This window comes from Berghia stephanieae, chromosome 6 (genome assembly GCF_034508935.2).
Source record: "Berghia stephanieae isolate SIO BIC M18660-M18661 chromosome 6, UCSD_Bste_1.3, whole genome shotgun sequence".
NCBI lineage: Eukaryota > Metazoa > Mollusca > Gastropoda > Nudibranchia > Aeolidiidae > Berghia > Berghia stephanieae.
Genome location: NC_088365.1, coordinates 57,905,143 through 57,977,231, shown reverse-complemented (window position 1 = coordinate 57,977,231; position 72,089 = coordinate 57,905,143). Strand labels below are relative to the sequence as shown.

The following is a 72,089-nucleotide window of genomic DNA, read 5'->3' as shown; positions in this document are numbered from 1 at the left end:
CCATTGCCATCCGGACGTATAATGGATCAACACACAAAAAAAACTCTGTGTAACCATAAACTTTTATAGTCTGGATAAAACATAATACAGTTAAGTGAGAATTACTCACGTGGATGGCAAAAAAAAAAAAACAATAACAAAAACCCGAGTGACGTCAACTTCATTCTATCTATACATATTATCCGATAGAGACATGTTACCAGATTGAGGTGATGGGTCATATATTATTTTTAATACGAGATGGTTTTTAATGAGATTGAAATTTATGAATAACTGCTTGATTTTGAATAGATAAATCACAACAAACTGACATCCCTATCTGTCACGTGTTGTTGGACAACCTAGCATCCTCAATGTATTCATTGTTGACAAATTAATTCTTCGTCTTTTTCTCGATGTAAATTTTACTGTAAATTAGATTTAGCTGGTGTTTTGAAAGCGTTACATGTATCTACTTATGTATGTTTGAATATTTACATTTTATTATTAATTGTTACATAAATTATGCATTATTACTTCATAATCATTGACTGTTTTTGTTTTCAATTTTGATCTTTATTATAACATTTTAGCCCATGGCATGTACTTAACATTTTCCCTCTCCCCCAATGGATATGTTTGTTTTTTTCAATTCAAGTGTCATTAGATATGTAAAACTCATTTATTTGTAGGTGTGTGTGTATGTGTGTGTATGTGTGTGTGTGTCTTGTATGTGTGAGTGTTTCTAAGTAGTTGTTATTGACATAGCATTGGCGGTCAAACTGCTGTATCTACAAAGTGAACGTTGGCATATATAACTTATATAATTATAAATAGTTTGAGTGCAAATAAATTATGGTCCATTAAAATCACTGCGGGAGCTGAATAAGATTAAAATATTAAAAAATGGGACGTTAGAGGTTTAAAAAAAGAACTTGAAAGTAAAAATAAAATAGACAAATAGACGCTTTGCAGCAAGGCATATTCCATGCCTCAAAACGATACTTTATTACTTTAGAACACTGTATGTAATTTTGTTGATTTGTTGTCAAAATAGGACATAATATCAATTCTAACAGAATAGAATAAATGAGATAATGAAGTCAATTTGTGACCCATCGTCTCAAAATGGTATTATATTGGGGTAACCCCGATGCTTAAAATTGAATTTTTACCATTTAACCCTCGTACTCTGGAAAAACTTGTATTGAAAATTCTTGCCAGAAATCTGGCCCTTCAAATACCGACCAATTTAAATAACCCTCATATTGGTACCAAAAAACAACTCTCAAACCTGGAACTACGTGAACTATCTGTCTTCGTCGAAGGGCGTTAGTTTTATTTTTGAACTCCCAATAGTAAAATGTTCCTGTTCGTACTAGTTAGACTTAAACCAACATTCTCTCTATCCATAAAATACAAGAGTGACATGTAAGGTCACATTTTCAATACCCGATTTACCCCAACATGTCACCGAGTTGCAATTGTTGGACACATTTGGAATACGTCGAATACCATTCTGTTTTAATCTAACAAAAAAAAAAACACATTAAAAATATTTTGGCCAGAAAACTTGACCTTTAAATATCGATTGATTAAAACAACCCTCATCTTGTCAAAAACACTCAACCCTCTGAGTCATTAAAGTCTCTAGCTTGAGAGATTTTGATAAGACGAGGGTCATTTTAATCGATTGATATTTGAAAGACCAGTTTTATAATAATAATAATAATAATAATAATAATAATAATAATAATAATAATAATAATAATAATAATAATAATAATAATAATAATAATAATAATAATAACATAATAATAATAATAATAATAATAATAATAATAATAATAATAATAATAATAATAATAATAATAATAATAATAATAATAATAATAATAATAAAGATAATTGGTCTTTGTTCAGAGGACGGCAGCATTGCTTGGATTCCAAGAAAATAAGTTTTGCCATCAACAATGCAATTAAAAGGATTACCAATAAAGCACTTTGATCATACGAGATAATGACATCGCTTTGATGTGGAGACAAACTGAAGAGGTCGGACCCCCGTTCTTGTTTGTTTCATTTTAATCCTTTTTCATCTCTGCTAGGACACTTGGTGAAAGGTAACACGATAGGAATGCAGTTAAAGAATGAAGAAAACAGAAATTAATGGTCGACCGGTAATGCGAGTTGTGCATGGTGGAAGGGCTGAAGAAAGGGGGCAAAATTTTGTTTCTAATGAAAAGATGCTCAATTTCATGAAGTAGTAAAGAACGTAACCACAGTTTGTTGCAGAATAATCCTTTTTCATCTCTGATAAAGGGCTGGAAGAAATTTAACACGATAGGAATGTAGTTTAAGAATAAAGAAAATGGACAAGTATTGGCAAGGGCGGGTGTGTGGATGGCTGGGGGTGGGTGGGGGGGGGGGTAGTAGCTGAAGAAATAGATAACATGGCCAGAATTTATGGGCCAGCACCGACTAACCCAAGATGACAAACAAACCTGCATAGATAATATTTATCGTTTATTTCTAGAATTAAATTCCTATTGAATGCCCGTCGTCCATTCATTACGGAAATAGTCAATATATTCGTAAAATTTTGATTAATTTAACCTTAAAGTATCACAGACTAGGGGGAGAATTAATTTTACGGAATTTCAGCCTGAAATAGGTCAAAATATTTTGACGTATTTCACTTTTTAAAACCACATACTTTATCTCTTTTTACTGACAAAAGTAAAAATAATGGGAGATATGATATATAGCGCATTTCTATGGTTTTCAAATGGGCATTGAGATTTATAAAATCAAATTGCAGCAATGCTAATATTTGGGTTGCAACTTTATTTTACAGTGAAGTTTTTTGGGTTTTGGCATATCTAAATATTGACTTTTAAACGCTACTTTTGCGTATTCATTCACCACAAACATAGTTTCGAAGCCAGTAATTAGGAAATAATAATATATAATTATAGGCATTGTCTATGGGACACAGCCCTTTGTGGACTTGAAAAAGGATTTATGATTTCATTTTCAATGTTCAGAAAACATACAAATCTAAATTATGGATATTTTTCCCCCTTTTTGATGCATCTCTATGCTTTAATTTCAAATAAGAGAAATGATTGTGTACCATTTATTGTCCTGAGCAAGAGTTCACGCGACTTTGTTACTATCACACTCTTAATAATCTAATCGTGGTATGTATGATATTCATTCAAATTACAACGTTGTTGGGTAGAGTTCGAGTCGAGGGTAATACATAAAGTCAACAACATTAAGACACATATTATGATGATGACAAGACTAACAAATGACCAAACACTTGTTTTCATTTTGGTTACTTCATATAAATAACGAGAAATTAAAATTGTGTCAAATTCTTAAAAGTTTTGAACCTAAGACTTCAAAGCGGTTTCGGGTGTGTGACTACTTCACAATTTGGGTGTCGTTTTTTATTTATTACAAAATAAAGTGAAAGTTTTCTGGCCAATTTAAAAAAAATATGTTTTTGCCATTTCACTGCAGTTTGTTTTATAATAATATCCATCCTCGTAGAATTATAAGTATAAGTGTAGAGATGATTGGGTTGTAACGTGGTGACAGTCCCAGCAGTTGACTTAACGATAAGCAGTGGCATAAAGGGGGAGGAAGCTTTTAGCGACCTTTGATCAGATTAGATAAACAAATACATGGTAAACACATGTCGTTTTAGGTTATTTGATGTTAGCACTGTCGTACTTTGAACCATGGATTTTGGTTTGTGATGAAAACAAGTTGGATGTATCTATTTTTTTCAAATTCATCAGAAAGAAATGAGATTATTGAAAGCTTAAAACAAAATGATTCTAAGTGACATAAGTATTGTCTTGTAAAATTTAATGACAACAAAATTAGGCGTTTGAAATTAAAGAAATCTACAAGAAATGCCCCACAAGAATTCCAACTTCGTCATATGGCTTGGAGGAGTCACCGAATGAGAATAATGAGACAAAGTTCAAAATTAGAGATTGGCTTAATAAACAAACGTGCTTTATATGGGTAAAAACATGGAATCGGGAATACTCCATTCTGTAATAACAGACATGGAAGAAAATATTCGTGAAATAGCGTTATCTAACAAAGATTCTGATTTATTGTCATTTATTGCCAGAAAACTCGTTCTTTACTTATCGATCGATTGAAATGACCCTTATCTTGTTTAAAAAAAAACCCACTCAAACCTGAAACTTCAAGGAGTCTTATCAAGATAAAGATCTGAACAAGTGTGTATGAAAGGTGCCAGGCAAAGCAAGAAAGAAAAATAGAAGAAAAAAACATCCCAAAAAATCAGTCTACCTCGACTGGGGATCGAACCTCAGACCCTTTTCTATATCATGAAGGGGATAATAATATTTGCTTGCTACCCTTTTGATAGGACGCGAGTCTATCGCTAAGTATTTTCCGTCAGATGTAACAGATCCAGCTACCCAATCACTAATGGATAGACAAAGGGAATTGATCGGGGGAAAATCTCGACTTCACCCGGGATCGGTCTCAGTCCTTTTGCGTGTGAAGGGATTGCTCTACCAACTGAGCAGCTGTCGGGACAACCAGGTGAGATTCTGATTTAAAGGCAGACAAACCATAATATTAAAGAATCGGCTTCTGATATGTATAATATGGCACGAATAAAGTGCAAACAAACGTATGCAGAAATGAACTTTGTCGATTGAAAACGTTTTTATTATTTACGTGAAACATTTGGCGAAATATACAAGAGGCTCAAACACTATTATAACCAACTCTCTCTTTCTCTGCTGCTGTTTTCTGGCTTTGTCCCAAAAGAAAATTGTTATCAATTATTGTCGGTACTGATATAATTGCTTGATCTTGCTGCATAGATATAATATATTCTTTCTTTAATCATGGCTATAATTTGCCCTTTACCTCTTTCCCTATGGAAACCTATAAGCTCTCCGACCGCCAGATTGAATAAGTCTGAATAAATCGCTGATCTCTGACGGAGTCAATTCCCTCTGATGTTTACATAAATGTTTTGTTTTATTTTTAAAAAATATTTTTTGTTTGTTTTCTTTTCGGGTTTGTTCTTCTTTTTTTTTTTTTTTTTTGGGGAGGGGGGGGGGGGGGAGGGGGCGGGGAGAGATTTGTATGATTTCTTTAAAGACTATTTGGTTTTCCCCTGTGAATATTACGATTTTAAGAGGTAAATTTCTAACATTTAAAATGTGAAATTTAATTGAAAATAACTTGATAATAAAAAAAAATTGTAATTTGTTGGGATTTTTTTTTCTTTGGTGTGTTTTTTTTTATTTCACATTTCAGACGTTTTTGCGAATCGCGACCTTTTGCTGTACTGGCTTTGACGCCACCTGTTTTAGATGAATAGGACAACTCATCCCCTTTCTTGATTGCCCATTGTGTCACTATCAAAACAACCAAACTGGCAATGTTGATTGAAGTTAATTGCTATAGAAAACTTCAACTAGGCCAAACTCTGAAATAAGAGTTTCCAAATTTTGGCAAAAAAATTCCTCCTTCAAATATCGATTGATTAAAATGACCTTCATCTTGTCAAAAGTTTCTCAAACCTGAGACTTCTTGCAGTCCTAAATTTGAGAGTTTTTGCAAAGATGATGGTAATTTCAATTGAAAGATATGTGAAGGACACGTTTTTTCGGCCAAATTTTCAAAATCTTGTGTGGTTTGGGTTTTGGTGGGTTTTTTTTTATTAGAGTTTGGCAAAACTGTAGGTAGTCATTGTATTACCGGTCAGAAGTCTGACCATCAGAACCGCAACTGTTCTAAAATTATTTATGTTCAATTTTTGTTCAACCAATTCATCTCCTCCTTTTATAATGTGCCTGCAAGTGTGAATGCTTTTATTTGAATGATGTTGCTCTGTTTTGTTTTTAATGTAATTTTTAAGTTGATTTTACCCACCTTAATTAAATTAACCAATTAAAACTGTATACTAATTTATGCCCTCAAAACCATAACCGCCGATACCAATTTGTCCAAGTTTACCTCTACCATTGGGAAAACATTTGCTTCTATTCATCACCAAAGTATAAAAGTATGATTTTCTTTTCATGTAAATATACTCGTAACTATGATGTAGAATTATGTAAATAGCAGGAGTCACTAAAATGACATAGAACTTTTTTCGTCACATCTTGGTGTATGTGTGTGTGTGTATGTGTGTGTGTGTGTGTGTGCGCATGTAATTTTTTCAGATTTGTGTGGCTTTTAATGAGTGCTGAGTTGATTTGTGACTGACCCCTTCAACATGGTGTTATGTTTGGATGAAACAAGGACATTTTAATGAAATTTGATCATTGTTAAATTTACGAATGAAAATTTATCTTTAGTAAAAAACCGAACGCGTGCGTGAGCAAAAACATCTTGAAATTATACGGGTTTTTTTTTCACAAAAGCTTAAAGGGAAATCTGATAATTGATTTATTTATTTAATATGTATATTTATTTATTTTCTTGATATCGTGTTATTGTTAAGTTGAATTTTCCCCAAAAAACAAAAGGGTTTTAATTATTTACGATTTGAGCACTCAAACATTCGTTAGTTGAATAACTATATGTAATTCTTTAAATATACATGACTTGACTTATGCCTCTTGGCTCCTGACGGAGCATAGGGCCTCAACAGCATTCTTTCATCTTCTTCTGTTCTGGCACAGACCTTTGCCTCACTCCAGGTAAGATTGGAGATGCTCAAATCTTGGTGAAATATACATAACATACGCAAATCTATGATCCAAACAAAGTACCATATTGTAGCGGTGAGTTACATTAATCAATAAATTTATTACATCTTTATGTTTCAATATCTCTAATTTATTTTTTTATTTATTTATTTAGTCATTTATTCCTTTTTTTTTTTTTGGCTATATCTTTTTTCCATTCTTATCCGGGGTCTTCATAAAGCCCGTACAGACATCAGGCAATGACTGTGATCTATGAAAGCAACGCCGACGACGTGCTCGCTTTATATTATTTATTTTGCTCTTGTTGGTGTATGTTGTATGTTGTTTATGTAGTAGTTGAGATTCCCCATAATGCACTGACTTGTGTGTGTGTGTGTGTGTGTGTGTGTGTGTGTGTGTGTGAGGAACACGGGGGGGGGGGGGGGAGAGAGGGCAGAGAGAGAGAGAGAGAGGGGGGGGGGGGGTTATAACAAGAAAAGTGAAAAAGCATGAGAGAAAGATATTTATATATATATATATATATATATATATATATATATATATATATATATATATATATAGAGAGAGAGAGAGAGAGAGAGAGAGAGAGAGAGAGAGAGAGAGAAGAAAGAGCGAGTGAGAGAGAAAGCAAGAAAGAGAAGGAGAGAGACAGAGGGAGAGAAGGAGAGGGGGAGAGAACAAGAAAACAAACAAAGAGAGAGAGAGAGAGAGAGAGAGAGAGAGAGAGAGAGACAGACAGACAGACAGACAGACAGACAGACAGACAGACAGACAGAGAGAATAATATACAGAGAGGAGAAAAGAATGAAAGCTGGGGGACGGGAGAAAGACAAATAGAGACAAAAGAGTGAGAGAGAAAGAGAGAGAGGGGGGGGGGGGGGAGAATAAGAGGAAGAGATAGAGACGAGAGAGAGAGAGAGAGAGAGAGAGAGAGAGAGAGAGAGAGAGAGAGAGAGAGAGAGAGAGAGAGTAAGACGTGATATTATTATCCAATCCGGTAGCATAGACATTCGCACAAGACCATTTACCTGCTGGATGCTTCGAGGTTGAGTTTGTATTGCAAGAATGTACAGTTCCTCGTTTTTCTTTCTCATCAATGTATTGCAAATGCCATGCTCTCCCGGTTTCATGTAATTGAAATCAATATATATTAATAATAATATCTTTAGCGATGGCTCTCTGCTCCATCGTCCATTATATTAAAATGTGTTTTTCATTTCACTTCATCATCGAAGCATATTATACTCCTCACGGTGTCATTTCATTTAATTAGGGTTTTTATTTCTGGCTAGAATATGTAACAATTTATGTAAATTCCTTGATGATGTTTTCAATCACTGCTAGATCCTCAACGTTTTCAGAATGCTGATCTTGTCAAATGTGATCAATCGTCTCTAAACGGTATTATGTCGTTGTGATCCCCTGATGATGAAAATTAGATTCTTAACTTAGTAAATAAAAGGAAAAAGGAACCGAGGCAAATCTAAAGAAACCCGGATAGGAACTGCACACACACACACAGAGAGAGAGAGAGAGAGAGAGAGAGAGAGAGAGAGAGAGAGAGAGCGAGAGCTAAAATTCCGAGGGCCTGAGCCTGCAGCGAAAGAACGACAACATTTGCCATCTCTTGTTGTTGCCTCAAGCACCCAATGGCGCAGAGAGGATTGAGTTGAGTTGAGTTTTTAAAATCTGAAAAAGACGTGTGTGAATCAGAAAGAAAAATACGAAAAAAAAAAAAAACATCCGCTAATAATTAGCATGTCTCGACTGGGGATCGAACTTCAGACCTATCGCCTGATTACCAGTCAGGGGTGCCACCATTACACATCAATAATTTGAACGATTTAATGGCTATATTCCTCACAAGAATACGCGCATGGGCATCCGCTGTAACTCGTTGTCTGCATCACGGAACACAACCATCGTACGCGAGAGGACAAGGACAAAGACATGTGAATTAGTTGACAGCTCCATTTTTTTTTAAATACCAAAGTGACAAATGTGTTTTTTAAAGGTCGTTATCGAGTAGATAACCTCAAAAAGAATCATTAAATTTTCTAAAACTGATTATTTTTACGATTTCAAACTTTTTTTTTTTCATCTAGATCAGACCGACATAATACCAAACGGGCAAGGCGGGACACAAATGTCGTATTAAATACTTCTATAATGAGGTAGACATTCTCATCTAATTTGATTGTGTACAATAACCATTACTGTATAATAATTTATTCAATATATAATCTTAACTTTAGTTTGTATTATATTTTAAGTCTTATAGAATAAATGTAGATTTATAAAATATGATCTGGAGTCGACGTGTACTCATTCACAGGTCTGATAACCCAATCTGTTATGGGCTCATTGTTGTAATGGAAATACTCTCAAAACTACGCAAGATATTACCCATTACAACACACAAAGCCCTAATTGCATTCGGCCATCAGACCTGAAAAAAAGTCCACATCGTCTTAGGGCATTCGCGTTTTATTTGAACATCTTTTTATGGATGATTGCTTAGAATTCATAGATGTGAGAATGAAGAACTTGATTGAATAAAAATGGTTTTGTGTTCTTCTTCATGACTTCATGATATAAAAAGTAAAAATAAGTCTCAAATATTAGACGTCTTAAGTGCTAGTTTTCTTAGCAAGTAGAAGGTTTATATTAATCTATGGATGAATAAAAATGTGTTTTGAATTTATATAGATAAGTAAAAATTATCTAAAATATAATGTTGTATTCCACAAGCAAATATTGACATGTTCAGTTAACCTGCGTTATATTAAAATGATAACGACAATTAGACTTTTTCTGTATACTGCTTCTAACTATAACCATCAAAATCTCCTTTAAAACATCTTTCAAATTCACAAGTTGAATTCATTGCAGATTTTTTTTTTTTTTGGTCCTATAAAGCTATTAAGTGTTAAGCTATGCGTTTAATGAGGTTGGATACACTCTGACATAATAGAGTGGTTTAGCATTTCAGACGTATCACATATCACATATCACACATCACGTATCACGTATCACGTATTGACTCCGTGATCATTCTTAATATACTTTAAAAACAGTGCCATCATGCGATTTCAAATGGGTCACAGAAATGTTTACAACTTGACATCCGATATAGAGAGAATGATCATGTGATAGATTCGCGATTCGTGCTATGTGCTACGTGGTACTCAGCTAAAGCTCTCTAATATTATCGCGATACGTGCTATGTGCTACGTGGTACTCAGCTAAACCTCTCTAATATTATCGCGATACGTGCTATGTGCTACGTGGTACTCAGCTAAACCTCTCTAATATTATTGCGATACGTGCTATGTGCTACGTGGTACTCAGCTAAACCTCTCTAATATTATCGCGATACGTGCTATGTGCTACGTGGTACTCAACTAAACCTCTCTAATGGTATTTTGAGACGTTAATAAATTATTTATGGAAAAATAACAAGATAGCGGTAGTTCTAATGTTGCAGTTGAGTCTTTTTGTGAGAGTCTTACAAGAATGTCAAAGAAGAATATTATGTTGTAGATAGAACTTTCTTTTTGTTTTCCAACACTAATTTCAATTTCTGTGTGAGCGTTTGTGGATTCATCTATAGTAGATGTTGATTGATGTCACTCAGATGTTTGTTGTCTTTTTAGACAGCCATATAGGTGATCAGTGTCCTGTTTATACTAAATTCTATCTAATCGAGTTTAAGAAACTAAGAATAAACATACGTAGTTTATATAGTTGGTGAAGCGATGCTGTGGTCCTTCAAAGCCATTATTTCCATTAAACTGGAGTTTATCCCCTTTTCTATATCATGAAGGGGATAATAATATTTGCTTGCTACCCTTTTGATAGGACGCGAGTCTATCGCTAAGTATTTTCCGTCAGATGTAACAGATCCAGCTACCCAATCACTACTGGATAGACAAAGGGAATTGATCGGGGGAAAATCTCGACTTCACCCGGGATCGGTCTCAGTCCTTTTGCGTGTGAAGGGATTGCTCTACCAACTGAGCAGCTGTCGGGACAACCAGGTGAGATTCTGATTTAAAAGCAGAAAAACCATAATATTAAAGAATCGGCTTCTGATATGTATAATATGGCACGAATAAAGTGCAAACAAACGTATGCAGAAATGAACTTTGTCGATTGAAAACGTTTTTATTATTTACGTGAAACATTTGGCGAAATATACAAGAGGCTCAAACACTATTATAACCAACTCTCTCTTTCTCTGCTGCTGTTTTCTGGCTTTGTCCCAAAAGAAAATTGTTATCAATTATTGTCGGTACTGATATAATTGCTTGATCTTGCTGCATAGATATAATATATTCTTTCTTTAATCATGGCTATAATTTGCCCTTTACCTCTTTCCCTATGGAAACCTATAAGCTCTCCGACCGCCAGATTGAATAAGTCTGAATAAATCGCTGATCTCTGACGGAGTCAATTCCCTCTGATGTTTACATAAATGTTTTGTTTTATTTTTAAAAAATATTTTTTGTTTGTTTTCTTTTCGGGTTTGTTCTTCTTTTTTTTTTTTTTTTTTTTTTTTTTTGGGGGGGGGGGGGGGGGGGGGGCGGGGAGAGATTTGTATGATTTCTTTAAAGACTATTTGGTTTTCCCCTGTGAATATTACGATTTTAAGAGGTAAATTTCTAACATTTAAAATGTGAAATTTAATTGAAAATAACTTGATAATAAAAAAAAAATTGTAATTTGTTGGGATTTTTTTTTCTTTGGTGTGTTTTTTTTATTTCACATTTCAGACGTTTTTGCGAATCGCGACCTTTTGCTGTACTGGCTTTGACGTCACCTGTTTTAGATGAATAGGACAACTCATCCCCTTTCTTGATTGCCCATTGTGTCACTATCAAAACAACCAAACTGGCAATGTTGATTGAAGTTAATTGCTATAGAAAACTTCAACTAGGCCAAACTCTGAAATAAGAGTTTCCAAATTTTGGCAAAAAAATTCCTCCTTCAAATATCGATTGATTAAAATGACCTTCATCTTGTCAAAAGTTTCTCAAACCTGAGACTTCTTGCAGTCCTAAATTTGAGAGTTTTTGCAAAGATGATGGTAATTTCAATTGAAAGATATGTGAAGGACACGTTTTTTCGGCCAAATTTTCAAAATCTTGTGTGGTTTGGGTTTTGGTGGGTTTTTTTATTAGAGTTTGGCAAAACTGTAGGTAGTCATTGTATTTTATCTTATCATTGTTTCTGTCCAGCTCGTCGTAGAAAGCTTGTATCTGACATGATAAATGTGACAAATCTCCTCAAAACGGTACTATGGCGGATTGAACCTTAAGTTTAAAAAGTAAATCTTATGCTGAATCATAAACAACTGAGTTAATATTTCCTGATTAATTTACTTTCAAACTCATTTTTTTATTCATCTAGTTCATTTCAGCATAATACCGAATTGACGCGGTGTGTCACAAATAAATACTTCATCCTATTTATTGTAGCGGTTTATGATTGATTTATCTTAGAAACTTTAATCTATGATTGATAATATAATCTTCTCACGTTCCTCTTCCAACGTCTGACTTATATTTTGACATTTTAGAGCCTTTTGTAGCTCAAGTGATGCAATTTCATTTGTTTATTTGCAATAAATTCGTTTTAAGAAACCGAACGCCAATCGTTTCAAATGATTCTTTTCCAAACTTTTCTACCATAGTTATTTGTTCTATTCGTTTGTTGGTTTGTTTGTTTTTTCGTTTGAGATCGTTGTCGCGTTCTTTAGCCTACTCCTTACCAACTATAGCAAAATCGTCACATTCGTTACGATACAACCAACATTTTTCTTATTCAAATTTCTCTTATAACAACATAATATTTAAAGAAAATGAAAAGTGAGTTGTAGAGGATGTTTTTCTAAAGAAATTATTTATCGCAAGAGCTTAGATACTGCTATAGTGTTTGAGTGATAAAAAATATTTTTTTGTGTTAGTTGGGTGTGAAGTTTTGGGGATAATCCTGAAAATTGCTGGTAAGGAGAGTTAATGGCCCCGTGACTATGAGCCCCTCAAGAGACGTAATCCAAGTTTTTGCACCACTGGAGTCTGTGAGATTATCTTGTCTTGTGGTATGACACTCGCTTTCGGATCGGAAGGTCCTGGGTTCGAGCCTCGCTCGGCGCATTTTTGAGTCCTTTGAAAAGAATCTTTACTCACATTTTCTCACCGTACTCAGGTGTATAATGAGTACCTGGACGTTAACAGATTTGTCTCTGACGGAAAAATTATAATATCGTCATACACCGTTTTATTATGATTAGTGTTGCTGTTGGTTCCCTTTGTAAAGCGCTTTGAGTACGTTTAGTGGATATTGCGCTATATAAACTCAAGAAGAAAGCTCAAAATCTCAAAAGTGAGATGTCAAAAAACTGGTTCTAATCTCATTGGAAGTGTAAAAATCTTCTTCCGGAAGGACTGAATACATACCTTGTGGTCTTCTTACCTCCCTTGGTAGGCAGAAAGTCATTAGGGGTGGACGATAGATAGAGATCTTTATATCGGTGGATTATTTGGTGTACGGTTGTCTTAAAAGCCCCCAAGGGATGGCCTGTGTTTTATTTGGGGAAAATAACTCCCCCTTTATTTGTTTTCCTAGTTGCTTTCTCTCTTTGTCTTGGAATGAGGTTACTTGGTTTGGCCCTGCCCTGACCGGAGTCCTTGACTGAGATGGAAACAGTCAAATGTGTTGTATTGGGTTTTGGGATATGATGTTAATTTCTTTGTAAATAAACTCTGTGTTTGTACTTTACTATTTATTTTCGTGTTGAATTTCATGTTTTCCTTTGGTGTATTCTTTTCGGTGGGATCCAAAACTTGTGGCTGGATTGGACTTTTAGGTGATCTCAAAGCAAGAGAATAGAATTAAGAATGAAGAAGTGTGGAAAAGAACAAAGCAGAAACCAGTGGGAGAGGAAATAGGAAGAAGACGATAGAGGTGGATTGAACATACCCTTAGAAAGAATGACTCCACTATAACCGAAGACCGAAGTTGTTGACCTAGCGATATCCGATCACAAAGCTTTATTTGTGGATATCGCATTAAAGAAAGTTGATCTCCCGAAACGAAACATAACAACAAGGAATTATAGACAAATTGATATCAGTGGTTTACAAGATAGCATTCGTGACGTCATAAATGAGGTTAAAAATATAAACGACTTCAACAAAGTATTGCGATCTATTATTGACCGTGCGGCACCGCCACAACGTCGGGTCGTATCGAATCGATCACACTCGCGATGGTTCAATTCCGAGATAAAGGAATTAAAGAGAAAAAAGAGACAGGCTGAAAGGAAATGGCGAAAGAGTGGCCTAACAGTATTTAAGGATATCTACAAAGCAGCTAAGTCGGCTCTTTATAACGCCATCACATGCGCAAAAAAGGCCCAATACAACGAAAAATTTCAAAGCATTACATCTTGCAAAGAACTGTTTTCCACCGCAAACGACCTTCTTGGCAGTAAGAAATCCACACCCCTTCCAGCGTCTAGAAATAACACCGAACTAGCTCAAATTTTGCCAACTATTTCCACGACAAGATAAAATCCATTAGGGAAAACTTAGACAATACATCATCATCATCGTCACCGATCTTTGGACCATTCCATGGAACGCCATTAAATGTTTTCGATCCAGCCACTGAGGATGAAGTGAAGTCAGCCATTTTAGATAGCCCATCAAAATATTGTGACTTAGTAGACCCCATCCCAACTAGTATTCTAAAGACTTGTACTGAAGAACTGTTACCAACAATAACTGAACTTATAAATAATTCGTTGGTCTCAGGTAGTGTCCCCGACTCGTTTAAACGTGCCATTGTTAAACCACTATTAAAGAAGTCCGATCTAAATGTAAATGAACTGAAAAATTACAGACCTGTCTCCAACCTTCCATATCTATCCAAAGTGCTTGAACGCATTGTGTTGAAAAGACTTTTGCATCATATCCATCTAAATAATTTAAGTGAAAATTTCCAATCTGCCTATAAATCACATCATAGCACTGAAACTGCACTTTTAAAAGTATGCACTGATATTCTTAATAGTATTGACAAAAATCATGTCTGTTTATTGACTATGTTGGACCTTTCGGCTGCATTTGACACCATTGATCACGATATACTTATTAAACGATTAGAAATTACTTTTGGAATAAGAGACACTGCGCTTAGTTGCTTTAAATCATACCTAACATCAAGATCTCAGTCGGTTCTGATCGATGGCGCAGTATCAGAAACATTTCCTCTAAATTACGGCGTTCCGCAGGGGTCTGTCCTTGGTCCTGTTATTTTTACTCTTTATACTCAACCTCTTTCGGATATTTTTGTTAAAAATAAATTAATGTATCATTTCTATGCTGATGACACTCAGATCTATGTAAGCGATATCCCTAGTAATATCCCATCATTAATTACCCGTGTTGAAGACTGTATTAGAGATGTTAAATGCTGGATGGAAATTAACAAGTTAAAGCTGAATAATGAAGAAAAAGTGTTTTGAAAGATGACTTTCTGAAGTTTACTCTAAATATAAATGGGTGCACAATTAACCTCTCAACGTGTGTGAAAAACCTCGGGGTAATGCTAGACCAACATATGACTATGCAGGCACAGTTTGATTCTCTATGTAGAAGTTTGACAATATGCTTAAAAAGAATTGCGTCAGTTAGACCTTTCCTAACAAGAGAAGTAACATGCAAACTAATAACATCTTTCATACTATCTAAAATAGATTACTGTAACTCGTTAATCTCGAATGTAAGCAACGATAAAATATCACGCCTTCAAAGTATCCAGAATGCGGCTGCTAAATTGATTTTAAGAAAGAAGAGAACATCCTACGCGTTGCCACTTTTGTATGAGCTGCATTGGTTACCAGTTAAAGTAAGAATCGAATTCAAACTAGCAGTATTGTGCTATAAGTGCCTTAATGATCAAGCACCATTGTATATTACTGAATTTTTAGAAACTTATAAGCCAACGAGGAGTCTACGTTCTGCACTAGATTCTACAAAATTAATTGTTACAAATAAATATAAATATAAATTTTACGGCGGCAGATCGTTCAGTCACGTTGGACCTTCCATCTGGAACTCTCAACCTAAAAGAATAAGAGAAGAGCAGTCCTTATCAATATTTAAATCAAAGTTAAAACACCATCTCTTTGTTAAAACACATCTTGATTAATGCAGCTTTGTAATTTGACTCCAATATGAATGTTAATTTAGTTTATGTTATTATATCATTATTTTATATTATTTCCGTATTTGACATAGCATGTGGATGTATTATAACATATCTTGTATTAATGACTTTATGTTTAGTTATTACATGGTTGTATAATGATAATATTATGTTGATGTAGTATGTATAATGTTTCATTTGTATAATAATGTCACTGTATTATTGTTTCGCGCATTGAGCATCACCCAGTGATGAAAATGCGCGTTATAAATGTCATGTATTATTATTATAACAAAGAAAGTATTGGACTAGAACACTCAGGACAGAAGATCAAGAGAAAGGGACATGAAAAAGAATTAAAGAAGCTGATATACAGAGAAGTGATAAGATATGGAATGAGTTTAAAAAGTTAGCTCAGGATAGAGAAGGATGGAAACTGTTTGTCTGTATGTGGCCTATACCCTGACCCAGGGTGAAAAAGGCAATGATGATGATGATGAAAGCAAGATTGCTCTTGGAATCTACATCTGTTCTGTGCACCATATGGTTAATGGTAGTTACTATTTCTTCATTTTTCGAGTTTTGCTCTGCTTCTTCTGTCTCCATTTGTTCCCATGAGTCTTCCTCTAAGTAATCATCCTCTTCCTCTTCCTCCTCTTGCTCTTCCTCCTCTTCCTCTTTCTCTTGTTCCACCTCCTCTTATTCCTCTCCTCATCCTCATCCCCTTTTTCTTCTTCTTCTTCTTCTTCTTCTTCTTCTTCTTCTTCTTCTTCTTCTTCTTCTTCTTCTTCTTCTTCTTCTTCTTCTTCTTCTTCTTCTTCTTCTTCTTCTTCTTCTTCTATCTCCTCCTCCTCCTCCTCCTCCTCCTCCTCCTCCTCCTCCTCCTCCTCCTCCTCCTCCTCCTGTGCTTGGTTGGACTCGAACTCGGGACGTACAAGTCACAAGCCGAATACAAAAAAACCACAAAGTCAAAACTTCAATAAAAAAAACAAACAGCATGATTGTTGACATTAATTTTAAAAACTAGCATTTTGAAACAACCAGTTTAATTTTAAATCGTTTTATTTTTTTTAAACAAACAGGCTTGAAGTATAAAAACATGAAATATTATGAGAAAAGTAACCAGCATCAATAAAGTAATATAAATGGTGTCACGTGTGCAGTCTCATTTATTGATTTTTGGAATGATAAAATGAAAATAACCCTTGAAATGATTACAATTGTCCCTCGCTACGTCAATGTGGTGTACAGTTAGAATAGACTACTACATTCAGGTTAAAAGTTGGGTATTTATTTTTTAATGAGCAGTTTAGATTGTTAAACTACTATCACAAAGATAAATAAATAGGCGTCACATCATTGATTTTTGGAAAGATATATGAATATGAACCTGAATTCATTACAATTGTGCCTTGCTACGTCAATCTGGTCTACAGTTAGAATGGGTTAGGATTAAATACATTCAGGTTAAAAGTTGGGGCTTTTTTTAATGAGCAGTTTAGATTGTCAAACTACTATCTATCCCAAAGATAAATAAACAGACGTAAAATAAAACAATGCTGAAATGACGTTTTGTCTCAAAGCTCTTCATCATCTATTCAACAAGTAAAAATAAGAAGAAAACAGATTGCATCGCATTTGGTGTTTTATGGTTATTTCCTAGACTATATTTATGTCATATGCACGAGATAGGATTAAACGGTTAAATAAAAATTCTTAGCTTTTGCAAAGAATTTTCTCATATGTTACATTTATCTGCTTCATATGTATAATATAATAGAGACAAATTATAATCTCACTTTTTTTGTTTTGTTATTATCTCAAGTTTTATGTTTTATCTATTTTTTTCTTTCAGATAGAACACTTGATAACTGCAAAATGTTTATTTGTGAAGAGAGAGCAGAAAATCAAGTTTAGACTACGTCGTTGTAATCAAAAGTAATAAAAAGCTCTGGATAAAAGTTTATGTTCTATGTTAAGTGTTAACTATTTGGCACAATTCATAATATGGTTCCAATAATAATAAAAAGAGAAGCGTGCATGGAATGACATTAGTTATTTATATACAATGAGTAAGGAAGAGATCATATAATGTCCATACAATTACTGAACATACACATTCATTTTTATCAGAAAACGTTACTGCAAATGTTAATGTATTAAATGAGCCTCGAAGTTGATTAATTCATAATCAGATATTACTAAAGACATTTTATTGGGCGGGGAGGTGTGTAGGAGTGAATATGGGGGTGGGGGCGGGGGGTGGGGGGGGGGGCTTCGGAGAAACGAATTGGCCGAGTGGTTTAGTCATAGCACCGTGACCTGGTGAGTTTCGTTTTTGTTTGTTTTTTTTTTTTTCCTTGGGCAGATTATTAAGTTCGATCCAATGCTTTTACTTAGAACAATAAGTGTGATATCAGATTTTTGGCATCTGACGATGCCATGCGCAAAAGGATGTAATTTGATCTTTAAAAATTTATTTTGATTTTTTAAAAACAAGTTGCTGGTTATAAATTGTCAATAAATAAGAGATAACAGTTTCCCCGGCCAAAAATGAAAAATGTATTTTGTAATTGCGGACAGAAATGGTTTGAAGAAATATGAAAGACGTGTTGGAACTTAGAGGTGGTTGTAACGAAGCGAGATTAGTATGTAAGATTGTTCGCAGGTGAATAGGGAATGAGATTAGCGGAAGAGTAGCGTCCCTTGATTGGACGTCACCGGCGGAGAAATTATTAGAGAGAGAACGTCAGATTGGTTTTGCGCATGCGTCTCTCGTCTTCGCTCCCGGTGAAAGCGGCATGAGACACTTCACCGAAAGCGAGGACGAGAGAGACGCATGCGCAAAACCATGTTGACGTTCTCTCTGTAAGGTGACGTCCAATCAAGGGACGCTACTCTTCCGCTAATCTCATTCCCTATTGGGTGGTTAGGAAATTGGTGTGTAAGTAGATAGAAAACAGGGAGATGAGAATTTATAACAATGTGTTAAATTGTGGTAGATGTTGATTTTTTTTTAAAAAGCAGGTAGTTAAACTAGATCATAAATTAAATGCTGGTATTTCGGTAATGGGTAGGTAAAAAAGTAGGTAGGCGAGGTGAAAGGTCGATGGGTAGTAGACGAGTATGCAGTTGTGGAGGTGAAACAATGTATGATTATTACACGAAAATAACATGAAGGTGTTGGGGAAAATACAGGCATTTGATGGGTCAACAAGACGAAGCACATAGATAGCATTGTATTACAGTGTTAAGGATAAACGGGCTGGCCCGTAATTTTTTTTAAACATAGATTTTAATTCACTTCTATGGCCCAAGTATAATATATTTGATATGTTACATATCCTTCAAAAATGAGCTACTGTAACAGATATAGCATCAATAATTCGTATTTCCTTCGCTACATTTTTCAAATTTGAATATTTCGCATTTTACTCGTATAAATCTTATGGCATTTCTTCTGAACATAATTGTCATTCCTAACCTTGTTTTCTGTGATATGTATGTACGATTTTCTCGATTAATAAAAATGAGGATCATCATCATGTTAGTGCATGGAGCCACAGTCTTTATCTCGTGTTTCGTTCAGCAATAGGTAATGAGGTTAGCGTAAGAGTAGCGTCCCTTGATTGGACGTCACCCATAGTCTGTGACGTCACCGGCGGAAAAGTTATTAGAGAGAGAACGTCATGTTGGTTGTGCGCATGCGTCTCTCGTCCTCGCAGTACTTATCCTATAGGACGAACCGAACACCCAAGGTTATGAGGGATGACGCTCTGATCTTCTTCAAAGAATACTCCGCTAATTATAACAAGAGATTATCTAAACTTTGTTGGGTTTTTAAAGCTTGATTGCATTATGCTATTTGTTTTGCCTTGTCATGTCTTACAAAGCTTTTAACTATTGAGGCATCATATTATTATTGATTGCCCCTAAACATATTAGTCCAATTCCGGCCAGCGGATTGAAGATCAATCATAATAATCTGCAGATATGGTAACAAAATACGAAATACATAATAAAACAATGTGATTGTCGCCATTTTGTTTGAATAAACACAAACCAGATACCGCAATATGAGGGATATAAATAAGATCAAATTTATAATTATCTAGATGGAAAATCTAAAAAATAATATTGAATTTTACAAATAATTCAGGATATAGTCTATTTGATTTTATAAATATCATATCATATAGCGGTCATTAGTGTGTATCTCTGGCTCAGTAACGACCGATTTTCTCAAAGCGCAAAACAAAAACAGGTAATGATATAGAATTTGCTAGACAAATTTGTTTTACTTTATTTTTTAAAGAAGGTAGTGAAGTGTCTCTTTAAAAAAAAAACTAACTAAAAACAGCTGCAAGGATAGCAACGAGTGAGTTATTTCGTATTTCCTAATATGCAATTTATGTTTCCTATCAAAGTTATCAAATTAAGTTAATAATAATAATAAATTATTGATACAGTATAGCAAACGGCGTAAAACAACGATAATATCACAATAGCATTATGATTATGTTAGTATCAACATAACAACAACAACAAGTAATTAATTTTTTACCAAGCAAATAACCATTTTTTTCTAATTTTGTTTATAAAAAAAATAAAAATTGCCAACAATCACCAGTAACGGTTATTATTCTGTGTCATGACGCAAGTTCCGGTTTTGGGGTCAAAGAGCTGGCCAACGGGGCAAGAGCCGCTGTAGACAACTCTTTTTTCGGCACAGACGACGTAGTAGGGGGATGGCGTTCTTCCTTGCCATACGTTCATTCCATCGGGGAGGTCTCGGCAGGATGGGAACTCGACAGTGCAGGGTCTGCAGTGAGAGTGGCCATTGCAACCATATTGCTTGTACTCACCTGGATTGGACGATAAAAAATGTGTTATGATGATGATGATGATGATGATGATGATGATGATGAACATGATGATGATGATGATGATGATGATGATGATGATGATGATGATGATGATGAACATGATGATGATGATGATGATGATGGTGGTGGTGATGATGATGATGATGATGATGATGATGATGATGATGATGATGATGATGATGATGATGATGAACATGATGATGATGATGATGATGATGATGATGATGATGATGATGATGATGATGATGATGATGATGATGATGATGGTGGTGGTGGTGGTGAAGATGATGATGATGATGATGATGATGAATAGTTAAGACCTTGGAAATGGCTCTTTACTCACATTATTTCACCGTACTCAGGTGTAAAATGAGTACCTGGCTGTTAACAGCGCTGCCTCTGTCCGAAAAAATTGTAATATCGCCTAACTGACAGGCGTCAGGTCCCCTCCTACATGTTAAATGTTGCTGTTGGCCAGAGGCTCCTTGTAAAGCGCTTTGAACACGTTTAGTAGATATTGCGCTATATAAAAAAAAAGCTTAAACGCTCAACTTACATCTGTCATAAGCAATCTTTCTTGTCCCACATGACACCATGCTGTAATGCTCACACCTATTCGTATCCACGTTGAACAAGAATGGGTACTTGCATTCCCATTCGTGGTCCTCCCAGCGTGCCATCATGGCGGGCTTGCCGCAGTCGTAGTAGCGGGCACAATGGATCGGGTGGGCTTTCTTGTAAGTGGCACCTCTAGGACAAAGCAAGGTCAGCTGGGATGCAGGTTTAGGTCGTACTCCTGAGGAGATGGAATTGAGAAGGTAAAAATAGAACTGTAAATATTGAAATAGAATGATTATTGATCCCAAGAGGGATGGATTTATTTTTTTACATAGAAGGAACGAAATTGATGTCACTGAGGTCTTTGTTATTGTTTATAGACAGCCATTTTAATGAACAGTTCTTACTCATTTTTTTCAATCAGACTATAAACAATCACGGCTATACACAATTGTGTATGTTGATATCTTATTTCGGCGGATATTGTGAGTATCTTAGTTAAACGAACAGCATCAATGGGGTTAATCTTGAGAGAGAGAGAGAGAGAGAGAGAGAGAGAGAGAGAGAGAGAGAGAGAGAGAGAGAGAGAGAGAGGGGCGGGGGGGGGGGGGGTAAGAAGAAGAAAAACACAAGCTAAAATACCATAGGAAGTCCCAGGTTTAAAATCTTTTGCTAAGACGAGGGTCATTTAAATCGATCGATAGTTGAAGGACGAGTTTTCTGGCCAATAAATTTCTAAATATTTGTTTTTCCAAAGCAGATCAGTATTGCCGCTTATTTTAAGAAAAATCTGACACATCTTTTTTGAAAGCCTTGCCAAATGACCCTACTTATTTATATGTTAGATATAATTAAATGATTTGAAACAGTGATCTGTACCGAAAATTGTCAAATTAATAATGAATGTTGTTTATATAGCTTTGAAAATATATCTTTGCATGAAAGTTAGACAGAGCATTAAAAAAATTAAGCTGTTAAACGATGGAATATGGTAAGGAATATAAAATTAATCAAGAAAAAGAGGCTTCAAAATCGAAATGCAAAAACTTTCAAATGTTTCCACCAAATATACGGTCCCGGGATTTATTAATGTTATGAGTATAGGTAAAATTTTCGTCAGCCATGCCCACCAGATAAATCTTAACAACACACAAAACAGTGTGTAGCCTTAAACGTTTATAATCTGTAAAGAGGAATTTACTAAGAAGCGATCAACCAACAGGCGGTCTAAAAACAATGACAAAGTGGCGAGTGACGTCAACTTCATCTAATTCTACTGACAAAGAAAACGGTGTTGAGTCCACAAGCAAGCGCCGACATGTTAACCTTTTAAAAATATGTGATGCACACCTGGTTTTGTCAACAGTTGAAATCTACAACGTAAATAAACTGTAATAGGATCATTGGACGAAGGTGGCCATTGAATACAATAACACTGTCCTGTGACGGACATTTATATAATGAATGACTTTTTACACACTTAGGATTCTGAGCCCTGTGGCTATGTGGACCAGTGGTATGACACTCGCATTCGGATCGGAAGGTCCTGGGGTCGAGCCTCGCTAGGCGCATAGTTGAGTCCTTGGAGAAGGCTCTTTACTCACATTCTCTCACCGTACTCAGGTGTAAAATGAGTTGTTTTTTTTGTGTGTGTGAAGAAAACAACAATAAAACTAATAAATAAAAATAACTGTCGCTTAAAGATCTGGGGCCTTTTAAACAGTTTATTTACATTTGAGATCAAAATTTTAAACCACCACATTGTGGGGATGACCCCAAGACCCCCCCCCCCCCCCCCCCCCAAAAAAAAAAATATATAAAAAAATAAAGAAAAACAGTTTTTCCACTTATCTCTGTTAATTTTTAGCTTTTCTTTTTGTTGTTAGTTTTGTTACGTTTCTTTTTAATTTTTTTTTTATTTATTTATTTTTATATTTATTTATTTATTTTTTTTTTTTTTTTTTTTGGGGGGGACTCCTTCCCTAGTTACTAAACTAAAAGCTTGCTGAACATAGAATTTGTTTGCAAAAGAAGTTTTACAAAACTGCATAAAATCTTTTTCAAATTAAATAAATCTAGATAAGAATGTTTATTCTACCATATAACAAAGCTGACGATATTTCTGTTGTTGATGAAAATAAATAATCTCTCGTATCTATTCGGCCCATGGAGCCGGAGTTTACCCCAGTTTCTGTAGCGTGAAACGGACAATAGCAATAGCTTGCTACCCTTTGGATAAGATGCTAGTCTATCGCAAAGTACTTTCCGTCAGATCTAACAGACTTAGATATCCAATCACTGCTGGGTGGAAAGGGGGGTCAGAAAAAAGATCTCGAGTGCACCCGGGATCGATCTCTGCCCCTTTGTGTGTGAAGCGAGTACTCTAAGAATTGAGCTATCAGAACCCCCTCTTAATTATCGGGAACCCCGTGGTTGGTAAGTAGAGGGTTAAAACATATCCCCATATTACAAAGAGTGGGTCATTTAGTCAAAACTTTTTTTGAAAAAAATCAAATTCTCATCAATTTACTTTACACTTCCATTATCTTCATCTAGCTAGTTCATTCCGATTTATATAGACTGGTTGTCTAGAAGTGTTTTGTTTTGTTTTGTTTGATTTTTTATTTTATTTTTTTTTGTGTTCTCATTTTTTTTCTGTTGTGATTATTTGTGAAGTTTTTTTTATGCTTGTCAAGTATCTAATTAATAAAATCATGAAAAACTTACCTGAAGTAAAGATACTCGGCAAATTGGTGTGTTCCTCCTCGCAAGTATCAAATCTCGTACCTCTGGGAACGCATGCTTTCAATTCATTGTTGAACACCGAACCGGAAGGACAGCTGAAGGTGATGAGCATGCCGTTGGAGCACATCGTGTACTTGGAGCAGCTACCAGAAACTGGCCGAATATCTCTGATGTCTTTTTGAACACATCTCTTGTTGTTTAAGTCATCCGTGTTTTCTGCTTCCACCATATTATTTTCTGTTGGTTTGTTATAGTTCGTGTTGTGTTGGTTAATGGTATTTGTTAATGTTGATGTGGCGCCAGCATTTTGATTTTTGTTATTGTTAACATTGTTTGGGATGATCGAACCTCTGAACCCGTTGAACCTGTACTCGGTCGATCCTGCAGCTACCAAGAAGGAAAGAATGAAGAGACTTGAAATAGTTGAAACACCCCTGTCTGCCATTTTCATTTAATAATGTTTTCAAACAATTGAAGAGGTCTTTAATATTTTGGGTAAAATACTATATATTATAGATTTCAGTTCAATGTCTATCCCTTCTGAAAAAAACAAATACACTTGATAGCTGTATTTAAAAGCTATATTTGATAATAAAGTTAAAATCACTAGAATACAAAAAGTCCAGTTTGAAAATGCGACTTTCTGGTGAAATTAGTAGGGTTTGATATTCCTTGAGAACGTTTCGATAAAGCAACAACAAGCGATACTGATGTACTAAGATTATTCACGCCAATTTATAGATAGCGCGGAATTCCTTTCGTCTAATTTTAAATGGTCGTGACGCCTCCTCGTCTGTTACGTCAGAAAACGGAAGTCTCCGCCTTAAATACCGGCCGTTGGTTGGGTGGGAATAGTGAGATGCGATGAGTGAATCGGCGCCATGTTTGCACTCTCGGGTAAACATAGGCGATAAGTTTGGTCACGACGGTTCAATTTGGAATGCTAAAACGAATCAAACAAACTAATTGTTAATTTTTGTCACGATGAACAATTATTTTCTCATCCACGTTTGGACACACGTGGGCGATACAAATACCCGTGTCATGTGATGTAAACTTTTGGTGTCACGTAGTACAACCGACGCAGTACTCTGTAAAATTTGTGACAAATTATACAGAGAAAGTAAAAGTGCGTTTTACAGTCACTTCAGTCCTTTATCTTAGTGTCCATTATATTTCAAGGTCAATTTCATGATCATCCATTATGACCATTTATAGCTACTGAAAAGATTGAGATAACAAAGGCAAATCTCAGTCTAAAATTATCTTATTTTAATAGGCATTTCACACAACCATTTCGAAACCAGAGTCGCGTCAAGTATCCGTAAGATTTGGAGAGATGATGTGCTGAGAAAAAACATTTAACCTTGACTGAAAAGATAAAGCTCAGCAATTTATTTAGCTTTTAAGGGGAGGTTTGGGTCTAATTATTAGGAAAATCCTTCAAAAATTTGATTTTGAGATTTTGGTGGAAAATGATATTTTATTATCTTAGAAATAATATAATTGAAGTCCAAATTCTTAAAGTAGTCTATAAAGGCACGAAAAACACAGTCGAAAATGGTACAGGTAGTAAGAAAAGTGTGAAAAACAGGAAGCCATTTTGCTATTTTCTCAATATGTCAGTTTTCTAAGGGTATGGGAAACTGTGTCAAACGTTTCTCAGAATCTATTCAATGAAATTGTCTGAAAATTTCCACATTTATCACAGAGATAATGTATTATGTCACCATAGAGAGATTTTTTTTGATAAGATTTGTGAATTTTAAATTATAATCCTAAATCTGAATTTTTTACATCAATTTTGTCATAACATTTTGATTCTCAACTTTGTAATGATCTAATAAAAATTCCATAAGCTAAAACCGTAAAATCTCTCTATGGTGACACACTATGGTACAATGTTGACAAGAGGGAAGAATATGGAGGTCATTCCTTCATTAGTTTTTCTGGAACGTTTGCCACAAGATTGTTATATTTTTTTATGTCAGACCCCCAAATTAGATCGCAAAATGGGTATCAACACAGATAATTAAATTTTTTCACCATAAATGTTGTTTTTTAACGTATATTGACGATACAGAATGATTAAAACCGCCCAATATAGGTAATTAAATTTTTTTTAGAAAAGACCCAAACCGCCCCTTAAACAGTGAGCTTAATGAAAATTTTACATGTAATCTAACACCGAAATCCTTGGTCATGAAAAGTAAATGATTCATAGTGGAAAGCTTGTGATTTTCTGATGAAAAGAACAAAGTTTAAGCGTAATCCTTGGTCATAATATGGGATTATGATCTTTTTAATTATACGAATTCCCTTATTGAGGCGACTATCTGAAATACTTATCTTTATAACGAGTAAAAGGAAATATTAATTCTTTTGTTTTAAATATTTTTTATCATTAGCTGTAGTAAGTATAAACTATATAAGTTAGACATATTTTAAACGTTTGGAGAACAATTTCACAAATATAACTTAAACCATCGGAAACTTAGCCCGTAGACTTATAAATTGACTCTGACCGTAGCATTCGTAAACGTATTGTCTGACACTGACGGTAGCCTTCGTGAACTTATAGCCTGACACTGACCGTAGCCTTCGTAAACTTGTAACCTGACACTGATCGTTGCATTCGAAAACTGATAACCTGACACTGACACTGACCGTAGCCTTCGCAAACATACTGCCTGACTCTGCCCGTAGCCTTTGTAGCCTTAAAGCCTGACAAGAACATAACCTTCATAAACTTAACCTGGCACTGACCAAAACATGACGTCAATTTTCAAGGCGAGACCACCAAAAGAAAACAAATCGTGAGTTGTATTCAACAGTTCAACAAATGGGATCATTAGTTTTCTTGATCACTATTAACGACAACTCATTAGGCGTTGCACTTTGCTAAAAATGACGTCTAGATTCAAGTTGTGCGGCTATGTGTTCTAGTGGTATGACACTCGCTTTCGGATCGGAAGTATTCAATAGTTTGATCAATGGGATAATTTATAAAAATTAAATATAACTTCAGCTTCTGTATAGCGCAAAATCCACAAAACATGATAAACGCGCTTTACAAGGGGTCCCTGACCACGCTATTACAATTTTTTTTTCGGACAGAGCCAAGGCTGTTAACGGTCAGGTATTCATTTTATGCTTGAGTACGGTGAGTAAAGAGCCTTTTCCAAGGACTCAACTATGCGCCGAGCGAGGCTCGAACCCAGGACCTTCCAATCCGAAAGCGAGTGTCATACCACGAGACCACATAGCCGTAGCCTTACTTACGACAACTCACTTTTAACTTTCATTTGGCGTTCATTACGTGTATTGTGAAGTGATACTTAGAGAAATTGCAGACTGTGAGTTTACGAAGGTTACGGTTCAACACGGATAGATACTCATATGTACTTATTTGCAGGTCTGCTAACCCAACTTGATGTGGGCTCATTGTTGTAATGGTACTACTCTCAAACCAATGCAAACTATTGTCCATTACAACAATGTTAAATCAAGCCCAGAAATGCGTTCGGTTATCAGATCTGCTAATATGTATACATTGTTAGATACCTAATTCCTATATTTTTATTTTATTTGATTAATTATTACTTTTGAATAATTTTTTCCCATAAATTTTCTGGGGTTTTCCACTTGGTACCGACAAGCACAACACAATGTTATACATTTTGCTTATATGGTAATGAAAAATTCTGGTCTCCTGCAAATTTTGGGATAAAATACTTTGCCACATTTACGAAAATTTACATTGAATGCATAATTATCCTGTCAATGTAACTTTGTGAAATAAGATTTCAAGATTTCGAGTAAATGTTGAAAAATTTTAAGAAATGTAGCACCTTGATATTAAAACGTCAGAAACATTTATACAAACAGAAAGATGACAAGTGAAAATCTCCCCAAAGAGCAATCCAAAATGAAGATACATAATATAATACACCCTCGTAACCGTCTTTTAACTTCACATGTTTTGTTTTTTTAAGCTGAGGCACAAAAATATTGAGCTTTTATATAGTGCAATATCCACTCAACGTGTTCAAAGCACTTTACAATGGGTCCCCCGGCCAATAGCAACGCTTAAAATGTAGGACGGGACATGACGCCTGTTAGGCGATATTACAATTTTTTTCAGGACAGAGACAGCGCTGTTAACAGCCAGGTACTCATTTTACACCTGAGTAAGGTGAGAGAATGTGAGTAAAGAGTCTTTTCCAAGGACTCAACTATGCACTGAGCGAGGCTCAAACCCAGGACCTTCCGATCCTAAAGCGAATGTCATATCACAAGACCACATAGCCACACAAACAAGTTCGTTTCATGATTTTGGTATTATCGAGTCACGGCTTATTATCTCAAAAAGCTAAGCTACGGTGAGCTTAATTAGAGGCTGGATGGAAGACCATGTGCGAGAGTTTATTTTTGTTAAGTTTTTTTAAACCATTCTCGACAATTATGGGAATTAATGCAATTAAGAACATTATAAGCAAGTTTGTAACGAAATATATTGTGCAAATAATAACAAATTGACCTCTATAAAATTGGTTTAGAAAAATAAAAGAGGGGGGGGGGGGGGGTGCATTGAATGGCATTTGATGTGGTCGAATTTTTTTAAATCCATGAAATACATGTTTATTCTTAATTTTTTTTTTAAATTGTCTTTGAATATTTTTTTTATTTATTACATTCTATGACCACAGTGGAATCCACATAACGTCAACACTCTTACAGTCAACTGCTTCTTAAAGTCAACACCTTTGATGGTCCCAAATTACCTCTTGCTTATCCAAGTGTGCTCCATCGATAATGGATAAATTCAACCTTGCTTAAAGGAATTCACTCTTTCTGGTCCAGCGATGTTGGTTTTATTGGGATTTTACTGTATCTGTCATTCAGTTTTTTTTAAAATATAGATAGAATGAATTTGACATTACTCACGTCTTTGTTAATGTTTTTTTTTCTTTTTTTTTGGGGGGGGGGGGGGGGGTTGTTTTTTTGGTTTTTTTTTGTTTTGTTTTTTGTTTGTTTTTGTTTTTTGCCATCGGCGTTTATTAGTAATTCTCACTAAACTGCATTAACCAGACTATAAACGTATACGGTTACACGTAGTTTTGTGTGTTGGTGTGTTATACTTCCGGATGGCAATGTTGTGAGCTTCTTAGCCAAGCGCACACTATCTATATAATGTAATTGTTCGATTGACACAAAAAGTCTGGGCAAATAACTATAATTCTGTTTACTAAACAATGAATTTAAGGCCTTTTAATTGTTATCTAGGCGCGTGTTGTCTTTTGTATGTTGTTTTGTTTTGTTTTGTTTTTTGTTTGTTTTATTTTATTTTTATTTTTTTTTGTTTAGTTCCGCTTTAGTCTTTTATGTGATTGCGGTATTGCTGTTGACATTGTAGATCTTTTTCATTATTATTGCTATTGCCTTTCTTGTTGTTGTTGTTGTTGCTGCATTGCCATTGTTGTTTTTATTATTTTTCTTGCTGTTCTTATAGATGGCCTTGTTTTTGTTGGTGCTGTTGTTGATATTGTTGTTGATTTTATTGATTCATTAATTTTGTTCGTAGTCATTTTGTACTCGTTTTTATTGTTGTTATTGTTTTTGTTTATTTTATTGTTTTGATTTTTGTTTTTAAATCTTGTTGTTGGTATTGTTTTTATGATAATTATCGTTATTTTTGTAAATATCATTGTTATTGTTGATCTTGTAGGGGAAACATGCAAATAGGTAATCGAACAACCTCGGGCAGAAAAAAAATAATGATGATGATGATGATTATCATGATTATGATTGTTATTATTATTATTATCATCATCATCATCACATCATCATCATCATCATCATCATCATCATCATTATTATTATTATTATTATTATCATTATATTATTATTATTATTATTATTATTATTATTATTATTATTATCATCATTATTATTATTATTATTAATATTATTATTATTATTATATTATTATTATTATTATTATTACTGCTCTTCATGCTAGTGTAACGTTTGGCGGCTATTTTCATTTTATTGTTTGTAGACATTGAAACAAAAACTATATAGGCCTGACAATCCTTATTTAAACTCCATTCGTGCTTGTTACGTCTACACCCGAGCAACAATAAACTGCTAATACCACACACCCTAACACTCCTCCTCCCTCTGCCCTCCTCTCCTCCCCCCCCCCCCCCCCCCTCTCTCCTCCCCCCCCCCCCCCCCCCCCCCCACACACACACACACTATCACAGGGTCATACTGCCCCTGTTTTAAAATTGTATCTCCAGCCCTTTGTCCCTCCTCCTCCTCTTCCCCTTTCTCATTTATCACAAGTTTCACGTGTCCTGCATGCAGCACGATGGATGATGTTTCTTGGGTGGAATGTAGTTTAAATTTGCACAAACATCCTGACCAGCTAATGAGGCGCATCAATCAAATAATCCTCTATCTACCTTTGTGGTGAAAATTCGATCCTGTCACGTTTTACCTTTAGAGGAATTTTTTTTTTCATTTTAATTATAAATTCTTATTTTTTAGCCGCTTTATGGTGGTCGAGTCATCTTGATACTCTGCTTATGACATGAAGATTCTGAGTTCGAATCCTGCTATGAGCCTATGAATAAGGTAGCTTTTTACACATTTTCTAACTGAAGTCCTGAGTCAAATTAGTAAGATAAAGATCTGAAAAAGTGAGTAGAAAATGTGTCAGGCAAAGAAGAGAGAAAAAATAGAAGGGAAAAAATGCATCAAAAAAAACCCACAAAAACAACAAACAAACTGCCTTCTTTGACTGAGGTGGTCGGCGGATTAATTTGGTTGTTTTGCTGTTTTAGTTTTTTGTTGTTGTAATTGTTGTTTTGTTTGTTTGTTTGTTGTTTTTTTTTTGTTTGGGGTTTGTTTTTTTTTTTTTTGGTCTTTTTTTTTTTTTTTTGGGTACTTTCTCTCTGCTTTGCCTGGTACTTTTTTTTTTTTTTTACATATCTTTATCTTACACCAGTGCCTGCAAACACTTTACTGTGAGGTCCACACCTTAATCAGATTTGATGTTGGGATTAAAAAGATACCAAAAAAATGTATGTTAAGAATGATAAAAAATACATGTTATTTATTTATTTAAATTTAAAATAATTTTTTTTGCAGTTCATTCATTTCAGTAAAACATCTAAATCTAGCCTGTTTTATTTGAATTTTGAATACGGCTATATGGTCTTGTGGTATGACACTCGCTTTCGGATCGGAAAGTCCTGGGTTCGAGCCTCGCTAGGGGCATAGTTGAGTCCTTGGAAAAGGCTCTTTACTCAAATTCTCTCACATTAACTCATGTGAAAATGAGAACCTGGCCGTTAAGCCGCGTTGTCTCTGTCGGAAAAAAAAAAATTCAATATCGCCTAACAGGCGTCATGTCTCGTTAAGTTACGTGTTGCTGTTCGTCAGGGACCCTTTGTAAAACAATAAAAGCACCCTATACATTCTAAAAGTAAACTATCAATGTGCCCTGTTTGAGATTGCCTAAAAGTTCCATCCAGACACATGATATTCAAAACAAACAAAAATATTACAATACATTATAGATAGAACGAAGATAAGATGATGACACTCATGTCTTTGTTGTTGTTTTTGCCATCCGCGTTTATGAGTAATTCTCACTAAACTGTATTAACCAGACTATAAACGTTCATGGTTACTCATAGTTTTGTGTGTTGGTCCGTTATATACTTGCGGATGGCAATGTTGTGAACTTCTTAGCCAAGGGCATACTATCTTTAGAGAGATAATTCACAAGGGAGAACATATCATCTCCAAAACTAATACTACACAATTGATAGTTTCCCTCTCAGCCAAGGACTCCGGCCAGGACCATGACAAAACCAAGTAATCCCATTCCAAGACATAAAGCAACCTCGGAAAACAGATACGGGGGAATAGAAGACACTGTCATATATGTTTTATAAAATGTTCTTACTTTATCTCATGTTCTTAATAACATTTTATGTGTATTTAATGTATAGTTTGATTCGGCGATAATTAACGCTGTCATATTCATATTCATAAACCGCCAGTATGAGTGATTCCATAATATCTAGTTGCTCTAAAACACTTCTTGTAAAGTAAAAAAAAAAGAGTGCTTCATAGAGCCATTCGGCCCATGGAGCCGGAGTTTATCCTGGTTTCTATAGCGTGAAACGGGCAATAACAATTGCTTGCTATCATTTGGATAGGACACTAGTCTATCTCGAAGTATTTTCCGCCAAATCTAATAGACTCGGCTACCTATTCACTGCTGGGTTGACTCTGACAGGGGGCGGGGTCAGAAAAAAAAATCTCGACAGCACCCGGGATCGACCTCGATCCCTTTACCTGTGAAGCGAGTGCTCTACTAACTGAGCTATCGGGACCCCTGTTTGTTTAAACAGACGCTAAAACTAAAATCTTATGGGGAAATCACGATTAAATGATAGATTAATTGATAAAAATGTGTTGCATGATACATTGCATTATTTTAGATGTTAGAAGTTTGAATTTTACACTGTTAGTGAAGTGTTGCCGTAGTTATGATAATATCTCTACATTAGACCTTTGATATATAAATTTGATATTCACCTGGAAATTAACATAGGCAATTTTATAGGCGAAGTCTTATGGACAAGGCGTAGGGTATGCAAATAACGATAAGGACCTCGCGTCCCAATGCTGAACTTAACACTTTTTAGAGATAAAGCTGTTTAGAAGCTATCCGATAGAATGTAAGGGTCGGTCCCATACCCCGCTGATTTAGTTATTTTTAGATTTCAGAAGTTTGAAGTTGTTTTTCTGGGTCATATACACATCAAAGTACAATGGAGATCGGATATAGAGAACAACCCAGGGTAACATACACTGGCGTGGCTATAATACGGTATTGTGGTATGACACTCGCCTTCTTACCTGAAGGTACAGGGTTCTTTTTTTTTTTTTTTTTTGTTTGTTTGTTGCTTTAGGTCTCTTCCAACACAATTGAGGTTATATGAGAGACCGCTGAAACAAAAAAAAAAAACAAGCAATCTAACAAAAATAGTACAAATGTAAATCAAAATCATAACCTAAAGATATCATAAGCTAAATTATAAATAACCAAGAACAAACAGGCAGAAGATTTACAGAAAAAAAATATCCCTGTCAAAAATACAATCACAAACCAAAGAAGCAGGATAGGCTAGTAAAGAGAAGAAGAAACGACATCACTATCGGATCGTACACCCATGCGAACATCATAGGTATATGATTCAAGGGTGATGCTCCCATCCAACCACCCGCAACCCAGGGTAACATACACTGGCGTGGCTATAATACGGTATTATGGTATGACACTCGCCTTCTTACCTGAAGGTACAGGGTTCGAGTCCCAGAGCAAATCATCAATGTACTAAGTTTGGGATCGCCTGTGTCTCTTTTTAAGCGTTTTACGGTGATTGCATTGTGACACATTAAGGTCATTTCAGCGCCAGTAAAAAGGAAGAAAATTAAGTCCAAATATTACAGATTTACAATTAAAGCAGACAAGAAAAAGTATGACAAAGGAATATTTGTACAAATAGGGAACAGATTGTACATTCCAAGAGCATACCGTCATTGTACTTAGTTTGAGATCACCTATAAGTCTCATCCAGACACAAGCAAAGGATCCCACTAAGAGGAATACACTAACATGCGTACATTATACGTTCAGAACAGCATATAACTATAACAATGCATAAAAGAGAGTTGATTTACAATGAAAAAAAGTATCACATCTCAAAACTCTAATTAGACATTTGACTGTTTTTCTCTCAGTCAAGGACTCCAGTCAGGGCTAGGGCAAAACCAAGTAATCCCATACCAAGACAAAGTTTTACGGCGCTTGCGACACATTTCGGTCATTTCAGCGCCAGGAAAAAGGAAGAAAATGGGCTAGTATCAAAGTTCTAGAATTACAATTAAAAGCACCCTAGAAAATGTATGACAAAGGGGAATGATACAAATGGGGAATAGGTGTAGATTCCAAGAGCATACCATCATCGTCATTATCATTGTGCATAGTTTGAGATCACCTATAAGTCTCATCGAATAACGAGCACAGGATCCCACTAAACTAAAAGGAATACACTCAAATGCTTATATCATAAATTCAAAACAACAAATTTAATAATACATAGCACAGAGATGATTTACAAGGAAAAAAATATCTCCCAAAACAGTAACTCTGCATTTGACTGTTTCCCTCCCAGTCAAGGACTCCGGCCAGGACAAAAACCAAGTAATCTCATTCCAAAACAAAGACAGAAAGCAAATTGGAAAACGGTTATAAGGAGATAGAAGACACAGTAAGTACCTCACTGTCCACTATGGGAAGTCAGGAACCCCATGAGACAAAGATAGAAAGCAACTCAGAAGACATATATAAATATATAAGGGGATAGAAGACACAGCGTGACCTCCTGGGGTCACCTAAAAGTCTCATCCAGACACTTTTAGGTGATCCAAGGACAAAGCAAATCCTTTTTTTAGCTTGGGCAAACGAAGAGTTTCTGGAATGACAGAATTTATGAAGGACAACAGACAAAGCCGAAAGGAAAGAAGCTGATATACAGAGAAGTGATAAGACATGGACTGAGATAAAAAAAAAATAAGTTAGCTCAGGATAGAGAAGCATGGAAACTGTTTGTCTGTGGCCTAAACCCTGACCCAGGGTGAAAAGGGCAATGATGATGAGACACCTGCACAGGATACCAAAAAGAGGAACACACTCAAATATTTATGAAAAAAAAATTATTTAACAATCAGTACATAACAAAACTAACACTATACATTTGACTGTTTCCCTCGCAACGAAGGACTCCGCCAAGAGCCTGGACAAAACCAAGTAATCCCATTCCAATGCAAAGACAGAAATCTGTTGTTTTGTTTGTTTTTAAGGGTTTTACGGCGCTTGCAACACAATTAGGTTATATCAGCGCCAGTAAAAAGGAAGAAAATGGGATAGTCAAAAGTTCTAGAATTACAATTAAAGCACCCAAGAGAGAGTAAGACAAAGGGGAACTAGGAAGAAATAGAGATCAGATGTAGATTCCAAGAGCATACCACCAATGTATTTAGCTTGAGATCACCTATAAGTCTCATCCGGACACAAGCACAAAATCCAACAAAGAGGAATACACTCAAATGCCTACATTATACATTAAAATAACAATAATACATTACAGAGAGATGATTTACAAGCAAAAAAATATCATCTCCCAAAACAATAACTATGCATTTGACTGTTTCCCTCCCATCTAGGACTCCGGCCAGGGCCAGGACAAAATCAAGTAATCTCATGCCAAGACAAAGACAGAAAGCAAGTTGGAAAACAGATATAAGGGGATAGAAGACACAGTATGTACCTCTCTGCCCACTATGGGAGGTCAGGATGTTGTTGTTTTGTTTATTTGTTTTTAAGGGTTTTACGGCGCTTGCTGTTTTTGTTTTTAAGGGTTTTACGGCGCTTGCAACACATTTAGGTTATATCAGCGCCAGTAAAAAGGAAGAAAATGGTATAGTAAAAAGTTCTAGAATTACAATTAAAGCACCCAAGAAAAATTAAGACAAAGGGGAACTGAGAACAAATAGGGATCAGATGTAGATTCCAAGAGCATACCACCAATGTACTTAGTTTGAAATCACCTACAAGTCTCATCCAGACACAAGCACAAAATCCAACAAAGAGGAACACACTCAAATGCTTACATTATACATTCAAAATAAAAATAATAATACATAACAGAGAGATGATTTACAAGGAAAAAAATATCATCTCCCAAACAATAACTATGCATTTGACTGTTTCCCTCCCAGCTAGGATCCCGCCAGTGCCAGGACAAAACCAAGTAATCTCATTCCAAGATAAAGACAGAAAGCATGTTGGAAAACAGATATAACGGGATAGAAGACAGTGTGTACCTCCCTGCCCACTATGGGAGTACGGCGCTTGCAACACATTTAGGTCATATCAGCGCCAGTAAAAAGGGAGAATATGGGATAGTAAAAAGTTCTAGAATTAAAGCACCCAAGAAAAGGTAAGACAAAGGGGAATGGTACAATTATAGGGAATTGGTGTAGATTCCAAGAGCATACCATCAATATACTTAGTTTGAGATCACCTAAAAGTATAATCCAGAAACGAGCACAGGTCCCCACTAAGAGGAATACACTCAAATGCTTACATTATAAATTCAAAACAAATATAACAATAATACACAACAGAGAGATGATTTTACAAGGAAAAAAAGTTCCATCTCCCAAAACAATAACTATACATTTGACTGTTTCCCTCTAAGCCAGGGCCAAGACTAAACCAAGTAATCTCATTCCAAGACAAAAATAGAAAGCAAGTTGGAAAACAGATATAGGGGGATAGAAATAGAAGACACATTAAGTACCTCCCTGCCCACTATGGGAGAAAGACAGAAATCAACTCGGAAAACAAATTATGTAGGGGGATAGGAGACACAGCAAGTCAACTCCTGCCCATCATGGGCGACCAAAATACATACCTGCCAACCCATAGTGAAAAAAATAGGATGCTTCTTCAAAAAAAAAATAAGAGTCAAGGGAAAAAAATAGGGGTAAGCAATGTTTTCCTTTTTTTAGGTCGCCAATCTGCAATATGATTACTACCTCCCCGCATAGAAAAGTAACGCTTATCGTAAAAATTCATTTTCGCCATTTTATTTATTTTTTTAAAATAAAAATTTTGAAAAAAAAATAAATAAAATAATTAATTAAAAAAAAAAAGTTTCCCAAAATCCGGCGGGGTGAGGTAAAATCAAGAAAAAATCGTGGTAAATCCGATTTTACCGGTTGTACTTGGCAGGTATGAAAATACCCCATCCAGGAAAAAATGGAGAAAAAATAAATGACTAACTCTTCATAAGATAATAATATGCTTTTAATTTTTGGACATCGATTGATGATGTATGCAGACTCTGCAATTAAATATAATGAAGTTACATGCGCCCTCATGTGTCATTTTTGAAGAAAAAAAAATATACTTTAAAAATTACAATATGTAATAATAATAAAATGATTCATTTACATGCCCTCATATTCGCCATTTTAAGATATTCACCCATTTTCACAACAATACAACAAAGCTTTAACATTCTAGTATAAAATATATAACAATGTCTTATCAAATATAATCCCCAATTTTCTTTGCCGAGGTGTAAAAAACATGACACAACAGAAAAATGAGGATCTTTTTTTTTTTTATCTGTAATATTTACAACACATACCTGGACCAACACAAAACACCTCGCTCGATGAGATAACTATAATAATACAAAAATAATAATAATAATAATAATAATAATAATAATAATAATTATAAAAATAATAATAATAATAATAATAATAATAATAATAATAATAATAATAATAACAACAACAGCACAAAAAAGTTTCAACAAAAAATGTAAAAATAAGTTCTAAAGAATTAGAGATATTTCTTAAATTTCTTTGGAAGCGAGTTACTTTGGACTAAAATCAATTTGCTTATTATTTTTTTCTTTTATATATATATATATATATATATATATATATATATATATATATATATATATATATATATATATATATATATATATATATATATATATATATATATATATATATATATATATATATATATATATATAGAGAGTAGAGAGAGAGAGAGAGAGAGAGAGGAGAGAGAGAAGAGAGAGAGAGAGAGAGAGAGAGAGAGAGAGAGAGAGAGAAGAGAGAGAGAGAGAGGAGAGGGAGAGAGAGAGGGGAGGGGGAGGGGGGGGGGGGGGGGGGTTGTTGAAATAAATGTAGATTCCAAAATTATTAAAGAACTAAACAGCATCTCCCTACCTGTTTTTTCTTTTTTTTTTTTACCGTCGTCTAATCATTGCTTTCAAAATGATATAAATCAAATTCCTCAGGAGGACAAACTGGCATTGCCTTTCTCCCACTCCCTTCTTAAAATCAAATGTTGACACTTTGTAAGTCAATGGGATTCTGAATTTGTATAAAATATTTTTTTAAAAAAAGGGAATATACCTGATTTGCAACCATCTATTGCGCTTGTTTTTATCTTATAGGTTCTGCAATGCTCAGAATAATCTTAGATCATTACAACTCCATCAAAGACTTGAGGACAAGCAATCAGGTACTCAGAAAAAGGTAAGTGAAAGGGGATGTTGTTTTGTTTTTAAGGGTTTTACGGCGCTTGCAACACATTTAGGTTATATCAGCGCCAGTAAAAAGGAAGAAAATGGGATAGTAAAAAGTTCTAGAATTACAATTAAAGCACCCAAGAAAAAGTAAGACAAAGGGGAACTGAGAACAAATAAGGATCAGATGTAGATTCCAAGAGCATACCACCAATGTACTTAGTTTGAAATCACCTACAAGTCTCATCCAGACACAAGCACAAAATCCCACAAAGAGGAACACACTCAAATGCTTACATTATACATTCAAAATAAAAACAATAATACATAACAGAGAGATGATTTACAAGGAAAAAAATATCATCTCCCAAGACAATAACTATGCATTTGACTGTTTCCCTCCCAGCTAGGACTCCGGCCAAGGCCAGGACAAAACCAAGTAATCTCATTCCAAGACAAAGACAGAATGCAAGTTGGAAAACAGATATAGGGGGATAGAAGACACAGTGTGTACCTCCCTGCCCACTATGGGAGGTAGGAACCCCACCCAGTGAAAGGGGATGAGTTAACAAAGATCAAATGTAGATTCGATAGCAATATGTGTCAGTGCATGACATAGTCGGGAAGGTGAAAATTTGGATTTGCATTTAAAATTATTATTATTTTTAAATTTTTTTTGCATATTCTGAAAGAATACGCTCACCAGAGCATTTTAATCATCATTTGAAGTAAAACAGGTGATTTTTCGTGAAGTTATGGTCATATGTATGGGAAAGTTATCCAGCAACTTTTCTCAAATTTCATACTTTTTCAACTTGACTAGCTGTAAAAAATATTTAGAAGTGAAATTAAGCTTTGATATTTCCCGAAGATGTACAAAAAGGGTTGATTTAATCATTTATGACAAGAACTCCTTTTTGATCAAAAAATTGACCTAACTAAACTTGGCAATATCTCAGTTCAAACCTATTCACCATCCGACTGATTATGTCATTCAATGTAACATATATAAATGGCTTTGGTCACAAACTGTTCAACTCTGGAAAACTAAACAACCCAGGAGATTTTAAAAAAAAAACTACAAGTGATGTTTTTGTTTTTGTTTTTGTTTTTAAGGGTTTTACGGCGCTTGCAACACATTTAGGTTATATCAGCGCCAGTAAAAAGGAAGAAAATGGAATAGTAAAAAGTTCTAGAATTACAATTAAAGCACCCAAGAGAAAGGAAGACAAAGGGGAACTGGGAACAAATAGGGATCAGATGCAGATTCCAAGAGCAAACCATCAATGTACTTAGTTTGAGATCACCTATAAGTCTCATCCGGACACAAGCACAAAATCCAACAAAGAGGAGTACACTCAAATGCTTACAGTATACATTTAAAATAACAAACATAATAATACATAACAGAGAGATGATTTACAAGGAAAAAAATATCATCTCCCAAAACAATAACTATGCATTTGACTGTTTCCCTCCCAGCTAGGACTCAGGCCAGGGCTAGGAGAAAACCAAGTAATCTCATTCCGAGACAAAGACAGAAAGCAAATTGGAAAACAGATAAAGGGGGATAGAAGACACAGTAAGTGCCTCCCTGCCCACTATGGGAGAAACTACAAGTGATGTAAAGGTGAAATGAACTGTTTAGTCACAGGGTAAAACAAAGCATGTTCATTGGACAGTTTTACCTAATATTTATAGATATGATGTGTCACTGGTTGAAGGGTAATCTTGGCTTCAAATTAGAAAACTGCACATTCCTGGGAGTTGAAATGTTTGCATCCGAGGCCATCGATATCCTTCAGGGGAATTCCATCATAGCCTTCATCAACTTATAGCCTTGCACTTCCATAAAAATGAGATCACAAAATGATCACCAAAACAATTAAAAAGTGAGTTGTTTATAGTGGTGCTCAAGAAAATAGATGATTCCATCGGTCGACCTGATAAATACAACTCACCGTTCAATCAATTTCGTGTGATATTCTTCTCCTTGAATTGTAACGTAATACCGTAATATAATAGCCAGTGCCAGGCTATGAGTTTATGAAGGCTACAATCCCACTCACTATATATCATGATTGAATTCAAGAATTCAGCCTGTTAATTTTATTTGCCATTTTTGGGTTTCGGATATCCATCTCTAAGAAGACACATTCAAGAGTGTCAGAAAACAAAAAAAAACGTTTTACATCTATTTTTAGCACCTCAAACAGCACCTGATTCAATTCACCATTAACATTCCATTTCCTTCAATCTTTGACAACAAGAACAATTTATTAATAATAATTTTATATTACAAAACTCCATCACTGCATGAATGAACACTTGACAATTGACCATTCATTCTAATTGTTACAAATTGAATTTTCAACTAGTCGTGAAAATAATCACCAACAAAATAAATCTTTCAACCAGTCCAAACGGTGTAAGCTGAACACAGACTGACCAACCTAAAACCGTCACATAACCAATTTGTTTTTCCATATTTTGTCTAAAAAAGGACTCCAGCGAGGGCCCGGACAAAACCAAGTAATCCCATTCAAGACAAAGACAGAAAGCTATTCAGAAAATCTATATTAGGGGAAAGAAGATAAAGCAAGTGACCTCCTGCCCTCCTATAGCTTCATCCTAAAAATAGTCAAAAGATATTGTCATGGTCCTCTTGTTTCAATTTCGGTGAAGAAGAAACAAAAATCATATCAAAACAAAACAAAAGGGCAAAACTATTTTATCTCAACGGAGCAACCAGAAACTGTGTAAGTTGCTTTACATATGAGATTGTCATTTTCGTAACATTCACCACAAAAAGTGATATATTTTGAAAAACTAAGGAAATATTCATTTTCATCAGTTACTCAGGGTTAAATAATAATTTATTTTTTTTAAATGACGATCTGGCATCAAACATTAAAGTACTTATGGCTTTTTAAAGAGTCAAAAAAGTGTGGATATAGTATCCAATGCATACATTCATATGCTATTAGTATCAATACAGAAAAAAAAAATTCCCCTACACTAACACGTTGTACTGCCTGTCTCGCTTCCTGCCAACCCAATAAACAGCACAACATCTATCAAATTAAAAATGAAAATAGTCGTTATGCTGCTGTTTCAATTCCCCCCTGTTGGATAAACATTCCTGGTTTTAATGACTGACTCTTGTCATAAAAATTTAAAAAAACAAAAAACAATCAATTTCTGTAAAAGAAATGGGCAACAGTACACTTCAGAATTGGCAACTTTTCAGAGACAAAACTTTGGGAAAATATTTTGGCAAGTCTGGGATTTAAATGAAGACGTGGTGATAATGGTGGTGGCGATGGAGGCGGTTGTAATGAAGATGATAATGATGAGGATCATTATTATTTTTCTGGAATAATTAAATATAATCAAATTAGGGGAAAAGAGATATTAAGGAAAACAGGAATGAGAACAAATATCAGGAATTTCCAGACAGTAGGCAGATCTGTATTTTTAACAGCCATGAAAGCAACATAGATCCATCTTGGTAACATCCCCGTGTCTAAATCAGCAGTCCACATAAAGCTTACCAGTTATCATGATACTGGCCATTGTTACCTCGGCAAACATCAAGCAAAAAGTTGATCCTACTCTATCATTTCATACCCAAAAATGGCAGTATAACGGGATTGTTTGTTTTTGTTTTTTAAGGGTTTTACGACACTTGCAACACATTAAGGTTAAATCAGCGCCAGTAAAAAGGAAGAAAATGGGATAGTAAAAAGTTCTAGAATTACAATAAAGCATCCAAGAAAAGGGAAGACAAAGGGGAATTGGTTCAAATAAGAAACAGGTGTAGATTCCAAAAGCACTCTATCAAAGTACTTAGTCCCGTTCTAATGTTTACTTATTAATTACAAAAACTCACGGTAGAAGTAGAAAGATAATTAACACTAATGAAAAAAAATATGTAAAAAAAATAAATCTCCAGTTAAATAAAAAAAAAGGAACATCCTATAACTGTCTAACCAAATGGTCTCCTTCCAGTACGCAAGGACACAAAGCAACATGGTGAAACAAAAATTATATATCGTGAAGATAGGACAGACAGCAATAGCGGACCAAAAGAAAATTCTGCACCCCATTAAGCTGACAATGCACTGCCCTAAGGGGATATCTATCCACTGCCCTTAAAACAAATTCCATATCTACTGCCCTTAAGACAAATTCCATATCTCCTGCTTTTAGAATTCAATCCAGTGCCCTTAGGAGAAATTCCATCCGCTGCTCTAAGGGGCTAATTCCATCTACTGCCCTCAGAAGAATTTCATCCAATACCCTATGAGGAATACCATCCACTTCCCTATCATGAGGGGATCTCCAACCCATCAAACACCCGGACTCATTTAGACTGGTTGTAGGACACAAATGACAATATTGATTTCACAAATATTAATCAAATGACTACAGTTAAAATAACAAATGTAACACGGGACCCAATCACGTCATCTCCAGGGAAGATCGATACATGTGCTGGGACATGGAGCGCATCAGATTCGTGGAAGGCTTCATGGGACGGGTGGCATTTTTGGACTCTGGCCATCGCTTGTGGTAGTAATCGGCTTTAAGAAATTTTACTGTCACTAGTCGACCTGAAGATATAAAAAAAAAGATGACAAAAATTTTACACTCTTTTCATAATTTATCATTTGTTACGATCAATTAATTAGATTTCTTAAAATGGGTGAAAATGTTATAAGTATAATAAGATTAATCTTTGGATCGATGACTTGTTTGTTTATTTTTAGGGGTGTTACTGCGCTTGCACTTGCAATATTATTTTAAGTCATTTCAACGCATTTAAAAAGGAAGATGATATAACGAAAAAGTTGTAGATCTGAAAGTAAAAGCACCAAAGAAAATCCGAGACAAATAGACTACTCTAAATATGTTTCAACTCCCTTGAGTTCACCCTCATGGAAAATTGAGCCGAGTTCACCCTAATTGAAAATCGGAACAAATTTGTTCAATTTTCCATGCATATGAACTCGAGAGAGTTCATGCTTTTAGGGGTTTAACTGCACTTTAGACACAATTAGGTCATTACAGCACCAGTAAAAAGGGAGATGATAGAGGAAAAGTTGAGAGATCTGAGGTTAAAAGCATTAATGAAAAATCAAGACAAAAGGGGACTAGACCAAATTAGGAATAGGAATATAAAACTTTAATTTTTAGTTTGTTTTGTTTTTAAGGGTTTTACGGTGCTTGCAACACATTAAGGTCATATCAGCGCCAGTAAAAAGGAAGAAAATGGGATAGTGAAAAGTTCCAGATTACAATTAAAGCAGCTAAGAAAAGGTAAGACAAAGGGGAATTGGTTCAAATAGGAAATAGATATAGATTCCAAGAGCACACTATCAAAGTACTTAGAGATCACCTAAAAGTCTCACCCAGACACAAGCACAGGCCCCCACTAAAAGGAATACTCTCAAATGTTTTACAAATCATATATAATATAAAGAAAACATAATACAGAGAGATGATTTACAAGGAAAAAATTATCCGGTCAGGACCAGGACAACACCAAGTAATCTCATTCCAAGACAAAGACAGAAAGCATGCTGGAAAAAAGATAAAAGGGGATAGAAGACACAGTAAGTGCCCCCCTGCCCACTATGGCTTTTAGGGGTTTAACTGCACTTTAGATACTATTAGGTCATTACAGCACCAGTAAAAAAGAAGATGATAGAGGAAAAGTTGAGAACTTGAGGTTAAAGAACCAAAGAAAAAGCATGACAAAGGGGACAGGAATAGAAAACTTTTAGTTTCCTCACCATCAAACCACCACGAGTTAAGCGCCTTTCTGACTTTTCCAGCAGCCTCACAACTGGAGCATTTTAAATAAACACATCCTTCTGCAGAGTTGATGTCCACATAGACATGCAAAATACTAGGGATGTTGCTACACTTCTCTAAGATGGCATCGACAACTCCATCCTCCCAGTCTTCCTCAGATTCCCTGTAAAATCAAACCAAATTGGGTTAAATGTATTTTAGAAGCTTACTTTGGGCTTTTTATATGTTAACGATCACAATAATGTGCTCAAAATGCTTTAAAAGGCCTCCAGGCCAACAGCAACAATTACCATTCATAATCAACAAGATATAATGCAAGTAATATAAAGGGAGTAAATCTGACTATTATGATGACAATCTTATATAAATATATATGAAGAGCCAAATGGAAAAACGACCACCACGTTTTACAAGAAACTCAGAAATCCAATTTTAATCTTTGAAAGTCCCAAAGTCATCTGTAAATAATTTGAAATGATCCCAATTTTTGTTGTGTGAAAGAAGGGCCATTTTACTTTTAATATTAAAAAAAATGGGCAAGGTTGGTGTATTAATGATTTGTTAAAGCACTTTTTTCACCCCCACCCCCCATCATGGACATTGGTCATTTTTCCATCTGAACGAACACAAATCTATCATTGATACTCTAGCTAACTTCTGGAGAGTGGGAAACTGCACCTGTGTGTTCCACCAAACATCCACTCTCTCATTTCTAGCACACTGTTTCGAGAAAATGTAATTTTTAAAAGGAGGAAATTCCTCCTCTGGACTCCAAAATCGCGGATTTCCATGGATCCGAGGAACACCATCAGCACTGGTAAATTTAAAAAGTTGTCTAAGCCCAGGATCCATAATACACTGATAAATGATATTTTAGATGAGCTTACGAGATATTATTCATTGGAAATGTACAACAAACACATGAAAAATTTAAACTCAGGCAAAAGTCTGCTTTTTAAAAAAAATGAGTGGGAGGTGGAAAACAGAATAACATTGTCATACATGAAAACACTGTAACATGAATTGTAGTTATTTGGCTGTGTGTGAATTTGATGGTGTTCTTTGAATGTAAAGTTGCACACGACGTGTTGTGCATATGTTGATTGTGAGTATGAATGCTGGATGTGCGAACTTTTAGGCACTATTTGTCTCTTAGGAGGAACACCATGAGAAAATTATGTTAAATACAGAAAATCTCCGTATGAACTTAGTCACTTCTAGACTAACAATAATATTATTGGTAATACAACACATTTAAAAACTATGTCTGAGCTGAGTCGTTACAAAAACATTCTTAAAAAACGCCTAGTGAGATGACATGACTAAGTGGATAAATATAAATCAGACCTACCAACTCTATACATACCAAAAGTGGAATCAGAACGTCAGAAAATAGGAATTTGAGATCTAAAAAATAGGAATTTGTCACCGATGGATAATAATTCCCTATCAAAATGACCACCAGCTTTGCCACCAAACACACAAAGACAGTGGTGTTCTGGCACAGCTGGCAAATTGCATATCAATTATTGTGTTAGGTAATGGAATGGTGAAGGGGAGGAGTGCTATTCATTTTCCTATATAGCTCCCCGTCGATAATCGTTAAAAAAAAAAACAATCACCTTTTTGAACCTCCATCATTTTTTAAAATCGGAATTTTAGAGACAATGGCGGAATAAAAATAGGAATGATTCCACCAAAAGCAGAAGGGTTGGCAGGTATGTATAAATCATATAAAAAATAGACAAATAAATTCTTACACTGCACTATCGAACATATTTCTGATCTTCAAACAGGGAGATGGGCTGTACATCACTTCATTAGCTGAGCTGTTCTCCCCAAAGGCTACAATGAAAAAAAAAAAAAAAGAGGAACTATTGAATAAGGGAATATAAGCCTGATATCACACTCATTAATATTTCAACCAATCGAAATAAGAAAAGTTGTGCATTGTGCAGATAGAAAGTACAAGAAAAAACAAACCCCTGCCTTTCTCCCCTTGAGATAAAAATTCCCCTCACCTGTTTTTTTTTTTTAATGTATAAAATAACTTAAACATAAAGTTGTTTTAATTTTGGGCAACCTCTGTGATAGTAACTTAACATTCTGGACCAGCGAACAAATGAGCTCAAGCCCTTCAGTCTAAACAAATTTTCTTAGGTATCAATTTACAAATCAAAATTACAAACTGACAGGGCAATTTTGAAGTTTAAATACAGAGAAACCCTTTCCGTTTATATAACCAATCTCTTGTATTGCAAACTTAGTGAAAAGAAATGCCACAGACAATAAACATAAAAAACTAAATGCCAGTATATTCTCAAAAAATATATAACATCCGAAAATAAAGGGGAAAAACTGGTGTCTAATCAAAATGCAAGATTTTCACCACTATTTTCTTTCATTTCACTCTAAAAAGCTAAAAAATAGATGGCAATAAATTAAATTTTCTCACTTATCCATTTCAGACCAAAAAAATATCTCAAAATTTCCCGAACCCAATTTTAGTTTTAAAATATGAATCTAAAATCTGAATTTGGCCAAATTTGGCAGAGAAAAAAAAAAAAAAAATCTCCAAATTCAGTCCCCTGATTGGGGAACAAAGAATAATTTCTAGGATATCCACTTGGGACTGGTATCTCAGAGTTGTGGTTTGTAGTTTAAATGAATTTTGTGATTTTTGATTTTGCGAGTTTTGTTCACTCGTAGAAAAACTTTTAAAAATAGAGTTTAGATGTGTGCTTAATAGTGTTCAATATGTTGAACACAACCAAAGGGACAGATCTGTGATAAACGCATTCACTCAATATTGATTGATAAAATCTGTACCAGTGGAAGATTTCCTTATACTGCACGTTTACCACATCAAGGTAGTCCTTCAGAAACCAAAAGCCTCACGGAGCCCAATTTTATCAGAGTATCTAAAGTGTGAAACTAAAAATAGCAATATTCTTCAACAGTCGTAACGTCACTTCCTTCCTTATGATGCACGGTAACTTAGTAACACTGGCTCTAAACTATCGGAACAATGGCGGATGCCCGTATGAAATATTTCCCCGGTGAGCATAAAAGCATATCCAGAGGGAAAAAAAAACATAAATTGATTATGTTTTGACTTTTACACATTCTGGTCACAAGGCACATGAAAAGTTCTAGCCAATATGAAGAATAAAAAGTAATGATTTTCTTTGTTTAGAATGAAGACGGCCGTTGCCAGGCGGCGTGACATCAGACTACTGAATCCAATTGCTTGCTAGTCTATCGTAAATCACAATGTACATTTCACTATGATCTAACAGAACTGCTGGGTGGACATGGGGTCAGAAAAAAATAAATCTTTTCTTTATCCTGGCGCGATCTCGGTACCGTTGCTATCAGTCAAGAACCCCCCCCCCATCACGTCACAATTCTTGCATTACAGACTTGCCAAATTGAAAACTTCAAATTTAGTAATTTTAATGTCAATTTTTAGTAATTTGACAAGGAAATTCATAATTTCTGAAATTGTGTATCAACGAACAACCACAATATTATTATTATCATCATCATCATCATCATCATTATTATAGCAGTAGTAGTAGTAGTAGTAGTAGTAGTAGTAGTAGTAGTAGTAGTAGTAGTAGTAATAGTAGTAGTAAACTTACGAAAATTCGTAAGATTCGGCATGTATGTCATTATATTGTAGTTATAATGTTACAGGCAATACAAAATTAAAATTATTGATAAAAAGACATTAAAATATAAATAAAGACTTACCCAGTCCTTGCCAAATTTTACCATTGTTGTGAGAAGGCTGGAAGCAAACAAGAAAAGTTTGTAATTATTATAATATCAGTGGTATAATGAAAAAAATGGAAGATGAAAAACAGCAATGACAGTGAAGGTAGCTTACATAATAAATAACGGATTTCGCCCTCTTTTCCCCTCTCTACTTTTTTCCCAGTGCCATGTTTAAAAATAAAAAAGAATAATAAAAATAAATTTGAACTTACATTTCTCATACTACCATGCCTATTCCTAAATTCTTATTTTCCATTTCACTCATGACATACTTGGGATCAAAAAGAGCAATGTTTCATTCAAGAACATTTAAAAGACATAATCAAATAAATATTAATAAATTCACATTATATGAGATGTTCTGATCCCATTATCAATAGATTGACTGCATGATGATAAAATAAACCTAAAAACCAAACAATGAGGAAGGGGGTAGGGGGGGGGGGGGGGGGGGAGAATGAGGGTCTTTACTTTTATAGCACTTAAATCACTAACAAAGAGACTGACATTGATCCAAGATTACGCCAAAGTGTTAACGGAGCAACGAATGAGTATCTATGTCTATTTGATCTAGTAGAAAAAAAACAGGTAGACTAACTACCTATCTAAAAGGTAGCAAGCAATTGTTAACGTCTGTTTAATGCAATAGAAATAAGTCAGAATAAACTTTGGCTGCATGGGCTTTACTTATCTAGAGTACTAATCATCCTAAAATAATAATTGAGGATCTACATCACTAAACACTTTATTGCCTTTCATTGTTAACATCAGAGAGAAAAAACAAAACAAAAAAAAAACACCTCAACATTTACCTGAAGCCAGTGCCAGACATCAAATTCCTCTCCTCTGATTGTCCTCGTCTCCTGGCGTATACGAGACTCATTGGCAGCAATAAAGGACACTGCTTTGTCCCAGATTCTCTGCAATTGACGCCTACACGAGTTTGAAAAGATTGGTTAAGTAATAACTGTGATAAAGAATGATGATAATTCTATTTCGGCTGAAAACATAATTTCTGTGTAGAAACTTCATTTGATATTGATAACATGCTAAATATTCGTATTGTAATCAAATTTTACAGGACTATATCATCATGAAAGAATGTCCAAATTGTACAACAAAGCATACTTTTAACTCACTCAACCCCAACACGGACTATATCCGTAGTTTACTCGGGTTACTTTTACCCCATGCCTATCTATTACATATTTTATGAGACAATTTATTGCCGTACTATCAAAGTTAATGTTTTTAGTTTTTGCACGTTAATGATAGTTCAATAAAACTTGTCTATGTACACACTCATTTTAATACATTTTTTTCCAATTATGAAAAGTACCAAAAGTCTCTTGGGCTGAGTGAGTTAACCAATAGTATTTGGTCCAATAACCTTGCTCCCAATCCCCCCACCCATCCTGTCCCGAAATAAAGTATAATTTTATCTATCTAGAGTTGTTCTTTATATCAGTGTTTTATTATGTAACCCACCTTCACCACTCAATGGATGAATATCCCTAACTCGCCCTGCTTGTGGACAATCAATATCCGAGTTTGAACCAAACGCTTTGAATTAAAATATCATAGTTTCAGAACTAAAATACACATAATTTGCCTCAGTTGAAACAATTTCAAAAAAGGCAATACAAAAAAAAAAATAAAAAAAAAAATAACAATAAATCTTTGAATGTGGATCTAGTCACACACACATATACATTGATATAGTACAATTACCTCTTGGAAGGTGCTAGTAATTGATCACGCACATGCTGAACAGCTACATATGGAGCTTCATCTGCATCCTCTCCTTTAGTCTGCTCATGATGATCTTGCAAAAACTCTTGACATTTAAAAAAACAACAACAAAAAAGAATGTATATACGATGTAACAAACATTTAAGAAACACAAAAACATAAAAACATCTATTTTTTTAAAAGTTGAAATTTTAAATGGCGCAATATCCACTAAACGTGCTCAAAGCGCATTACAAGGGGTCCCTGACCAACAGCAACACTTAACATGTAGGATGAGACATGACGCCTGTTAGGCGATATTACAATATTTTTCTTTGACAGAGACAACCCTGCTATCAGCCATGTACTCATCTTACACCCGGGTACGGTGAAAGAATATGAGTAAAGAGCCCTTTCCAAGGGCTCAACTATGCGCTGAGCAAAGCTCGAATCCAGGACCTTCCGATCCGAAAGCGAGTGTTGGAACAATTTTGATCTTTGGTGCCAGATAACCAATTTTCAAATATATTTTTCATTATTTAACCAATAAAAACTTATGACAATGAATACTTTTCTTATTTTTTCCCAAAAACTTAATAGTGGGACATTTTTTGCCACAAATCGCACAGCCTCATGTAAACAGCAATAATCACATTTATAGTGATAACATGCCAGTGTATGAGAAGAAATCAAATGTTTAAAATGTATTTTAGGATCTTTTGAGTTGGAGGTGAGTCATAAAAACAATGTTCTTGATCCAATACTAATTAACATTTCCCAAACCTTATAAACAGATCAGTGCGGTTATGTGGTCTAGTGGTATGACACTTCACTTTCGGATCAAAATTCCTGGTTTTGAGCCTTACTCGGCGCATAGTTGAGTCCTTGGAAAAGGCTCTTTACTCACATTCTCTCACCGTACTCGGATGTAAAATGAGTACCTGGCCGTTAAAAGCGTTGTCTCTGTCTGGAAAAAAAAAAGGAATATCGCCTAACATGTTATGCGTTGCTGTGGTCAGGGACCCTTAGTAACGCGCTTTGAGCAAATTTAATGGATATTGCGCTGTATAAAAGCTCATTTTTTTTTTTTTCAGCAATGCACAATAGGTAATTTGGAATAGCCGAGTCTTAAACTGTAAGTTTTAGGAAAGTGCAATGAAATAAAAGTTTTGATATTTACCACAGACGAACAAACAAAACTTTGTGTTGAAGTCTTAAAGATTGCTGAGGATGTTCTGGATTTTTCTAAAAAGTATAATATTATTACAAAAGACCCTATCTAATTACAATATCAGTCTATAGAAACTGAAGACACCTACCAATAATTTTCTCCACCATCAGATATACGTCAGCTTGCTCTTTTTCATTTGCTTTGATTTGATACTTTACATAAAATGACAACAGGACAGCCAAAGCAATTACTGGAAAGAAAAAAATATATAAATATAAACAAAGAATAAAGTTGAAAAAAAAACAAACAACATTCTATTGATTATAAAAAAATATATGAAGTGCAAAAAATACCAATTGTTTGTTTTTGTTTTAATGTGTTTGACAGTGCTTATGATATGTCTGGGTCACTTCAGTGCCAGTAAAAGGAAAGATGGAAGCAAAGTGGCCGGGTGCTTAAGGCGTTGCACAGTGACCCAGGTTCCAGTCCCTCTTCCGGGACTTTTATTTTTTTTCCATTGAGCAAGACGATTAACCCAAATTTGCTTACTTTGGACAACATGAGTGATTCCTGTTGACATCAGACATTTGTCTGACAGATTATCTACATTCCTTAATGGAATGCCTTGACGACAGCTGCCCAAAACGGTGTTTTTTGGGGGTTTTTTAAAAAAAAAAAAAAAAAAAAAATATATATATATATATATATATATATAAGGAAAGATCGTGAAAAATCAAATTCCAGAATAACCAAAGCTAATTTGCACTTACCAATCCCAACAGAAAAGGTAATGTAAAGAGGATTATCTAAAACAGGAACCAGAGGTATATCACAAGAGCAGTCTAATCACTCGAAAAAAAAAAAAAGAACGACAACAACAAAAATTCCCAAAAAACACACACACTCATAAAATGAGAAAAAGTAAGATGGTTGGAAATAATTAAGTAATAATGACAGTAACAAACTACAGAGAAAATTTACAGAAAATAAATAAAAATTAAAAAAGAGGGGGAAAAAATATATATATTTCTCATGAAAAAAAAGGTATCCACCTGACAGTCATAGCAAAAAAGTAAAAAGACAGGTCCTTGGCCAAAAGCAATGGGCCTCAAGATTCAAAACTACACGGATGAAGGGGAAAGGGTCAGATTGAACATTAGGAAGTCTAGGACCTTTGTCCAAAAGAATATACAATGGAATGAAAAGAACCTAAAGAAAGAATACAATGGAAGGAACACTCCCATCCCCCCCCCCCCCAAAAAAAAAAAAACCAAAAAAAACAAAGGACAACTAATATTGCATCTACTTTAACAATATTTGGGAAAACGTATGATTGATATGTGTGTTTTGTAAAACTTGATAAAGAGAAGTGAAAAAACATGGAACGAGATTAAAAAAGTTAGCTCGGGATAGAGAAGGATGGAAACTGTTTTGTCTGTGGCCTATACCCTGACCCAGGGTGAAAAAGGCAATGATGATGATGATGAAAATATTTAAAATCAGAACATGTATCTATAATATAATAACTGAAAATAAAAAAAAAAGAGTGTTAATAAGCACTCACCAAATCCAATGAGGAAAAGTCCATAAATCACAGTTTCAAAAGATCTTCTTAGGCGGCACCAAAAACTCATATTCGCAACAGATGACTCAAAATAAGACACTTCTCCAACAGCCTGTGCTATGGTACCGTCTTGTCTGAAAACTCTGGGGACAATTTTTTTAAAGAAAGTTTGGGACTGTAATATCTAAAAATGTTTCGATTTTTCTTTTTACTAACCCTAAGGCAAATGTGAAAAAAAAGGGGGAAAAAAGGGAAATTCTCCATCAATTTAACAACAGCGTTTACCATAATAAGTCAATTACAGCATCCCTGACATACATCCTAAAAATAGAAAATTCATGAAACCATTGAGGTATATAAATTTTGGGTGAAAAAATCTGAATTTTAAGAAGAAAAAAAAATATTTTTAACTTCATTTATATGAAAGGTCACTTTAAAATGCTTTCAAATTAGTTCTGTTTAGTACTATTTTCAAACTTTCCAACATTTCAAAAACGAAATTCGAGAGAACTCTGGAAAATTTGAATTACATGATGATTATTGTGTGAATTTCCAACCAAAATGGGGAGTAGCAGGCCTATATTTGGACATATATTCATCAATCTATGAGTAAAATAACTTTTCCTCGAATTTTAATCTGAAATCTAGTTTAAAGAAATCCAAATATGACACCCAAAAGAAATGTTTATGTGAAAGTGCATCAAGTCACACAGTTCGTGAGGATCCATGAAAATATTATATCATGTATACAAATAAAAATATATAATAATACAACTCACTTGATATTCCAATGCGGGTTGACTAAAATATGCTGAACACAGCAATCAAAAAGCCTGGAAGATTGCTGTAGAAAAGGGAAAACAAACCAAAAAACAAAGTGAATATCCAAATATAAATCTAGAAGATGATGTCAGTGGGCAGGACATAATTCCAGCAGACTATCCAGGGGCAACTATAAATCTGCATCAGCTGATAATTTATGATTTCTGTCATTACTTACATTTAGATCAAATATCGCTTCAAAATTTATAATTTTATGAGATGTTGCAAAAACATTGTTTCATGATGTCTTTAAAAATAAAAAAGTAATATTTTATCCTCTTTTCTCAAAAATGTCGGTTAAAAAATCTGAATTTTAGAGGGAAAATCAAAATTTGTTTATGTCAAAGAACCGCTACATAAAATAAAACCACAAATAACTAGATATCAAATGGTTTAAATCAAAATTAAACTTTAAAAAAAAAAATGAACAAAAGAACAAAACACACTCACACACACACAAGAAAAAAAAAAAAGATCTTGGGCTATCTTTGTGTCGAAGAAGGGAAAGGGCTAATGATGAGTTTAGCTGAACCATACATTTACTGAAAACAAATTTAACTTAGCTTAAAATTTCTAAAAATATATAATATATAAGACGAGAATAAACATTGGATCAATTTTACTAATAAAAATTATGGTAAATGACCGGAATCATAAAAACAAACATATTATCAGTTAACAAACATACTGTATCAGACAATGAAGCACTCTTTAACTTCATTCTCAAAATGGATGCGCTGATTCGGTCAGTTCCTGTTGCATCTAGTTCACATAATACCCTGCCTGAAATAGCCAGAAGAAAGAGAGAGAAAAAAAAAAAAAAAAGAATCATAAATGTAACCAATTGTGTCAAAACGGTATTATGTTGGGATGAATTGGACACTAAATAGTGAACATAGAGGATTAAAATCATAAGAAATACAAACCTCAAGTTGTTTTGATATGTTAAAATGGAAGAGCCAAGTGCTAAATGTACTCAAGTCACAGAAAGTTAGTTGCGGCTATGTGAACAACAAGATATGAAGTGAGTAGAAAAGTGCCAGAAGACAATAGAGAATAAAAATTTTCGCGGCGGTGGTGGGGTTTGAACCTGCGACCTTATTGGTACGACAACTCCGCCTGGCAGGTGAGAGCGTGGATCTACCGTGTGAGCTATCCACGAACACAAAAATATTCGTTTCAAACCCAAAGTCATTTCTAGATCCCTCTCTCACCCACTTCTTGAGACCGCCGATTCGTTCACCACCATCGCGAAGTAATTTTGACCAGCAGTTAAGCTTAATAGCCAATATTCTCATCACAAACATATAACATAGAAACGATTGAGACATTGAGTATGCTCCGGTGTATGGGGTGAATTTTTTAATTCAGAAAAGTGAGTGGAGCAGGCACTTATGTTGGTAACAACAAGATATGAAGTGAGTAGAAAAGTGCCAGAAGACAATAGAGAATAAAAATTTTCGCGGCGGTGGTGGGGTTTGAACCTGCGACCTTATTGGTACGACAACTCCGCCTGGCAGGTGAGAGCGTGGCTCTACCGTGTGAGCTATCCACGAACACAAAAATATTCGTTTCAAACCCAAAGTCATTTCTAGATCCCTCTCTCACCCACTTCTTGAGACCGCCGATTCGTTCACCACCATCGCGAAGTAATTTTGACCAGCAGTTAAGCTTAATAGCCGCTATGTGGTGCGGCTATGTGGTATTCTATGACACTTTCGCTTTTGGATTGGAAGGTCCTAGGTTCGAGCCTCACCCTACGCATAGTTAGTCCTTGGAAAAGCTCTCTACTCACATTCTCTCATCGTACTCAGGTGTAAAATGAGTACCTGACCGTTAACAATGTTGTCTCTGTCGGAAAAAATTGTAATATCACCAAACGGGTGTCACGTCTCATTCTACCATGTTTAATGTTGCTGTTGGTCAGGGACTCTTTGGTAAGCGCTTTGAGCACGTTTAGTGGATATTGCACTATATCAAAGCTTAATTTTTTAGTTTTGAAAAAATAGGTTAAAATTTGGATTAGGCTTTAATAATAATAACAATAATAATAATAATAATAATAATAATAATAATAATAATAATAGATCTTTATTGTCCATAAATATGGCAATTTGTCATTTAGTTACACTTGTTATAACGTTAAATGATAAATATAACATTGAACAGATATTTCACTCCTACTTACTAACTCACTCACTCTCCTCTCTCTCTCGAATATAAAAAATAAAATTGCAGTATTGAGATAGGGGACTTTGTGTTTATCATGAACAAAAGTGTTGAGTGAACTGAGGTGTAAGTTTATCACTGATTAGCTAAAAATCATGAAAATGTGACTTAAGTACTTTTATTACTTCAATTTGTATTTATTCTCCATAATATTTGTGGCTATGAATTCAAAATGCATATCATAAAAAGAATAATCCGAAGGATAATATCAATAAAGCAGCCTACCCTGAGAGTTCAAAGCGCTATCCGATTGCTACAAAATTATTAATAAATAAACATCATATGATGACATCATGAGAGAAAGAGGGGGCGAAGACAGAGAGAGAGAGAGAGAGAGAGAGAGAGAGAGAGAGAGAGAGAGAGAGAGAGAGAGAGAGAGAGAGAGAGAAAGATAGAGAGAAATTAGATAATCATGCAAAGGCAAAAAATAAAACGTTATAAATGCTGGATAGAAAAAAAATGTCATATTTTCAATTTCAGATATTTGCTTCTTTTTTTAAAACTGCGATGAAATATTCGTATCTTCTTGACTACATAAATCATCATACTGAAATGCTGGCATCTTTACTGAATAACATTTTCCTTAGTTTTCTGCTAAAATTCTGGTGACGAAAAAAACCCAAAAACAATCTAATGAGAAAAACATTTGAATCTGCAACATTTGAATTACATCTGTATAAGTGTTGGAACTTCAAAATTTATGTTTTCCTATTTTACAATACAATAAAATATTTCTTATATTTTTGCTCTTCATATTTTCAACTTGAGAACGATACGAAAGCTTATTTACCAATAAATGCAAAAATGTCGACGCTGTATCATTCTCAATCTAATGAAATGTTTAGCTAATAATTCATAAAAGTTTTATGAATAAGCTTACCTTTCTTCACACTAAGCTCTTCATAAAGGTTGCTGACATAGTGTACAGCTTTTTGTATTTCAGGGCGTTCAAAACAATCCTTGGGGAAAAAAAAAAGGAAATAAATAAATAACATTGATATCAATTGAGTCTTTATATTAAAGTTAAAATGTATAGTTACATGAAAAGAAAATAAAAATTTAAACACACCAATTTTTTTTTTTTTAAATTACACCCTTCAACGGCATTGTTAGCTACCATCACTTGGGCATTCCATGAAGAGGTGTAGATAATCCATCAAACAAACATCTGATGTCAACAGGATTCACCCATGTTGTCCTAGATATGAGCAAATTGGGTGGTTTAATCTTGCCCAAGGAAAAAAATGGAATTGTCTTCCGTTTTTGTTTTTAAGGGTTTTATGGCGCTTCCAACACATTTAGGTTATATCAGCCCCAGTAAAAAGGAAGAAAATGGGATAGTAAAAAGTTATAGAATTACAATTAAAGCACCCAAGAAAAAGTAAGACATAGGGGAACTAGGAACAAATAGGGATCAGATGTAGATTCCAAGAGCATACCACCAATGTACTTAGTTTGAGATCACCAATAAGTCTCATCCGGACACAAGCACAAAATCCAACAAAGAGGAATACACTCAAATGCTTACATTATAAATTGAAAATAACAAATATAATAATACATAACAGAGAGATGATTTACAAGGAAAAAAACATCATCTCCCAAAACAAAAACTATGCATTTGACTGTTTCCCTCCGAGCTAGGACTCCGACCAGGGCCAGGATAAAACCAAGTAATCTCATTCCAAGACAAAGACAGAATGCATGTTGGAAAAGTTATAAGGGGATAGAAGACACAGTATGTACCCCCTGCCCACTATGGGAGAAGTGTCTTCTGTCTCACAGTACAATGACATAACTCATACTGAGTGGTTATATATATAAAGTGACATGCCATTGGCTATAATACATGTAATCATTGGATATTGTCTGATGCTGCAGACTGTACGTTAAATCAAATTAAAGAAATTTATTCATATAGCCAAAAATAGAAGATAAAATAACAAAGTACTTCTATTACTGTGGAACTAGAAACTACAAAATGAGCATAATATGAAAAATGCCAAGAGAAGTGTTGTAAACTTGTACTTGGATGTATAAACTTCCAATTCTTTTGATTATGATTATGAAAATCCTGGAGGCGATTCTAAAATTTGGAATAAGATTTTAACATAGAAAAATTGAATGCTGTTGTCTTCAGCCAACAATAACAAGAACAAATTCTTTTTTAAACCCCCCGCCCCCCCCCCCCCCCCCCCCAAAAAAAAAACCCCTAATAAAATTGCAATTATTACAACATGCCCGTCTGTCTAAAATTGTCCTCATGTCCCTGAAAAGGGGCAAAATGGTGTGAGGAAAGAATACAGAACCATCATATCCCTAATATAGTATAACATTCTCACCTTGTGCAATCCATTTTCACAGATCAACAAGTTGTCATTGTAACCTGAGGAATATAAATTGAAGATTTATCACTCTCTCATCTACATCAATTACATATTTTTGAATACTCTTCATTTCATATGACAATGCTTCGGATTTAAATATATATATATATAATCTCTAAAATAACTTTAAAAGGAAATTAGAGAGTTGAGCTGAAAGAAACAAAAAAAAAAGACTTATCATGGCTTAAAAAACTGACTCAGATATCTTGAAAAATGCATAAATCTCGGGAACATCTAAAAAAGTTTTTGTTATTATTGTTTTTTTAATTAGAAAACTATCACAGAGAACATAAGATTTAAAACATTCCAAACTCACCCATGTTTCCAGAATTTGAGAACCACGAGAAGAAGTAGTCCTTGTGTATGACGATATAAGTGACTGACAAGACTGCGAAAAAAATCACCAATAATCCTATAAGTATCTTGGGAAGAAAGTCTGAGAAACGCGACTTATAGGGTTGGATTCTGTTTTCACGATGCTTTCCACCGTAAAGGAGGCGGCTATGGGAGAAGGGAGAATCTAAAGATGGTGAAGAGTTACTTGAAGATGGTAAATAGCTGCTACGATCATGATGATTGCCAATGAGAGATTTATCACCTATGTGTGAAGCAAACGAAGTATTCATGGATTTATTTTCCACATAGTACGACGAACCCTGTTCACCATCTGAGTCGGATGATTCGAAATTATCCTCACTTCGGTTCTGCACAAAAGATGACAGTGTTGACAAATCTGGATACAATTTGGACCTGGCTGGCGATGGAAAAGCTCTGGTGTTTCCATTGTCGACAGATGATTTTACTCCTCTTTTCTTACTAGCAGGACTGTGCTCTAAAATATCATTTGTTCGATTATCTCCAGTTCTTCTCCGTAGTGTGCGGAGAACACTGTCTGATAATTGATTGCTTCTGGTTCTTCCAGAGGACCTAAGGGATAAGCTTGGACTGTCCTCCAAATTTATTGGCTGGATGTCAGGAATTGGTTCCAAATCACTGTCATCAGAACTGAGAGAATCTAGCTTTGCCGGTTCTGTTCTGCGGGATGATGTGCTATTACTTGGTCTATACCTGCAAACAGTGAAATAACTATAGATCAGGAAAGAACATATGTCAGTTTGCAAAACTTTACATAAATGAAAATGAGTTCCACAGAGAAAACAGAGAGATTGCAAATGATGTAATTGTCTCAAGACATTCTCTATTAGTGATTAGAATGTCAAACGTTTTCTTTATTTAACCTCTCTCTGTCTCTGACTGAACATAAGTCTGTCAAAAAATAGATGAATACATAAATAAATTTTATAAATAATTTAAAGAAACAAACAAAGAACAAGATAGATATTAAATTCATAAGTTTATAATCCGCAGAAGACTGCAGTCTACTTGAGATTAGCTGTTGCCGACATGTCTGTGAGACAGCAATCTTGACCTTAGCAAGGAAATTGTGCATTTTTCCAGAACGGGTAATCTCTCATACTCTTCAATTACAACCAAGATTGTGATGAGCATTATGTCATTTTTCATAATTTCCCTAATCAAGATACCTATTGAATATTAGACACATATCAAATTATTTTTTCTAAAATGACAAGAGCAATGAAAACAATAATAAAAACCTTTAAAATTGCTACAACTACAAGATACTGTCATTTGTCATTGTAACGGATCACTCACTGGTTATGAATATGAAGCAACAGGAATAGAGTGACTTTTATTAATATACATTAAAAAATTTTTTTTTCATTTTCACAGATATCTTATCAAAATGGCCACATAAGTAAATATTATTTTCTAGTATTTTTGTACAAAAGAGTGGAGAGAATTGATAACCAATAAGGTGACATATTTAGTCATACAATATTGCTTGGCCTCGTTTTAGAAACTTAATTGTTTGCTTGTTTTAAAGGGTTAAACGGCGCTTGAAACACATTAAGGTCATATCAGCGCCAGTAAAGGGGAAGAAAATGGGATAGTAAAAAGTTCTAGAATTACAATTCAAGCACTCAAGAAAAGGTAAGACAAAGGGGAATTGGTTCAAATAGGAAACAGATCTAGATTTCAAGAGTACACTATCAAAGTACTTAGTTTGAGATCACCTAAAAGTCTCATGCAGACATAAGCACAGGCCCCTACTCAGAGGAATACACTCAAAAGTTTACATATCATATATAATATGTAAACAAAACATAATACATTACATAACAGAGAGATGATTTATAAGGAAAATAAATACCATCTCCCAAAACTAACTATACGTTCGACTGTTTCCCTCTCAGCCAGGAACAGGACAAAACCAAGTAATCTCATTCCAAGACAAAGACAGAAAGCAAGTTGGAAAACAGATATATAGGGGGATAGAGGACACAGTGAGAACCTCCCTGCCCACTATGGGAGGCCAGGAACTCCACCCAGTTGGAAAGGTGAGACAATCCCGCTTTGCCGCAGCTATAGGCACACATTGACAAGAGGGGAAATCATACATGCTACACAAAACAATTACACTACTCAGATATTATGGACTAATTATATACACACAAGGAAATAAAGAAGAGACTGTTCCTGGCTACGGTAGAGTCAGTGCTTCTATATGGAGCAGCGACATGGACTCTAACAAAAGCCATTGAGAAGAAACTGGACGGCTGCTACACTCGTATGCTGCCTATGGTCTTCAACGTATGGAAAGAGCACAAGTCAAATGAAGAGCTCTATGGTGACCTCCCCCCAGTGACTTTGAAGACAGACTTGCGGGGCACTGCTGGAGACACAAGCAGTTTTGTGCTATGGGAACCACTTGAAAGAACCAGAAACAGAGGCAGGCAGATTTGACCGTCTGCTAGATGACACAGGAATGGACAACACCAGGGAGAAAATGCCCTATCAGAAAATGCTTTCGAGCCTTTTTAGGTACACGAAGGAGTTGATTTCTGGATCTTAGGGATCGAGGAGAATCACAACGGCATAAAAGATCTGATAGACTTAAAAATTAAATATAGACGCGGGTCGTTCAACTTTTAAAGTACTTTGTTATGATTAATCTATAGAGAGTCTTACTTTTTAAGCCTAATATAAATAAAAACATAGTTATTTTATGAGATCTAATATGGACTATGAACCGATTTGCTGATTAACTCGAAGAAAAAAAGGTGGAATTGCCACTTTGACATTTTTCATTTCAAATAGTCAAAAACTTACATTTAATTGATGCCATTTGCTTTTTTTTAAAGTTGGGATCTGACATTTGAGCACTATGTTACTTTCATCTTGTGTTATATAACACTTGATATTAACTGATTTGGGACACAAATTACAACTGGCATTTTTTCAGATTATTTGGTATTTCCGATGCCTAGTTTGGCATTTTGCATAAATTTTTTCTGCCAATGTGTCTGGCAATAATAAAAAGCCTGACCTTTTGTTATTGTAAGGCAATGTCTGGCAATAATCCAATCGTTCATCGTTATTGACAGACTTGAATGTCTGGCAATAACGACAGGCTACTCTACTATGTCAATCATGATCAAAATAATAATAATAATGCTGAAAACTTATATAGCACTATAATTCCGAGACACCAGACTCCGCTTAAACTACAAATTACTTTGGCTGAAACATACTCATTCACATACACAACACAAACCAGACCTATCTTGTTTCTCATATCAACTACTAAAATCAAAACATATGTTTTAAGCGAACGGTTAAAAATAGACAAATCAAAGATTCTCTTTCACGATTACTAGTCCAGCAGCGCTGTTTTGGATAATCTGAAGACGTCTCAGTTTATATTGCAAAACGCCAAACAACAGACCATTACAATAATCCAATTTTGATAGTACGAGGGACACAACCAGGTGTTTGGTCATATCCTCAGATATGAACCATCTAATGGAAGCAATCTTTTTTAGCAATCATAGCCAAATTGGTATCAATCATCCACTGATCAATGACAATGCAAATGGCACAACTCCTCCTGTATTGGCCTCCTTAGAATTGACTTATAATCAGCCTTTCTTACTCTTAGTCATAGCCTTAGCCTAATAAATAATAGTCACTATCACATTCACTAACTCTACTACTTTCCCCTCTCTCTCTTCTGCCCTCTCACTCTTTGTGACTCGCTGTAACTTTAGGCTTAGGCTAAGTATAAGTTCAGATTGAGAATTGAGAAGCCTAAAGTTAATGTTTTTTAGGCTTCTCAGTCTGAACTTTCATATTAACTTACACTTATATTATGTAAGTTTTCAAACTGACAAGTACATTGATTGACTCGTTGGTTCAACCTAAATATCTGGATGGACCTTGAACTTTAAAAGTGAAGTTACATCTCAAAGACTCATCTCATACATCTCATAGACGTCTCTATACTATAACTAGAAAATAAGTAGGCCCTACCTAAGCCTATGTCTAGGCTCTAACTCTAGTCTAAATTCTAACGCTGTGATTATTCCCAGACAGGGTCTGCCAATAACGAAAATTGGTTATCCCCAGACAGGTGTCTGGGAATAACCAATTTTCGTATTCCCAGACACATTTTTTAATCTCTGCTCTTTTAAACAATTATCCACATTCCAGAATATGGAATGTTTCGAAATGTACATAGAAATAAGCAAAGTTATAATAAAATATCTATAAAAACATAAAAGAAACCAACAATAAATCAGTCGTTACTACATATTCACAATATGCGTGATTTTCAAGTGGGTGTCATGGCCGAATGATTAAGTCGTTTGCCCTGGAGGGCTTGTCAGAATCGACGTTGTGGGTTCGAATCCTGGCTCCACCACTTTTTAAAAAAAATTTATTCCGTCTTTTTACAGAGCGTTGCAAGGAATAAATGTCCCATCCATCCTCCATATTTAAAAAAAGAAAAAGTTTTAGAAATTCATGCTCAGACACGTAAAAGTCCAAACAAGAAAGGAGAAAAGAACAGACTCGCTCAAAAAAAAAGAAGAGGTTTTTAGTTTTGGTGGGGTTTTTTTTTTCTTTCTTTTTGGCCTAGGAATTCGTCTGCGAAATAAACAAATTCCCGGCCATCATCAATATCCCCAAAATTGTGGCCAGAATGAACAAGTTATAGAAACAAAAGATGTTCAATAAAGTTAACAGGTAGGTAAGTAGTGAAAGTTTTAATGTCGGTGGACTATACTATGAACAGATTTGATGATTAACAACTTTGTTCCTGGTTGAAAATAAAAAGGCAATTGCCAGTTTGACGTTTTCAGTTCAAAGTGACAAAAGAAATTTCATTGATCCATTACTTTAAAAAAAAAAACAAACCTAGATTTGACATTTGATCACTAAGATAGATATTTACTTTCATCTTGTAAATATCTTGATAGGCTGTCATTATTCCCAGACACCTGTCTGGGGATAATAAAAATTCGTTATCCCCAGACACCTGTCTGAGGATACTATCCCCAGACGCATGTAGCAAGTGGGCAGAAAGATTTTATGCAAAATGCCAAACTAGGCGTGAAAAATACCAAATATTCTGGAAAAAATACTAGTGGTTGTGTCCCAAAACAGTTAATATATCAAGTGATATTTAACACAAGATGAAGGTAAATAGTGATCAAATGTCAAATCCAGCTCTTTTTAAAAAAAATATTTTAAAGCAAATGGATCAATGAAATTTCTTTTGTTACTTTGATCTGAAAACGTCAAACTGGCAATTCGACTTTTTATTTTCAACCAGGAAGAAAGTTGTTAATCATCAAATCTGTTCATAGTCCACCAACCATTTAAATTTTCATTACCAACCTACCTGTTAACTTTATTGATCATCTCTTGTTTCTATAATTTGCTCATTCTGGCCACAATTTTGGGGACGACCGGGAATAATTTTTATGTCGCAGACGAATTCCTAGGCCATGGTGTTGTTCGCGCCCAAAGCCCAAAACCCACACCTGTTATTTTCCTGTCTGCTTCGCACAAGACAATACAATTTAGTATCACACGTCCACAAAACTAGATCCAACAACATATTTTTATTCGAATCAGAGATGAAAATAACTACCAAAACAAGGAAGCAAAAATGGTGGAAATATGTTTAGCTCATATATGAATTTAAAATATTCCGATAGCGGTGTGGATAGGCAGCTCAGTGGGTAAGGCCACCTTTCATTTTACTCCTTTTAGCTGCACAGATTCGACCCAGTCGCGACCCCCCCCCCCCCCCCCCACTCAGTTCTTTTTTTTTTAACTTTTCTTCCTTTCTTCCCAATTGATTTTCATTGTTTTCACTTTTGTTCCGAGTTCCGAGCAAGAGTTTTTTTTTAATCAGTTGAATTTTTTATTTCTCCGATAATATTATTTCATTATTTAATTTGCTCTAGATCTATTATTGTTTTTTTTTTGTTTTGGTCAATGATAATAATAATAATAATAATAATAATAATAATAATAATAATAATAATAATAATAATAATAATTGTAATATTTGTTATTATTATTACTATTACCATCATAATCATTATTATATTATTATCAATAATAGTATTAGTATTATTATTAATACTCTTATTATCATACTATTACTATTATTATTATTATCATACTATTACTATTATTATTATTATTATTATTATTATTATTATTATTATAATTGTTATTATTATTATTATTATTATTATTATTATTATTATTATTATTGTTAACACTATTCCCTGCTCCGAGGGAAATCTCTCTTTTTCTTTTTTTTTTATATTTTGACCTAAACCTTAGAGTTTTTTGTTTGCTAAACCTTTATGTAAATGTTCCGTTTCTGAGCATGAATTTCTTAAATTGTTTTTATTTTTAAAACAATTATTGTTTTTTTCTCTCCTCTATCTGACCATTTGGTCGCTCTCTGAATATTTCTGTTTGTTTGCTTTTTAATTATTTATTCTTTTTAGACACTATTTGAGATCGGAGTGGGGACGAATATATTTGCTAGAAACTAGAAAAAAACAAGAGAGAGAGAGAGAGAGAGAGAGAGAGAGAGAGAGAGAGAGAGAGAGAGAGAGAGAGAGAGTTGAATAATAAAAAAAAGAGGTGGGGGGAGGATGGATGGGACATTTATCCCTTTCAACGTTCTGTAAAAAGAAGACGGAATTTTTAAAAAAAAAAAAAAAGTGACGTTACCAGGATTCGAACCCACAACGTCGATTATGGTCAAACTTCCAGGGCAGACGACTAAACCATTCGGCCATGACACCCACTTCGAAGTCGACGCATATTGTGTATATGTAGTAACAACTGATTTTAATGGTTAATTTTATGTTTTTATAGATATTTTATTAACTTTCCTTATTTCTATGTGCATCTGGAAACATTCCATATTCTGGAATGTGGATAATTGTTTAAAAGAGCGGAGTTTCAAATATGCGTCTGGGGATAATGAAAATTCGTTATCCCCAGACAGGTGTCTGGGGATAACAAATTTTTATTATCCCCAGACAGGTGTCTGGGGATAATCACAGCGATCTTGATTAGGGAGTTTAATAGAAATTCTAAATGTACCTCACACACTTGAAACCAATGTCATATGAAACAGCTGGCAACACAGATTACAAAACAGTTTGAATTTTGTTTCTATCTTGATTAGAAATGTAGTTACGGCAGTTCAAAGTCTGAAATTTCAGACCGATTTTTACCCCAAAATTACCATTGCAAAGTTGTGACCGAAAACGCGTGATGTTAATAAAAAATGGTTAAAACAGTCAATATGGAGTTCTTATCATATATTGTATACCAAAATGTTCGTCTTATCGAGGACAATGCATATAAATTAATAAAGAGGAAGATAAACATTTCAAATTAACACATTATTACATAATATGTCGCAAATGTTACATAATCAAAAACTCGGCTAGACGTAAGAAACAATTTGCTCTATCACTTTTGGATTTATCTCCAATATCTCACTGAAACAATTGCAAATAATTACCCTCTTTTAATTAATACATAGAGAGAATAAAAAAGGGTTTGAGAGTAATTTTAAATGAAAAGATTACATGTTGTGTAATGACATAATGAGTTTATTTTTACCTATGGCAATTTAATTGCATATAAATAAAATGGTAGATTGAAAAGGTTCAAATAAATTGAAACAGATTCCCTATTATAATTAGAAGGAAAGTTCTGGCTTTTAATACTTTAAAAAATTCTGCTGAACCACTTTGGGTTTATTGCTATTACATCATTTGAACTGACAATTAATATAATTTTATCCCCGCCCCCCTTCTCTCTCAATGTATGGGGGTGTCAAAACTAATAGAACTTCTTACCATAATAATTATTAAGGCTAAGGCCTTTAGAATATGGATACAAAAAGATATCTAAACATATGGGAAAGAAACTTGATGACTTGATGGCAAAGTAAAATAAAATAAAATTAAAACAATTGTTTTTTTTTTAAATATCGATATCATTATTTTTAATATCGGATTTCACAAAGAGAAGAAATATACGAACTTTTAAAACAAAAACTATAAAATGCCTATAAATAAAGTTGGAAATTATGTATTCAAAATAAAAACATAGTAAATAATAGTACTGAAAATATTATGGACTAAATTTAACATCATACATAACTAAATTTAAAATATCGATATCGCCCGGCAGCCATGATGAGAAGATAATGTAAACAAGGCATTTCGGCGCAGAGTTAAAAGGTGTCTGCGCATCGATATAGAGCCCTGAAATTTGGCATGAATAAAGTTTAGATGTTATTCTAAAAACAAGCGTTTAAATTTTAAAACACACGCGGTAAATAAAAAAATAAATGCATTTGAAAATTGCCAAATTTTAACGTCATATAACTTCTGGAATTATTAATGGATTTTTCCTTAATTGGCACCATTTAAAAGGAAATTGAAAGACGAAAATAATGATACCAAAATCGCTGTGATTATCCCCAGACACCTGTCTGGGGATAATAAAAATTTGTTATCCCCAGACACCTGTCTGGGGATAACGAATTTTCATTATCCCCAGACGCATATTTGAAACTCCGCTCTTTTAAACAATTATCCACATTCCAGAATATGGAATGTTTCCAGATGCACATAGAAATAAGGAAAGTTAATAAAATATCTATAAAAACATAAAATTAACCAACATTAAAATCAGTTGTTACTACATATACACAATATGCGTCGACTTCGAAGTGGGTGTGATGGCCGAATGGTTTAGTCGTCTGCCCTGGAAGTTTGACCATAATCGACGTTGTGGGTTCGAATCCTAGTAACGTCACTTTTTTTTTTGTTTTGAATTCCGTCTTCTTTTTACAGAACGTTGAAAGGGATAAATGTCCCATCCATCCTCCCCCCACCTCTTTTTTTTATTATTTAACTCTCTCTCTCTCTCTCTCTCTCTCTCTCTCTCTCTCTTGTTTTTTTCTAGTTTCTAGCAAATATATTCGTCCCCACTCCGATCTCAAATAGTGTCTAAAAAGAATAAATAATTAAAAAGCAAACAAACAGAAATATTCAGAGAGCGACCAAATGGTCAGATAGAGGAGAAAAAAAAACAATAATTGTTTTAAAAATAAAAACAATTTAAGAAATTCGTGCTCAGAAACGGAACATTTACATAAAGGTTTAGCAAACAAAAAACTCTAAGGTTTAGGTCAAAATATATAAAAAAAAAAAGAAAAAGAGAGATTTCCCTCGGAGCAGGGAATAGTGTTAACAATAATAATAATAATAATAATAATAATAATAATAATAATAATAATAATAATAGTAATAGTATGATAATAAGAGTATTAATAATAAAAATAATACTATTATTGATAATAATATAATAATGATTATAATGGTAATAGTAATAATAATAACAAATATTACAATTATTATTATTATTATTATTATTATTATTATTATTATTATTATCATTGACCAAAAAAAAAAAAAAAAAAAACAATAATAGATCTAGAGCAAATTAAATAATGAAATAATATTATTGGAGAAATAAAAAATTCAACTGATTAAAAAAAAACTCTTGCTCGGAACTCGGAACAAAAGTGAAAACAATGAAAATCAATTGGGAAGAAAGAAATAAAAGTAAAAAAAAAAAAAATGAGTGAGGGGGGGGGGGGGGGGGGGCGGTCGCGACTGGGTCGAATCTGTGCAGCTAAAAGGAGTAAAATGAAAGGTGGCCTTACCCACTGAGCTGCCTATCCACACCGCTATCGGAATATTTTAAATTCATATTTCCACCATTTTTGCTTCCTTGTTTTGGTAGTTATTTTCATCTCTGATTCGAATAAAAATATGTTGTTGGATCTAGTTTGTGGACGTGTGATACTAAATTGTATTATCTTGTGCGAAGCAGACAGGAAAATAACAGGTGTGGGTTTTGGGCTTTGGGGCGAACAACACCATGGCATAGGAATTCGTCCGCGACATAAAAATTATTCCCGGTGTCGTCCCCAAAATTGTGGCCAGAATGAGCAAATTATAGAAACAAGAGATGATCAATAAAGTTAACAGGTAGGTTGGTAATGAAAATTTAAATGGTTGGTGGACTATGAACAGATTTGATGATTAACAACTTTCTTCCTGGTTGAAAATAAAAAGTCGAATTGCCAGCTTGACGTTTTCAGATCAAAGTAACAAAAATTTCATTGATCCATTTGCTTTAAAAAAAATTTTTAAAAGAGCTAGATTTGACATTTGATCACTATTTACTTTCATCTTGTGTTAAATATCACTTGATATATTAACTGTTTTGGGACACAACCACTAGTATTTTTTCCAGAATATTTGGTATTTTTCACGCCTAGTTTGGCATTTTGCATAAAATCTTTCTGCCCACTTGCTACATGCGTCTGGGGATAGTATCCTCAGACAGGTGTCTGGGGATAACAAAAATTGGTTATCCCCAGACACCTGTCTGGGGATAACGAATTTTTATTATCCCCAGACAGGCGTCTGGGAATAATGACAGCCTACCAAAATATCTGCAAGATTCCTCTTTATAACGAAGTTATGCATCTTTAATTGAACCCCCAAAACGCGAACGGCAATTTCCAGTCACAACTTTCCTATGGGCGAGTTGGGTCAAAATTTGACTGCCACTGCTGCTGCTCACTAAACTGCCTATCTTGATATTGACTGTTTTGGGACACAAATAACCACTTGCATTTTTTTCAGAATAATTAGGTATATATTTCACACCTAGTTTGGAATTATGCATAAAATCTTTCTGCCAACTTGTTATTGTTACATGTGTCTGCGAATAACGAAAATTGGTTATTCCCAGACAGGTGTCTGGGTCTGGGAATGACCAATGACAGCCAAATTCTAATTCTAAAAGTAAAAAAAGTCTAAAGTAAAACGAGTCACTGAGTCGTGGTCTTCTTCTACAGACTTCTGTGTCGCAACACACTGGGTGGGTAAATGGGAAATCGTGAACTGAAGGCATACACAGACTAAAAATGAATTCGTCTCGACAACAACAATAAAAACAATAAATATTCTGCCTTTGGTTGGACATGTTTACTCCCTCCCTCAGCCTGAACTCCTCAGCCTGAACTCACCGGCTTGAACCTTGTGATTGTGTCACTTGTGAAGTCGAAGTTGGCCGCTTGCTGTTTTGAGTCTTAGCGGTCTCGTTTTGTTTTCTCTGTCGGACGCGAAGGTGGTTCAATTTTTTAACTAAAATCGGCCTTTGTTTTGGTTTCAAAGGCAACGACAAATTCTCTCCAAGACTATTGAGTTCTGCAACAAGCTCCGAGTCAGATAAGTCCGCCATATTTCCTAAGTTAGATTAGAGAGGAGGTAAGAAGCACTGCTCACTTCATAGGTCAGAGTTCGAAAATGCTGCTTCCGGGGTCATTTCCGAGCTCGGTAGTTGGGAGACTCAGTCCAAAATCTTGTTTCCCTGGCCAAACTGGCCAGTTTTGGCTCGGGAGACCAAGATTTTGACTTTCCAGCGTAAAACCGTATTTTCCTTTATGGAACTGTTTCTTTATGTTGAAGAGGCGAGTTTTTATTTATTCTATTATTGAGTACTTGTTTGGTTTTGTTGCTGTTTTTGTTTTGTTTTGTTTTTTGCTTTTTTTTTTTTTTTTTTTTATTTTAAAGGCTTTGTAATAATATTACCCTTTCCCTTCCCCTCCGCGAGAAAAGTAAACGAATAATTGAAACTAAGAGAAAAGTGAAGAAGAAAAAAATGATAAAAACAATAACAATCAAAAGCAATAAATAAAGGAACTGTGTTTTCAGTCCACCGGAAGAGATTAGAATTATACGGGCTAAACTGTTTGACTGAGCGCGAGAACGCGAGGTGGCCCGCTCATTTAGCATAGCGTAACTAACCGCGGTGGGGTGGATGAGGTGTTCAAGCTCCTTTCTAGGCATAATATTTTCTTTCTTTCAATCTTTTTTTTTCATTCATTTATTTTTATTTTTTTTGTACTCCCTTGGCAAGCAAATTCTTAATTTTCAGCTTAAACACGTTGACACCATTCCTAGTGACTTGAAAAATTTGAACGACATTTAACATTTTTTATATTTGATAATTATTTACTTTTACTCACTTTTAATATTATTATTTTCACTAAGAACCATAGAATTAAACGAATTGTTGGGTAAATTCCTTGCTAAGAACACAGTGAGACGTCAAAATTTATTGCCTTGTGCTTTCCTTGTACGTAACAATACGAGTCGGTTGAAAAACGAAACAAAAACAAACAAACAAAATTTACAAAAAAAAAAAAAAAAAGAAAGAAAACAAAACAAAAAATTTTAAGAGAACAACTTTATAGTTATAGGGTCTTGGATATGTTTGAGGGATCATCAGAGAGAGAGAGAGAGAGAGAGAGAGAGAGAGAGAGAGAGAGGGGGGGGGGGGTGTGGGAGAGATTAGAGAGAGAAAGAGAGAGAGAGAGAGGGATAGGGCTAGGAGAATGGAAGAAATGTTAAATTTAAATTAATTATAGAAACATTATTCTCTTCGTGGCCAATTTTGACCAAATCGGTCAGGCCAATGGCTATCTAACAGCCACGGTAAGAATCTCGGGCTCTCGATTTCGAGCAACTCTCATCAAGACTTTCCGAGAGTAAATAAAACGCTGTAAATGATATTATTAAGCCGTCAAATTGCCATAAATTTTATGCCTGTCCATTTTTAATGATGCCTAACCTATAATAGGATCAGTATCAATGTGGTCAATATTGAGGTAAGTATCGACGATATTTGGTCCTTTTAAAATATTTTTATTTCCGGTGGACTGAATACACAGCTGTGTTTTCAGTGGACTGAAAACACAGTTCCATAAATAAATAGAAGAGAAAAAAACAACTCGCCTCTTAAACAGAAAGAAACAGTTTCATAAACGACCAAGATTTTGGTCTCCCAAGGCATTTCCATATGGTAAGAAAAGTATTTATTGTGCGTTATGCAACTTGAATTGCAATACCGTAGCAGCATAATTGGTTTAAAATATATGAGCTTTAACCAGTGCGTTACCCACTACACGCACTCGACCCTCTACAAGCAATCTTGAGCCAGCAGCAACTCTTAACGTAAGTGATGAGATATAACCTAAGGCACGATTGCAAAGGCATCACTGTTACCTAGCACGTACTCATTTTACGCCTGAGTATTGTGAGAAAACGTGTGTAATGGGCCTTTTCCCAGGACTCAACTTAATACCATTTATAGTTCTACAGGTTACAAGCCGATTGATATACCATTGGCACAAAGTTGTACTTATATGTAATCAACGTGTACTTATTTGCAGGGTCGGATAACTCTGATTACAATGGGCGGGCTCAATGTTGTGATGAAAATACCCTCAAACCACAGCACAATGCTGTCCATTACAACAATGTTAAATCAAGCCTGTGTCCGGCTATCAGACCCATATTATGTGCACGTCGCATGTGACCAATCGTCTCAAAACGGTAAAATATGCCGGAATAGATCTCATGTCCCTATATATATATATATATATATATATATATATATATATATATATATATATATATATATATATATATGGGCAGGGTGACCCAACGGCATGATTCTTGCTTCGTACCCAAAAGGCACCGACTTCGATTACCCGACGCGCTTTGTGGCCTTTTGGAAGTCACCTCGTCCTTGCTCATTGCGGCCCTGCACTGCGGCCGATAAACTTGATTAGTCCAGTATTCTCTTGGAATAGACCATATATATATATATAATATATATATATATATATATATATATATATATATATGACATACTTTTGAGTTGACTTACACCATTTTAAAGTATGTGTGTTTTTGTTGTT

At 34.7% G+C, this 72,089-nt stretch overlaps 2 protein-coding genes across 2 annotated transcripts; both read right to left on the bottom strand.

Annotated features, from left to right (window-relative positions):
• Positions 1–18,932: 18,932 nt before the first annotated feature.
• On the bottom strand, positions 18,933–24,821 carry LOC144975330 (chitin-binding domain protein cbd-1-like). The gene is made up of 3 exons (XM_078919312.1): positions 24,095–24,821; positions 21,366–21,605; positions 18,933–20,788 (listed from the first exon to the last, which is right to left on the bottom strand). Exons 1-3 carry the CDS (start codon positions 24,561–24,563, stop codon positions 20,547–20,549), a joined length of 951 nt encoding a protein of 316 aa, XP_078775438.1. The 5' UTR covers positions 24,564–24,821; the 3' UTR covers positions 18,933–20,546.
• Positions 24,822–39,063: 14,242 nt separating this feature from the next.
• On the bottom strand, positions 39,064–69,601 carry LOC144975327 (inner nuclear membrane protein Man1-like). The gene is made up of 14 exons (XM_078919300.1): positions 69,351–69,601; positions 58,143–58,894; positions 57,782–57,825; positions 56,320–56,398; positions 53,899–53,993; positions 53,168–53,232; positions 52,389–52,531; positions 50,973–51,074; positions 49,654–49,759; positions 48,735–48,855; positions 47,899–47,935; positions 45,903–45,987; positions 44,121–44,305; positions 39,064–42,938 (listed from the first exon to the last, which is right to left on the bottom strand). Exons 1-14 carry the CDS (start codon positions 69,563–69,565, stop codon positions 42,787–42,789), a joined length of 2,181 nt encoding a protein of 726 aa, XP_078775426.1. The 5' UTR covers positions 69,566–69,601; the 3' UTR covers positions 39,064–42,786.
• Between the last annotated feature and the right edge of the window lie 2,488 nt (positions 69,602–72,089).

Coding starts and splice junctions, on each gene's coding strand:
- LOC144975330 (XM_078919312.1), bottom strand. CDS start 24,563: ATGAAAATGGCAGACAGGGGTGTTTCAACTATTTCAAGTCTCTTCATT. Junction 21,606..24,094: donor GCCGAGTATCTTTACTTCAG/GTAAGTTTTTCA, acceptor CCATCTCCTCAG/GAGTACGACCTAAACCTGCA. Junction 20,789..21,365: donor AAAGATTGCTTATGACAGAT/GTAAGTTGAGCG, acceptor CGTCCAATCCAG/GTGAGTACAAGCAATATGGT.
- LOC144975327 (XM_078919300.1), bottom strand. CDS start 69,565: ATGGCGGACTTATCTGACTCGGAGCTTGTTGCAGAACTCAATAGTCTT. Junction 57,826..58,142: donor CTCAAATTCTGGAAACATGG/GTGAGTTTGGAA, acceptor TATATTCCTCAG/GTTACAATGACAACTTGTTG. Junction 49,760..50,972: donor GATGGTGGAGAAAATTATTG/GTAGGTGTCTTC, acceptor TTAAATGTCAAG/AGTTTTTGCAAGATCATCAT.